We start from the raw sequence: 65,374 nt of genomic DNA, 5'->3' as shown, positions 1-65,374 counted from the left end.
AACAGATATGAATTCCACAGACTGAAATTATGAGTCAATTGAAGTTAGACCACCATGGAAAACCTGGAACCACTGAACGGCTGTTTAGTCCTTCAAGAGATACTCCTGAAGTTCTAGTGAGAAGCTGTGACCAGTGGAGTTCAACCAGGTCTGTTGTGCGATATCTACTCACTGAAGACAATGGTGTACGGTGGCGCAATTTTGTGGATTGGTTGAAGTTAGACATTAACACCGTCAGATGCCGGCCAGCTCAGTGGTCTAGTTGGTTGAGCGCCTAGCGCGAGACTGATAGATCCTGGGTTCGAATGTCGCGGGGTGCGGGATCTTGAATGCTCACTGCTGAGGAGTCCTATACTAGGACGAGACGGCCGTCCAGTGCTTCCAGGTTTCCCATGGTGGTCTAGCTTCAGCTGACTCATGATTTCAATCTGTGAGATATGAATTAATTAGAACAAGTTTGTATATATACAAGATGAAATCTGACCAGTTGGCATTGACATAATGACTCCTTCAATTGGTAACTTAACATTATTCATAACAATCAGTTAATTAAATCTTGTATAACAAAAGAAACTAGTTATATTTTAATATTGATGTTTATACTGTGACTTGAATTTAGTTTCCATCACTTAGACATAGTCTTAAATGAATTTCATTTGTTATTGTATATAGGGATAGCTCCGACCATCTCAAAATATTCTCACCTATCAATCAAATTCCTTTAGTGAGAAAAAACAAAAAAACAAACAACATTTACATAAATGAACTTTAGTAGGAAGGATTTGAATGTGACCAACTTGGTCTCGTGTGCTGTTACGGGTATGAGGGCTGATTTCACTTCCCGGCTTCCCACACCGTGGAAGGGTATTTCTTGAGGAACCTAGAAAGGAAGTTGGATTAATGTTGGCCTTAACGACCTGGGAGCGTGACCGCAGAGCCCAAGGGACAACTGCTTGAGGCCGGTCGCACACGGCCTTTTCGTGGGAGGTTTTCGACGTGTTAGCTCCGTTCTTCAAAGAGCCTTACCTCCGGCAACGGAAATCCGTGAGGTAAGGCGTGGTGTGACATTTTTAAGGTCGACCTTTTCTAACCCCTTCCTTCCTTGTGAGAAGGCAGCATCGCTGCAGATGCTGGTTTTCCGAGGGAAACACTTTACTGCCGTCACACCGCTCTACAGTCAGCGGCACGACCCCGCCCTCAGACCTTGAGTTGCTGCTTTTTGTCTTACCGTTCTCCAATCGACCTGCCTGGCATGGCAGAACCTACAGGAACATATGTTCCAGCCAATATAGCTCGGTTGTGTCATTACGATAGGCAAGCCCGACCACCACGTCGAGGTAGCAGCTACGGTCGGGAAAAATATAGAACGCTTCACGATTTTGCGTGTCATCCTTGCGCGATGCTCAGTGGTATAGGAGTAGGTTGGAAGAAAGCTAGGGGCAACCAGACCAAAACATGGCACAAATCCATGAAGTCACTGACAAGTAGACTAAGCCATGTTGATAGGTGCAGACTACCTGGTTGCGATCCGCAAGACCATAGCAACCGATGGTTAGAGACCCTGAATGACGTGGCTCAAAATCGTTTGCAATGGCGCAGGTGCATTCACTCTTTGTGTTCTCCCAAATTCTAATCTTCTGAATTCTTCATGTCCCTTTATTTTTTCTCTTTTCAAATTTGTTTCACTGGATTATACTCCTTGAAGAATATCTTCAAACCCTAATCTTTCCGATTACTGCTTATACTCTTACTACCTCTACCACTACAGGATTTGAATCGACCACTGCATCTCTGTGCTAATGTGGTGTGGCAACTCGAACTGATGTACGTACGTACGAATTTCTACGTTGTTACTGAATGACTGGCTGAAACGAAACTTAGTTCCTAAATCACATATATGATCCCACAATTAGCATTACACATTACTTTCAACAACGAGATTAGCAATGTCAACTTCATAGGAAAGAACAGAACATAGTTGGACTGATCTTATTCACAAATTAGGATTGTTAAAACTAGTGGTTGGGTTATTAAGTGTTTGTCTCATTAATAAATAATCTATTTCAGTATATTTCTACATATAATCTGCTTAATGAGTAATCTATGTTTATATTCACTTCTACGAGAGATCACAAGTAGAAATCAACAAACATTAGACCGTTTTTATTTCCTACTATAGGACTCTTAATTAGTACACTTTCATAAACTCATAGTGACTAGTAAAATTCAATAAAGTTGTTGTGGAATTAAGTATGGATGATAATCATAGATTGTAACGGAGATCTCTTTTGAAGGCGTAAACAACTAAGTAGTTTGAAGGTAACATACTGGCAATGAAACTTGAATGTCATAGATGTACACTTCTGCATAGGCTCATACTATGAAAAAACATCTCATATAATTAATCCTGTATCTAATGGTAGTCAGTTTATAGAATTCATATCAATCATTTTTACAGAGTTCAATTATACGTTAACTGGTTGGTTGATTGGTTTATCTTTTGAAAGGAAAATAACACTTCTCTTTGACTGACAAACTTTATTTCAAGTCTTTGTCTATTATTCATCTAGTTTATCCCGATAGAAAAAAAACACAACCGGTTTATTCAAATCATCACTAGTAGTTTCTTAACCTGACTTAAAATATCGACTTTTTTTGAAGTACTCATTCTTTATCTGTAGGTTACTAGTATTCGATCATAGGTGTCTTCGAAACGTTGCTCGTATATCCTGGGACCATCGAGTAAGTAACACAGTTGTTAGGATACGGGTACTAGGTAAGGATGGCAAATCAATTGATGAAGTAGTGAAACTTGATCAGTTGAGATGGCTGGGACACGTGTTACGTATGCCCAACGACCGACTGCCTCGACGAGCGATGTTCAATGGTATAGGAGTAGGTTGTTACTGACTGACTGACTTATCTGTATTTAAAAAAAGAAATAATAATTTAATCCTTCCGAAGATATTAACTTTTTTATTTGTGTCACTTTACACTACTTACTAATAGTCAGTAGTTTAATTTCTTTTTGCGCGTTATTTAAACATATCTTTACTAAAGAATTCCCAAATATTCACATATAAAAAAGTCTTTCATCTACACAATTTGGTATTTTAAAAAAACCATAAAATTGTATATATTTTATATAATGATTAATGTGAAATGAACACATTTTGTATGTTAGCAGTGTACATTTAAAACGAGTAGAATTCATAGAGAGTGTAAATTATATAAACGAATGTCATACAATGAACAGCTCAAAACCAATTAGACGATTTGAACTTCGCAGATAACCTAGCCCTCCTATCGCATGCACACGAACAAATGCAGATGAAGACATCCAGTGTAGCATCAGTCTCTGCATCAGTAGGCCTCAGCATACACAAGGGGAAAGCCAAGGTCTTCAAATATAACATGGAGAACAGCAATCCAATCACTCTTGATGGCGAAACTCTGGGAGTTGTAGAATCCTTCACATACCTGGGATGAACAAGGAGGTTGAGACGCAGACGTAAAGGGGAGGATTGGCAAAGCATCAGCCGCATTCCTACAATTGAAGAACATATGGAACTAAAAACAACTGTCTGTCAACTAATATCAAAGTCAGAATCTTCAATATGAACATCAAGGCAGTTCTACTGTACGGAGCTGAAACATGGAGAACTATAACAACCATCATCAAGAAGGTACAAGTATTTATAGATGGTTGTCTACGCAAAATACTCAACATCCATTGGCCGGATACCATGAGAAATAGTCTACTATGGGGAGAGGACAAACCAGTTTCCAGCTGAAGAGGAAATTAGGAAAAGACGATGGAAATGGATAGGATATACATCACGCAAATCATCGAACTAAATCACGAGGCAAGTCCTAACTTGGAATCCTGAAGGGAAACACAAAAGAGGAAGGCCAAAGAGCACATTACATCGGGAAATTGAACCAGACATGAAAAGGATGATTTATAACTAGAAAGATCTGGAAAGGATTGTTGAAGACAGGGTTGGATGGAGAATGCTGATGAGCGGCCTGTACTCCTTCACGAGGAGTAACAGGCATAAGTAATTAATTAAGTTACATAAATGAATAAAAAATAGATCAACAATGCGGATTGCACGAAAAAAAAACTTCTTTACAGTTAACTTTCTGTCATCGTTTGACTCTTATATACGTTGTCCTACATTTGAACTTGAATATCAATACCAGTTAAATAAATGAGTGTGCTTAAATTTACAATGAGATCATAAAAAGGAATACTGTGAAAAGAAAGTAGTATAATTCAGGCGAATAATGAGATAACATGACGTATGAGATTATGTAATAAAAGGCTAATCATGAATTGTTTTATTTTATAACTAATATAACTGTGGATCGTAGTGCTTTAATATTTTTCTATTCCTTAACCTTCCGTTTAATCCGCAAATTATTGTCATATTTATTAATATCCCAGACTTATCGTTAACTAGTTATTATCTTAACACTCTGGTCTGGTATTGAGTACAAACCATAATTTTTTAATCCTGTTGTCATTTAGTCAGACATTTCAAATACATTATTGCTTGGGTTTTAAGTCAAAATTGAATTCAGTACAACGGAAAACTGATCTGCCCTTCATCTTCGTCTTTTGACTGGCCACTGGGTGAGAAGAAGCTTCAGATCAATACATTATAAAGCGCTGATTGTTGTTTATTGATTGGTGTATTAATTGGTGGTTAGAAGGCCACCGGTTCTGCTGGAAATGTAGGGGAACTAATCGGTATTCAGAATAGAGAGAAAGTACACAATCGCTGTCTTCTCGTTACGGCCCACCCACACGGACTGAGGTACAACCCAAGTGTTCGTTCTTCCAGCGTAAACTAAATAACCAATCAGTTAACTAATGAGACTGAAGTTATCGGTAGCACAATATTATCCCACAAATACATACACGAAGCTACATGGGTCCTCCCGGATCATACCGTGAAGAAACAGATCGACCATATCTGCATCAATTAAAAATTTGGAAGGACAATGGAAGACGTGAGAATCAGGAGAGGAGCTGACATAGCTTCAAATCACCACCTGGTTGCGGCCAAGATGAAACTAAAGCTAGTGAAGTATTGGACAACTGGGCAAACAGCAGTACAGAGGTTCAATGCAGCCTTTCTTCAGCATACTGTTCAACTCGAAAAATTCAAAATAGCTCTCAACAAAAGGTTTCAAGTTTTATAGGATCTACTGAAAGAAAAAGAAATTACTGTGGATAACAGCTGGAAGGAGATTAAAGAAACTTTAACTTCAACGTGTCTGGAGGTGTTGGGCCGTCAGAAGTATCATCATAAGGAACAGATCTCTATCGAAACCCTGCACAAGAAAAGAAGAAAAAAGACAGCAATTAACAACAGCCTAATACAAACAGAGAAATTCAAGGCACAGGCCAAATACACGGACGAAAACAAGCGGATAAAGAAGAGCATAAGAGACGATGAACAGAAATACGTGGAAGATCTGGCAACGACGGTGGAAAATTCTACAAGATAAGGGAATATGACACAACAAAGACATTGGCAGAGAAATATAATAAACCAGTGAGACCAATCAAGAACGAAGAAAGCAAACCGATCACTGTGATTCGAGAATAAAGGAACGGACTGGCAGAAAATCTTGAAGAACTCTTGACTAGGTCAGCTCCACTGAACCCATCGGACTTCGAAGCAGTACACATAAATCTTCCTACATGTGTTGCTCCACCAACCATCGAAGAAATCACGATTGTCATCGGAGAAATCAAGATTGGGAAATCAAAAGGACCTGATAATATACCAGGTGAAGCACTGAAGTCAGACACAGAAGTGACAGCAAGTATGTTTCACATTTTATTGAGAAAGATTTGGAAGGAGGACCATGTACCGGCAGATAGCAAAGAAGGTTACTTCACCAAGATACCATAGAAAGGAGATCGGGGCAAATGAAAGAACTACAGAGGAATCACCTTATTATCGGTACCATTAAACGTTTATAACAGTGTTGCTGAACCAGATGGAAGATTAAGTAGACCCTCAGCTCCGACATTAACAGACAGGATTCCATAAGGATCAGTCGTGTACAGACCAAATCGCGACACTACGGATCATCGTTGAGCAACCGATTGAATCAGACTCGTCACTATGCATTGACTTCCTCGACTATGGGAAAGCATTCAACAATTTAGATAGGAAGACTCTATGGAAACCTCCTTGACACTATGGAACATATGAGATTGTCAATATCATATGGAATTCATACGACGAAATACAGCGAAAAGTCGTGCATGGTGGTCAGCTAACAAATGTATTTCAAGAAATGACCAGCGTCACTTTCTCTTTCGTCTCTTGGTCGGCTGGATTATGAAGACGGAATATAGTGGACAGTTGGGATGCGGCTAGACGATCCGGACTTCGCAGATGACCAAGCCCTTCCATCACATACACTGCAACAAATGCAGGTCATGACAAACAGTGTGGCAGCAGTCTCTGCATTGGCAGGCCTCAACATTCACAACGGAAAAAGCAAGATCCTCAAATACAACACGGAAAACACCAACCCAATCACACTTGATGGTGAAACTTTGAAAAAGGTGGAAACTTCCACGTACCTGAACAGCATAGTCAATGGAGAAGGAGAATTTGATGCGGACGTAAAGATGAGGATTGGCAAAGCATTAGCAGCATTCCTACAACTGAAGGCCATATGGAGCTCTGAACGACTGTAAACCAACATCAAATTCAGGATCTTTAATACGAACGTAAAAACAGTTAATTCTGCTATACAGAGCTGAAACTTGGAGAACTAATACAATCGCCATCAAAGTAGTACAGATATTTCTAAACAGTTGTTTAAACAAGATAGTGAATGTCTATTGGCCGGATACCATCAACAACAACCTACTGTGGAACAGAACAAACTATTTTCCAGTTGAAGAGGAAATAAGTAAAAGACGCTGTTCGTGGATAGGTTACACATTGTGAAAATCACCAAACTTCATCACGATGCAAGCTCTCACTTGGAATCCTGAAGCGAAAAGTAAAGGAGGAAGACTAATAGATATAATACGTCGGTGACTGGAAGCAGACATCGAAAGAACGAATGGCAACTAAAAACAGCCGCAAAGGATCGCCCAAGACAGATTTCGATAGTGAATCGTGGTAAGCGGACTATGGTCCTCCAATAGGGGTTACAAGCGAAAGAAGCTTGAAAGCGTTGTGGTCTGGTCTGTTTGTATTTAACCCATGTGTGTCTGAAATATACGATTCATACAGCAAAGTGTTATATTTCTATTCTGGACTGAACAGACTGAGCTAGGCGAAAAGCTACTGTACGGAGGATCATTGAGGATTAAGAGTTGAATCGATGATTCTTGTGTTGGTTAACGCACTATTGGTTTAGCACAGGGAGAGGGTCACAGAAATCGGTATTATGACCAGTAATCTTTTCACATGCTGATTGATAGAAACATAATTCATGACAAGTATTAGAAGTGAGAAAAGTTGAGAGCACGGGATTTTAGAAGGATTCAAGTAGTTTGTCGGAATGATTTGGTATATAATGAAAAGGATCAATTTGTAGCGTGGAGTCGAGTTGAGACTTACTATGAACACCGCTACCAAGAAACACGTGCCAGATAAATCAGAAGGCGAAGGTTGAACGTAACCAAAGAAACCTATAAAATCCCCGAGAAGCCAAATACCAGAAGGCAAGTAATGGACCAAGTCGAGATATGTATTTGCTGGCGATCTCGTGGTATCGAAAGGATACCGAGATTGTGCCAGGATACAAGCTTGGTTACAGAACGTAACCGAATTCGCGCGAAGTTACAATCGAAGTGTAAGTATTAGAATGGAAGCACAAAATAGCTGTCATTAGCACAGTCAAACAAAAGCATGTTAAAACAAACACTGGTACAGTTGGTTATAATAATTGTTTTTATTAAACCAGTCGTGTTCTCGTGATAAATGTGAGTCACTACAAATTAATGTCTCCTGAAACGTTTGCCTATCAAGTGGCCTCTTCATGAAACGATCAAGAACTGCTCCTCGTCGATTTAACACGAGAATAAATGTATCTCCGCATAAGGACTTAAAGGAAGGTTAGATGAGCCGAGAGATATGTTTGTTAACACTAGCTCAGGCCTTCCAGCCTTCATTCAAAAACTTACGTTCGTTTGCTGATAATTTCTGTAGAATCATGATATCTTTATATAGCATCACGTTGTAATTCCTCAAGCCACTGATGCTATTTCTTCTGTTTAGTTTGGGTATGTTCTTGAGAAGACGTCGATTACAAGATTGTACAGTGAATATTGTAACTGTGGCATTTAAGTTTAGAGGAAGTATTTTGCCGCGGTATTCGGTAGTTGGGGATGAAGGCGTTAATTGGTTTGTTTGCATTTGTCAGGACTTACTTAATGCATCATCTGGCATTATTGCTGCATGTTCTGTATATGTAAAAATATCTTTTATTTGTCTAGCGACATATATTTATGAGTTGCACCTCCTTACTACACAAATCTGTTTAGTTGGTCTGCTCCGTGAATATGATTATTATTGTGTTCAAATGCTGAGTAATCAAATGAAGATCAATAGTTAATCCTACATTACACTAATCTGGACTTATATACCTTTACTCTTCGTAAGCTTGGAACTTCCCAACCATCGAGTCAATGTATACAAATAGCCGGTTTGTGTAAAAACCTAGTCCTCAGTAGTAAGGAGAGGAGATCTATAGACCTTTATTAATCCTTGCAGTTTTTAATACTGTGGAGGTTCAATCTCGTTTTGAATATATCAACAAAAGGTGCTGATATTACTTGTTCCGGTAGTGTGGTAACTCGAACTGGTGTACGTACATACGGAGTTCTACGTTGTTACTGACTGAATTCCAGTAATTTACTACTCGGTACGAGAAACGTAACTCCAGACGTAAAAGATTTGATCTCGGTTTTCTGGACGTTCTTCGAATGTCCTCTCAAATGATCAGTCCTAGATGGAAGTAAAAGATAAGAGCGCCGTGACCTTGAAATCCCTCAAACACTTCTGATTGGCTCGTCCATAAATTAGAGTCCTACCGACATGTTAATACCAAGGTCATCGTTCAGTATACGATAAGCTGATATTAGGTCACCCCGTATTCTACGGTATGATAACGGAAATAAGTTAGGGTGTCCCAGTCTGTCTTCATAAGATAGGCCACATAAACCTTTTACCATCTTAGTACCCCGTTGTTGGACTCTCCAGCATACCTGCTTCATACTTGATACAAGGACTCGCTGCTTGAATCCCATATTTTAAATGTGGTCGCACGTAAATCGGGTATAATAATCTAAACATTTCACCTAAATACTGGAAAGACCTACGAATAGACCATAGCACCCTATAGCCTTTCGCAGCATCAGCCTTACAGTGGCTAGTGGTTTTAAGACCATTGCTTAATATGACTCCTAAATCTTTATAGTTTCTTACTTTGGGTAGCACGAATCCACATATTGTGTAGTGATACGAATCATCATAGTTATTTAATTGCATCACCACACTCTTGTTAGGATTTACTTCTAGTGACCACCTGTCCAACCATGACACCAATGAGCTAAGATCATCCTGTAATACTATTCTATCCGACATACTGTGTATGGGTATCCAAATTTTTATGTCATCAGCGAAGAGCAGAACGGATGATTTTGCTACAGTTGGCAATTCCTTTACATAAAGTAAAAAGAGAAGAGAACCGAGGGTTGTACCTTGGGGAACTCCGCTTTTTACGGTTACCCACGGGGAAAGAGCTCCATTAACCCTTACCCTTTGTCTCCTGTCATGGAGGGAGTTACTTATCCAATCTACGACAGTTTAATGGATTCTAAAACGTTCCAGTTTGGATTTAAGACCAGAATGGGAGACCTTATCTAAGGCCTTATTTAGATCTATGAAAATCACATCCACAGGAGTATTCCGATCCTTTGCCGCAGCCCAATCTTCTCGTGCAATGAGAAGATTTATCAAGCAAGATAGGCCTTTCCGAAAACCATGTTGTTCCCTGGAGAAAAGATTATGTCCTTCAACATAGTTTATAACAGATATCCGAATGATTTTTTCAATCAGTTTTACAACCGCACTAGTCAAGCTAACGGGTCTATAGTTACTGACTTTTCTGTACTAGAAATTTATGCTTAAGCAATCGGTGATATCACGCGTAGGAAATACCATTAAGGATGGGCCATACAGTTGACTCTATGATAAATGTGGGATCGTTTTAAAATTATGGTCTCCTGGTGACAAAAATATTTTTTACCCACAATTTATTGTTAGGAAGTACACTGATTTGCAACTTTGATCGTAAACTGGTACGAATATAGTAGAGGTATTTGTTTGGGAAAACTAGTAGGTGAGCCTTTGACATTAGGTGTCAGAAAAATGGATAAAACTCGTACATACAAATCAAGTGATTTGTGTGACGCATGTGTACTCAACGGTCCTTTGTACCAATATTTATATGTTCAAATAAATAAATAAAGCACGGTAAAGGGTTATAAACTTATAAATGCCCATTGATGGTGTTAAATTAACGTATCCTCTCAAAAATCTCTTGCTCTGTACTATGAATCACTTACTCGCATTCCCTGTCGCATTGGTTAGAACGTGCTAAAGTTTTCGGGTCTTCCAAGTGTATAGTTTACCTTTACCTGTGAAACTTCAGGACCTGGCGTGGAGCATTGACGGGTCTGCTAATGTTTTAGGATTTCTTAACCCAAATCCTAATAGGATCTGTTTTAAAACCAAAGAAATATTCTGAACAAGGACTCCTCGTATGGCTGCTTATACTCTTTCTTGGCAACCTTAGGACTCTAGCAACACTCCTTTAAACAGTCCTACACATCTTCACCATCATTACCGTAACCTCTTGTAGTGGGGCCAACGAAGCAGTGTTTCAAAACAACTGTCTTATGATCGTATCCAAACCTTTGATGGCCCTTGGAGGCTCGCCAGTCACCGGTATATATCATAGTTCCTGGTCATTTTTGAGTTAGTTGGACCAAAGTCTCGGCCAGGCGACTTTAAATCTCTCCAATCTTTTAATTTCCTCTATCATACTTCTGCCGAATGCCCTGGTACGGGCGAGGGTGTGAAGAGTCTGTTCTCTAAATGCTCTCACACGAGTACATGTGCATAGCCATTGTCAAGGAAGTCCTACTCATTGTCTTCTCGCAGCAGGAGTGTTGTCTACGAAATTGAGAGAACAAAAAGCAAATGTCCACTGGGGACTTAAACCGAATTGGTGGGTATTGAGGACCGATCTCGGCGAGTTGTAAAAACTTGATTCCAGGCCAATGATACGCAGGTGCTCCAGGATCATTTGGGAAAAACTGTGTAAATCTATTCTTGATCACTGACTACTACCATGTTACTACATCTCCTAACGTTGGTTCACTGTCTTGTGGGTTAGACCTCTAGGTCAAAGGGTCGAGTGGTGAGCTCCTGAGAAAACCACCTGCCTCTGTCTAGTCATTTGGGCAGTATCCCAGCCCTCACGCAAATCAAATGACGAAGTATGTCGCATATTTATTTAGCACCCCCTTGTACCAATGGTTTTGCGCTTAAATAACGAAAAGTAATACATGAGTTCCATCTTTTGCTGACACCCGAACAACGAGGGCCCCCGTAATAATTCTCCTAAACATACCCCCCAAGACACCACTGTAGCAGTCATTAGTCCTTCCACTACAGCCTGCGTGTCTGTCATCGAGTACACAACTAAGAAAATTTTCCGCAGTCTTAATTTAAACAAACGAGTAACTGCCCGGTTTTAATAGATTTTCTGCAACAGTAGTTATGACTACAATCATACACCATTATATTTTCTAACAACCTCCTGGTTTGTAAACAGTTTGCACGTTCACCATGGACTTGACTGTTTAGATTACATTGCATCCTGGGTCAGTTACTCTGATCACAGGATGTTACCCATATATCCTTATCCAAAAATAGTCAATGCCATTAATAAACAGGTCCGATAGAAGTATCTCGCGGGAAAGTGTTTGTTGCCTAAGTCATATTACTGGGGGCTTGTATTCAAACACTGTTAGTCAATCTTCAGTCGATGTCAAAGTGTTACTTAGGCCATTTCTTTAGTATTTACTAGGCGATAACCTTACAGCAACGACATATTTTATTACGAAATTTAGGATGGCTTTAAGACATTTTCTAACCTAAAACTAACTCTAGGGCCAAGAAATATTTGTCTATAATGGGGTCAAGTGACTTTTTCAAGTCGAAATATATGCTTAACGAAGTATTAATGAGATTTTTGTTCATGGAGTTGGTATGTAATTCAATCCTGACGAAATCAACTGTTTTATCTAAATTCTGACTGGTTTATTCCTCCAGTTAGTCACTTCTAAGAATTGAAATTTTTAGGTGTTCCAATTATTTGTCTCAAGTGTCGCCAATAAACACATTTTTTAAACACTAAGTGTTCTAAAACATTTGATCTCGGCTTTAGCTGTAGTTAATTCTGAGTTTTCGAATATCCGACTAAGCGTAGACTCAGCTGAAAATGCTACAACATAGTCCTCTCTCTTATTACTTTTCAGCTTCTTAATAATGCTTAAAATCGATGAGTCTGTCTGCCTTTAAGTTAATAGGTGGCAAAGTTAACAAGACTAAACCCTATTAAAACTCCTTAAACTTAGACTTCCAGTTTCCTAGTTATTTGAATTAAATTGAGACTATTGGTTTTATATCTGTTTCATTATCTACTGGTTAATACAGCTGAATATAGGGAATCCATTGATGACTTCCTTGGCGTAGATTCTCAACAAACAGTATAACCAGCTTCTCCACAAAACCTCATAGAAATTCTAGTAAAAATAGTCAGTAGCATTCATGGAATTTATTTATATTATTTATTTAAACACATAGATAATGGTACAAGAGGACACCAAATACATACGCGCCACATAAATCTCATTTGATTTGTGTGAAGGCTGTGATACTCCTCGGATGCCCAAACCGAAGCAGGTGATTTTCTTAGGGGGCCACACTCAGAGACTGACCTAAAGGTCTGATCCACAAGGCAGTGGAGCATCGTAAGAAGATGCAATCCCATGGTAGCCGGTGACCATCAATTGGTTCATACGCCATTTGTTCCCTTAGGGTGATGGAGCCCATGTGCACCATTGGTTTGGAATGAGGGTTTTCCAACTCTCCTAGATGGATCCTCCGTAACTACCAACGCGGTTAAAGCACCGGGCATTCGCTTTTCGTCCTCCCAATTTCGTAAACAACACCCATGGTACAAGGAGGCAGTAAGTAGAACTTCCCTGGCAGAGGCTATATACGCGTGGCCATGTGAGAGCATTTCGAGAAAGAAAGCTAACTCTCCCCACTCTCGGTCATATCAGGGCATTTGGGGGGCATTCATACAAACACTTCTTAAAACTTTCCTGTTCCTTATCTTTAAAAATTGAATACACATATAAGTTCTATATAACTATTTAGTGTGAATTGCAATGAATACCCTTACATTTCTTTGATACTTATCATTTGTTTTTTCCTTCATTTCTTTAACACAGAAAAGTGTACATCAGAAAAAAATACACAAGATAATTGGGATTTAATTTTAGAAATTTGTGAAAAATACGCTAAACAAGAGTAAGAATTTTTTTCATTTTCAATTGTCTAGTTACATAGGCCAGCAATTTGTATTCAAACAATATGTAAACGAATATTTCATAAAAATCCAAATGTATCTATACGATCTATAACAGTAAGTAAACTATAATATTTATACAAATGAATCCCTAACTCCCCCTCTCTCCCCTCCCTCCCCTTCCCCCCCCGAAATGAAAGTTATTAGATGCATGCAGTAAAAATTGTGGTAAACAATTTAATCGAGAATTAGCTTCAAAAGATTTTTCACAATTAATCAAGAAAAATTTTTCGGTAATCATAATTCTGATTTTATTCAAAGTAACTTCATTGTAGAGTTTACAACGTATTCCATCTATTAAATTAATTGATATCTTTGAAAAATGGTCAATTGAATTTAAAAATGATTCAGAATTAGCGTATATTCTCTGATTATTCATTCGAATAGAGTTTTTTTTTTCTTCATTTTTAGATTAGCAGCTAGTTTTTATAATTGGGTTAAAACTGAATATCCAGATCTTGTGAAACAAGCAATGAATGAAAGACAAGTTAGTTTAAGAGAATATTCCCATGAGATTATAATCATTTCATATATATTACTTTTTAACAAACGAATTCTTTCTTCCAGTACTATATCCATCCTTATATTCAATCTTTCTATTATATATTACCACCACTGAATTATCTACTTCTATGAATCCGGTGTTCATTTTGCTGTGCTAATGGGGTATGACAACTTAGAGTGATGCATATATTTGCCTGCTCTTATGTTGTAGCTGACTGACTGTTCCTGTAGTGTCATGTTTATTTATATACAACTATTTTAGTAATATCTCGGTTGTTATGTGTTTTGTTTTTCTTCACACAAAACATCTCTACAGACGAATAAAAGAAACTGGAATTAATAAGTCAAGTGTAAGTCAAACTATTTCGGAAAAAGGTGACACTCTCATCTGCTCTTAGTCCAGACGTTTAGAACGATGGGCGGAACATTTTAGGGAACAGTTCAGCTGGCCTTCAGTGACTCTACAACTACCCTCCATTCCTAGACAGTGTGAATGGAACATTGAAGTAGGTCCCTCAACTCTAGCTGAAGTTCAAAAGGCTATAGTTAATCTGAAACGAGGAAGGGCAGCTGGTCCAGATGGATTGGCTCCAGAGGTCTTTAAGGATGGTGGTTCAATTTTAGCGATTACGTTGACTAATATTTTAGCTAAGATCTGGGAGTTAGACGTTGTCCCACCTGACTGGTCACAATCACTTATCGTCCCAATATATAAGAAAGGGTCAAAATCATCCTGTGACAACCACAGAGGGATTAGTTTAACTAATATAATATCTAAAATACTAGCCTTGATAATTATCAGACGCCTAACTAAGACTCGTGAACTGTAAACACGAGGGAACCAAGCTGGCTTCAGACCTGGTCGTGGCTGCATCGACCACATATTCACCATTCGTCAGGTTCTAGAGCATAGGCATACTTATCGGCGTCCGACAATGGTGGTCTTTCATGACTTAAAAGCAGCATTTGACTCTGTAGACCGCGAGATTCTGTGGCAGTGTCTGTCATTGAAAGGCGTACCTCAGAAGTACATAAACCTTGTAAAGGCTCTTTACTCGAACACTACTAGTCTAGTCAGAGCTTATGGCGAACTGTCATCTGCTTTTGCAACCTCAAGTGGTGTCCGTCAAGGCTGTCCACTTTATCCATTTTTGTTTAACTTCATCATAGATCTACTGATGGGAATAACTTTCTCGTCGACTGAGTTCTCGGGTATTGATCTCCTTCCAGGAAGTCTACTTATCGACATAGAATACGCAGATGACATAGTCCTGTTTGGTGAAGACGCTGATAAAATGCAGTCTTCTGGTAGCACTAAGGAACAATGCCAGAATGTTTGGGATGCGCTTCTCTTCCTCTAAATATAAGTTGTTGCTTGAGGACCGGTCTGCGTCAACACCTGAACTAAGGATAGAGAGCGAAGTAGTCGAACGCGTTGACAATTTCACTTATCTTGGAAGTTTGATCAGCCTTAATGGGTTGGTGTCTGACGAAATCTCAGCACGGATTCGAAAAGCACGTTTGACTTTTGCCAACTTACGTCACCTATCGTGAACGCTAGGTATTCGTCTATCAATTAAGGGACGAGTATACTACGTAAGTAATAGTGAGGTTAGACGTAGAGTATTAGGGAATGATGATAGTAAATCAGTTGATAAGGTTGTGAATCTTCATCGACTGAGATAGTTGGGCCACGTGCTGCGTATGCCTGAACTCCGATTACCATGACGTGCAGTGCTGATTAGTGTTGGAGATGGATGGAAGAAAGTTAGGAGTGGCCAAACCACAATGTGGCATCAGTGCTTGAGGTCACTAACTTCTAGTCTTAGCCATGTTGGTAAATGTAGACTACTTGGTTGTGGTTCGCGTGACTATCGTAACCAATATTTGGAGACTCTTGGTGACATGGTTCAGAATCAATCACAATGACGTAGGTGTATACACTCTCTGTCTTCCCTTAAACTAAGTGATTAAAATTGCTTCATATCTTTATGCGTACTATTTCTTTCTTCCTGTGCTATATCCTTATACCCAATCTTTCTTTTATATATTACCACCATTGACTTAAAAACTCCTATGAATCCAGTGTTTATCTTGTTGTGCTAATGAGGTGTGACCACTTGTACTGATGCATATATGTGCCTGATCCTGATTTGCAACTGACTGACTGAGACTGATTTTAAGTATGTTTCGGTAAAGTTCAATAGTGAATTATTGTCGTAAGTGGTTATCTCAAGTTGTGTTCACTAAACTTGATATGGCAACTTGAGCTGGCGTACATTTATCCCTGGGTTTACGCTGACTGACTGACTAACTAACTAACTGAAGAGGCCTACCGTCAGTTACTATTTACCTTCCTTATTGATCTACTACAAATGACAGTCTCTTTTCAACATTTAGTGAACTGCTTTTTAGCACTAAATCATTGTAGCCTATCAAAAGTTCATAACGTATCTACTATTAGGTGTAATCTCTAGCAAAATTCCGAATTTCCAATACTTTAAATAACAATATAAGCATATCTAAGATACATTTCTTACCTTGAAAACTGAAGAATATTGTCTCACAACTAACCTGAATCACCATCTAGTGTAACAGTAATAGATGAAATCATTTAGCGAATATAGATCACTTTACTCACCAGAATCTTAATGAATGCCCAAAAGTTGGTCAGGTTTTTACTAACATCATCCATTTCTAACATCTAAAATATCCAAATACTTATCGGAAGGTAAATGTATTGCACAGTAGCATACATTTTTCTCACTCTATTTGTACAACATAATCATTGAATAATGAAGGTAATCAAATGTTTTTGGAGGTACCTAATCGTAAATGTCACGTTATATTCATCTTACTTTGATCACTAGTATAAGGTATCTTTTTGGGAAATCTTATGAATACTCAATTGTGCATTTCTCCTACTGCTGTAATTAATCGTTCAAGCTACGAACAAGCGAGTGTAGAAAAGCACAACTTGATTGCGTATCCTAACCATCCGTGTTTAATGTTAGTTAACAGCTGTCAACAAAATATCACGGATTTGTAATAATATTATGATCGGATATTGTCGATGCCATTTTTCAAGTTCCAGTTATGGAAATTGTTATCTCTTGTAATCGCTAATGTGTTTTGGCTCCAAATACTAATTGTTATCACGTGCTATATTCTCAAATCAAAATTCAAACTCTCGATTAGTTCAATTATATTGCCGGTAGAACCGGTGACCTATTGACTAATTGACCAATGAACAACAGCGATACCTTAACGTTTATTGGTCCTCGAGCTCCTCCAAAGTCAGTTGTCAATCAGAATATGCGAATAATAGGTAGATTATGACTCAAAGCACACAATCATCTACTTGAAGTGCTTAACCACATAGTACATAAAATAAGAAATCACACTTTAATCACAATCATACCCAAAAGTAGTAGAGGGTGAAGCAAAAAGTACATAATTAACAATAACTAAAGAATGATAAAATGTATTATGACAGTTGATAGATGCACTGAATGTTTAAAATACGAGTAATATAGAGATACGATGATAAATTTATCAACTAGTTACGCAATAAAAATATAAATCATTCAAAAAATAGCCTTGAAAGTTCTGACTTTTTCCTATATTCGTCCTGTTATTCATAGAAACAATCTATTGTGTGTTGTAATGCATGTCTTCACCATACTGATTACTTTATTCGTAAAGGAAGTATACGACATAATAATTATCTCTCCTAGTATTTTACTTTAACAGATAGTTAAACATGGTCCTTCACGCCAACATGTTGCACAATTACAAGCTAAAGAAGAAGAAGATCTAGCACAAGGTAAATAACTTTTATATTATAAACTTCATTTGAATAGTTCCCCCTTATTATATATTATCATCCTATTTACAATAAACTTTATCTTTGTATATGTGTAAAAATGTTCAAAGCTTATTATTGTGGACCGCCGGGTGGCTACTCTAATTTCTACCGACTGACCAACTTCAGATATCCCAATACGACCCCCATACTGTTCCCAATCTCCAATATATCAGAACACGAACCGTAGATGAAAATTGTTTATGGGGTCAGGAGAAGAATAAGAATTTACAGAAAAATGCATATTTATACAGTTAGGACTACCGTGAATATTGACCAATAGGAAAATGACACCATTTCACGTTCAAGGATAGCATTAGACTTAACAGGATAATTTTTAGGATATTTTTCTGAATATCCCAACACTTATCAACACAAAGAAACGTCTAAGTTACAGATTGTTATGCTGCTCAATAATTTGAGAAAAAATGAATCAGTTGAAATTCTGATTTATTCTTCTCAAGTTCAAGTATGCTAGTTCGTCTATCGACTAATTGCTTAACTTGATAAATGTCTAGGCTATTATGAGTTAACTTTGATCACTAATGAAGTAGTCTTAACTTATTTATTTGTTTTATTTTAACACATATATATTGGTACAAGGAGGCACCAAATACGTATGCGCCACACAAATCTCATTTGATATGTGTGAAGGCTGTGATACTGCCCGGGTGCCCAAACCGAAGCAGGTGGTTTTCTTAAGGGGCCACACCCCGAGCCTTCGACCTGAACGACTGATCCACAAGGCAGTGGAGCATCGTAAGGAGATACAGTCCCATGGAAGCCGGTGACCAACAATTGGTTCATACGCCATTTGTTCCCTCAGGTTACTGAAGCCCATGTGCACCATTGATTTGGTTTGGGATCCGGTTAAAGGGCCGGACATTCGCTTTTCGTCCTCTCATTTTCGTAAACAACACCCCCTCCACGAGAAGGCAGTGAGTAGGACTTTCCTGGCAGAGGCTATATACGCGTGGCCATAAGAGAGCATTTCGAGAGGGAGAGCGGACTCTCCCCACCCTCGGCCATATCAGGGCATTTGGGGGCAATCTTAACTTATATAAGTTTTAGAACGTATACCCTTCTTCTAGCCCAGTTTTCAGTTTGATAGTTAAATATATAACATGCAATAAGGCAGTTGCATTTCTTATATTAATCTCTCATTACGATAGTATGGAATTATTTCCTGATCTGTACATCAACATAAATGATAAATTACAGCACAGGCATAACTATATCAAAAGTGAAAGTAAGAAAAAGTTAGGTCACTAATCAACTATAACTAAGGAATAATAAATTATACAACGATAATTAATGGATCCATGAATAGTTTATAATTATTTTAATGTAGAAGGCAATAATAACACAGTTATCTAATTATTATGCAATAAAAATGTGAATGATAATCCGCAAATTAGTTCCAATGTCTTCAATATTCAATCCGTTATAACACAAATAGTGTCTTCCTTGAACTCCAGTATTCTTTCATTCATATACCTATTCACTCAGTGTTTCCAAAGATTTGGGGGCCCCCAAATTCCCTGGTACGGCCGAGAGTGGGGAGAGTCCGCTCTCACATGGCCACGCGTATATAGCCTCTGCCAGGAAAGTCCTACTCACTGCCTTCTCGTGGAGGGGGTGTTGTTTACGAAAATGAGAGGACGAAAAGCGAATGTCCGGCCCTTTAACCGGATCCCAAATCAATGGTGCACATGGGCTTCAGTAACCTGAGGGAACAAATGGCGTATGAACCAATTGTCGGTCACCGGCTTCCATGGGACTGTATCTCCTTACGATGCTCCACTGCCTTGTGGATCAGTCGTTCAGGTCGAAGGCTCGGGGTGTGGCCCCTTAAGAAAACCACCTGCTTCGGTTTGGGCACCCGGGCAGTATCACAGCCTTCACACATATCAAATGAGATTTGTGTGGCGCATACGTATTTGGTGCCTCCTTGTACCAATATCTATGTGTTAAAATAAATAAATCCAAAGATTTAGTATTTCTTTTTATCACTCCTACTAAACTATTCCAATCACTTGTTATTTTTTATTTCATCTTGCTAATCTCGGGTATGGGGAACTTGGGCTAACATATATGTGTCAGGTTCCATATTGATAATATCTGTTTGTTTACATCATTTTGACTTTTACCACTTATTTTTTTCAATAACTAAGAGTTTCACAACCATTTCGTTGGGTATAGATAACCTGGTTGGTGTTCATGTGACCTGAAACGAAAAAGTTCAAAATCGTTGTCAACAGAGCAGGTGCATTTACTCTTATCTCTTGGAGCCCAACATCTTATGGCTTTTTTTACAACTACTGATACTGTTAGTGATTCTTGATAATATTCTCTTGTTGGGCTATTGTAATGTGACAAATTAAGTTGACGCACACATATGTCAGGTTCTATATTACATATGACTGACTGAATAATCTTCTTTTATTTGTGATTAGATTTTAGTAGCGATAAACACTATCTGAACATTCTTACACTGTCATTCTAAGCATTTGAATACTGCATTGTATTAGCTTCATATAAAACTGTGTCATCCATGTACTTCCGGTTAAAATGATGCGGGGTCCTCAGATAGACAGTCAATCTGTGGATATTCATGAATAGATTTGCAGAAAAATGTTAATTTAAAATTGATCAACGCTAATGCTCAGTTTCATTATATGCTGTACACTACATTTTTTGCAAACAATGATATTTGGTCTTCTGTCAGAAATAGATATGTTGTAAATTTTTTAATCCCAGTTTTACGTATCTCTATTTATTCTTTCAATAGCTATTGCTTTATCACTGAAAGATACTGACAGTTCAACACCATCCCATCTAAACAAACAATCTGTTACCACTTCAAATGAGAAGTCTAGTTTATATCCTTCCTGCTCTCAACTTCCATTTAGTTCACTTTCAACTTATTCGACATCAGCATCATCATCAAATGCCTCTAAAACAACTGCTCCTCGCAATTCAAAGGGACAGGTAAGAGCATTGTACGACTTTGAAGCAGCTGAAGACAATGAATTATCATTCAAAGCTGGAGAGCTTATTCTACTCTTAGATGATTCCGATGAGAACTGGTGGCTTGGAAGCAATAATCAAGGTCAAGGTTTATTTCCTACTCAATTTGTCAAACGTGAAACTGAACTTGATGGAGTAAATAATGTCAAATCAAGTTCAAGCGAAGTTTCTCACAATACAGATGTTAAAAAGAACCAATCTACCAAAAAAATTGTCCCTCAGCTAGATGAGAAAAAAATCGATGAATGTTTACGTCTAATTACAACTGTAGATCCTACTGGTGAATTTCAACAAGATCCACCAGAATTAAGTCAACTTGAAGCAGAATGTATAGCAATGGTCCCACTTGTTGATCCTGAATTAAAATTAGTTGATAAAGAAATTATTATGCTTACAGAATTAAATCAACGTTTATTAGATGCATTTCAATTGTATCATGATATCATGTCACGTCAGAATCCGTCAAATGCTTATTATACTGGAATGTCCAATACTATTGCTAACACCACGACTAACCCAATAAATCCAACAATCCCTTATTTACCACCAAATACTGCGAATATATATCCATACACCCAGCCAACATCGTCGATGACTAAATCTGCATCTGCAGTACCTATGGTATGTATGTACTATTTATTCTTATTATTACGTGATCACCTTGGTCCATAATTCACTTGTTCATTTTTATTGCTATGTAACTAGTTGAGCGACAGAAATATGATGTTTGTTTTTGTTGTTGTCATGAGTGTTGACCTATATATTGTATTATTTTTAATGGGAATTTATTTATATAACTGATGGATATATCTATCAATGATCTTCAAAATCATCACACTGAATACTAGATATTGTAGAGGTTCTGTTTGATTTGAGAGTGAAAGATCGACGAATTGGAGTCGGGACTTCACCAAGTCCTCAGGTATAGCTCAGGGTGTGGATAATCCGCTCTCCCTCTCCAAACGCTCACATAGCCATGCGTACGTACATGCCCCATTCACTGACTTTTCACAGCAGGAGCGTTTCTTACGAAATTCAAAGGGGAAAAAGCAAATTTCCAGTGGGGGCTTAAACCGGGTTGATGGGTAAGGAGGATCCATCTAGAAGAGTTGAAAAAGTCTTTGGTACGGCTTTTAATAATAGTGCTTTAGAACCTCGCGGTTAACAGAGTCGAACCTGCCATAAGGTCAAAGAATACCACTATAGTTGGTCGTCGGAAAGTATGTCTGTGTTTCAAAACCTGGTGAAGAGTGAATATCTAGTCAATACAACCATGTCTGATACTCAGGTCGGGTACAAATTGACGATAAACTGCACTTCTAACAGTATTATCCTTGATGTTATGTCACAATCATCATGTTCATTCAATTTAATAAACGATTATCTTCATCCATATCTTGCTCAGCATTATGGTTCTTCTATAGTTTTGCAACCACCTTCATGATTGTACGTCTCTTCAATCTTTAAAAAGAACTTTGTGCTTTTTATTCAAAGCACGTTATTCTATGTTGAATTCCTCCATGACTAACTCAGTTGAATGATAAAACATTTTTCACATATTATCTTTTAGAATGGATTCACTATGCCAACAGATTTGAATGGAACTGTGATGTTCCCTCCTACTGACTCTTACCCTATGTCAACTGGAATTTATGCGAATCCACAAACAGAAAATTTCAGTGGTAATCTTCATAGTGGTCAAATATCATCTCAACCCTTTCCTGTACAGCAGTTTTATGAATCAAATCAAATAGTACCTCCTGATGTTGTTACACAACAAATGCAATCATATCCATCTGGCAGTAACAATTATGGAGGTAGGTATAAAGAGTATACGTGTGTTTTAAAAATCGCTTTCTTCCGTTCCCTCTCTCTACCCCTTCCATCATCCTCATCCATCTCTTTCTTTTTTTCCTAATGTAGTTCCAATTTATCCAATGAATGATTCTCAATCTATGGTGTATACAGATCAATCAAACAACACCCTCTCAACTCAGAGAAAACAATAACAACCGTAGGTTTCATCTAGTTTCATAAAAAATGGTAAGTTTTATGTTTGTTTTTTTTCATTTCAATGTCAGTCAGTCAGTCAGCTACAACGTAGGACCAGGCACATATATGCATCGGTCCAAGTTGACATACCACATTAACATAACAAGATGAACACCAGATTCATAAAAGTAGTTAATTCAGAGGTGGTGGTAATATATAAAAGAAAGATTGTGTATAAGGATATAGTAGAGGAAGAAAGAATTAGTTCGTATAGCTCATTATACCAGTTTCTAATGTATGACCATAATGTGGATTTTCATCTCTATCATAAACTTAAACTGTTTTCATAGTTTTATTTTATCGTACTGTCGTAGAGCGGTGACTTAGTGATTAAGGCGTTCGACTTTAGTTTAAACTCCTCTCCACCTACTTCAGTTTGTTCAACTAGGTTGTAGTATCGTTAACTTTTACATTTAGAGTGTAGCTCATTTTCAAGTACCTGGTCAATAATTAATACTGCTATTTAAATAAGATAATGATGAAACTCACTATGAATAAATTCTATTTTATCGTTCATTGATATCCTAAACAGAAATGGTGTGTTTCAGATCTGATTAAGTTTCCCTATTTATTTAAATACATGAACATTGATACACTGAAGTACCAAAATATCATATGCACCACACAAAGTAATTATCACTAAATTTGTGTATGGGCTGGGATAATGCCCAGGTGCCCAAACCAAGGCAGGCGGTTTCCTCAGGGGGGGGGGGCACCAACGACCTAGTCTTTGACCTAGAGGTCTTATCCACAAGACATTGGGCCAACGTTAGTAGGTGCGGTACCATGGTAGTCGGTGATCGAAAATAAGTTCACACACAATTTGTCCCTAAATGATCATGGAGTTCATGTGTATCATTGGTCTGGAATCAAGATTTTCCAACTCTCCTAGATGAATCCTTCTTCTCCACCAACCCGGTTTAAGCCTCCATTGGACATTGGCTTTTTCTCCTCTCAATTTCATAAACAACACTCCTGCTGCGGGAAGAACGTCTTTGGTAATGGGTATGTAGTAGTATGTACGTACGTGTGACCATGCAAGAAAATTCGGCGAGGACTCTTCCCAAACTTGACCTAACCAGGACATTTAGCAACCTAGATGTGCACCATGTTAAAAGTGATAAGCATTTGTGTTCAAATAATCACTGGTTATCGTTTTATGCGTAGTATATCCAGATTAATGAACTAGAAAGGAACGGTTTCACAAAGGATTTTATCCAGGAAGTATGCATTCTACCTCACATCAGTTGTTTGATAATCATAATAACTACCTTTATTGTAAGGGTAAATAAGAATTTACTCAATTGTGTGGTTATTCCTCACTTTTCTCCGCGATATTAACCACCTACCTCATGTTACGTATACATACATCAAATGATCCTTGTTTTTAAACTTTTTCATTAGTATTCCGTCATTAAATTGTAATCGATTTTATTTTCTCTTCAGCTAGGAATCCTGAGAACCATTTTATACATGAAAATGAAAGATATGCTATCAAGACGGGTTTTGTTCTGTTTTTCACAAAAGAAAAGTTTCATTCCTTCGATATAATAAACAAATGATTTCTTTTATAAACAAATACCTTCAGTTAAGTAAGCTCTAATAAACTTTAACCGTTTTCAATTTGTCTTTCATTCTCAACTACTACTCACTAGTAGTAGTTCATCTGTTTGTTTGCTTCTTGTCTGTAAACTTCTATCAAATTATCTTCATTCTATCATTTGTGATTTCATTAAATATAATTATTATAAATAATTGTAATTATTCATTGTACTTCTATAATTAAATGAGATCTCATTAATACCTTTTTATTCAAATGATTCATAATTACAGTGATTAAGATCATGAGTCAATTGAAGCTAGACCACCATGGAAAGCCTGGAAGCACTGGACGGCCATTTTGTCCTACTGTAGGACTCCTCGGCAGTGCGCATCCACAACCTCGCCTCCTGCGAGATTCGGACCCAGGGCCTACTGGTTTCACGCGCGAGCACTAGACCACTGAGCTGGCATCCAACGATGTTAATGTCTAACTTCAACTAATCCACAAAATTGAGCGACACATCCACCATTGTCATCAGTGAGTTACTATCTCACAACAGACCTGGTTGAACTCCACTGGTCACTACTTCTCAATAGGACTCCAGGATATACCTCGTGAAGCCAGTCACTAGTAAGCATATGTTGATTAATATCAGATGGGTTTTGTAGATATTATAGTAATTTCAATGGTTAAGATCATGACTCATGATTACTATAATATCCACAAAACCCATCTGATTCATAATTAATTGAGGTTAGTACTACGGATTGTATGTGTTATCACTTGTATAATATAAGTTTGATAAACGGGTACTGAACACTAGATGGTAAAATTCGATGGATACAATGCGTTTGAAGTGAAAAACAAAAGAAACTTGTTTGTGAGATCAAACTATTTACACAAACTGCAAAAAATGAATGAATTTTACAGAATAGACTACTAGGTAAAAGAATAGGTTTTTTTATGATAATCAATTCCCATGCTTATTATCAGGAGAAGTGAACGTTTTGTGGATCACTTGCTCGCTAATCAATTAAGATCTAACTTGGATTATCTATTTAAACACAAATGTTGGGACAGAGAGGGGTACCAAAATATCTGTACTACATAGTAAGAAAGAGATAGAGAAAGGAAAGTAACCAAAAAGTATAAAAAAATTAGTGATGATAGGAGAAGCATTTCAATTAAGAAACATACAATCATAATGAATTCTTTTAAATAAACAATTTCCTCTCACTTATATGAAGTTACGCCAGGACTGCTACTGGCTTCTATTCTGGGTCATGTTTATTAGCGTCTCAAGCCATTAGATCCGTGAAGAACAAACAGACCTCATACACTGGCCACCTTCGCTTTATACAACCAGTCCGACCATCAACAAATAGTGCACGATGTGGAATCTGCTTGGATGACATTCGTAGTACATATCCAAGCCACCGATTGCCGATGCTTCAAGATTGTGACTCCAATTGAATTATCGTCACTGACTATATCAGATCGGATTCTTGCGTATTAAAACTCCATAAGTAGCTCTTCTAGGGTTACTGTCGATTGCAAGCCCGGGTAAACGAGAATAGTTGGGCAAGAGGTTAACAACCCCATCCCATAGAAAAATCATTGCTAAAAAACGCTAACCAAAATAAACTGGGAGTTAAAGGAAGAATTATGACGTCTCATGATGAGAGCCGAGATTCTTCGAGTCTGATTCCCTTTATAACTAAAAAAACATTATAGGTACATGGAATGTTCGGACAATATGGGAAACCGGAAGGACTAGTCAAATAGCTGCAGAAATGAGGAGATGCAACTTGGTTGTGCTCTGAATCAGTGAAACCCATTGGACCCAAGCTGGATGTTATATCTCGACGAGAATAATGAATAGTAACTGTTGCAACCTATTTGTAGGCTAATACTATACATATATTTTTATTGTATAATCGCTAAGTAACTAGATTATGTATATTTATTTTGACCTATAGACTATTATTATACGATTTCCCATTCTTAATTTATACCCAGTTCATTGACTAGTCTCCCACAGTCGCAGACACTTTTTGGCTTGGTCTTGCACAAATGTTATTTTCTATTTTATGGTCTGTTTGGTTCACCTATAAATCCGAATGACATTTTCTAAAGCCATCGTGTCGAGTATAAGGCATTTAACCACCGAGAATAATTGAAAATGGTTACACAATAACCCATATTGATTGAAATTAGATATTGTAAACCAATGGATGCCGGCTCCATGACCAACGAGTTGAGCCGTTAGACTCTGGGTTCAATTCAAAGCAGCTGGTTCACTGCAGAGGTGTCCCGCACCAGAAAAAAAGCTTCCCGGTGCTTTTAGTAGTTATCTAACTTAGGTTGCTTTGTGATCTCAATAACATGGCCACTGTTACCATATTTCGAAAAATATATACATAAATCAACAACAAGGAAAAATATAATGAGACTTGATATTGCGCAGGTGCTGTGACTGACAACTTCAACGTTTCTCGTGAGCTTGTCTGACGCTTGGTTTATGAGAACTAATCAGGCTCACTTACAACTTAATATAATGAAACTGACCGGGAAATCACACTTGATGGAGAAGCTCTGGAAAAGGTGGGAAGTTCCACATCCCTGGACAGCATCATCGATGGAGGAGGATTTGAAAATATAAATGCAAAAATTGACAAGGCAACGGCCGCATTCCTACAGTTGAAGGACATACGGAACTCAAAATAACTACCAACCAATATCGAAGTCACAATCTTGAATACAAACGTCAAGACAGTTCTACTGTAGAGAGCTGAATCTTGGAGAGATATTACAACCATCATCGAAAAAGTACAAGTGTTCATAAACAATCGTCTACATAAGATACTCAATGTCCGTTGGTCGAATATTATCAGCAGCAGCGTACAAACCAACTTCCAGCTGGAAAGGAAATTAGGAAAAGACTCTGAAAATGGATATAGCGTACATTGTGGGAATCACCAAACTGTATCATGAGGGAAGCTCTCGTTTTGAATCGCGAAAAGAAACGAAATAGAGGAATTTCAAAGAGCATAGTGCGTCGAGAATCGGAAACAAACATCAAAAGGATGAATATCAACTGGGAAGGATTGCCCAGGACAAAGTTGGATGGAGAATGCTGGTGGGCGGCCCACGCTCCTTCGTGAGGAGTAACGGGAATAAGTAAGTAATGACCGGGAAACATGGTTATATACAGATTATTGGCAAAAAATCAAACACGCAACTGGAGGAAACGAATTAAAACTTGTGTGTGTGTGTGAATAAATATGTTGTCTTGTTTTTCTAACGACTATTTAAGATTTCTGATATCATTAACATACCATGGAACCCTGAACATTCTCCCTTTCTCTTCATTTCTTAATTATTCTATCCCATCCACTTGTGCAATTTCCATTGCGGATTAATTTCATACCATTATATTGTAGTGAACGAGAGAACTCAGGTGGAGAAAATCAATCTATTGTATAGCTCGAAATTACAGTCTTCGGAAACTATGAAAACCATACATTAAATACTTTATTTGCACGTCTTCCATCATTTGTCCTTCAGATTGTACATGATTCTTTTATTTCTCAATTCCTTTCTACGTTCAACACTGATGAGCTACCCATTCACACTTACCGCCTATTAGTGACCAGCCCCAGTGAACCCACCGGATATTGAAGCAGCACCTACAGACTTTCCCATAGATGTCACTCCACCAACGATCAAAGTAGTCAACATGGCCATCAGACAAATCAAGAGCGGGAAACAGCAAGACCAGACAACATATCAGCTGAAGTCAGACATAGAAGTAACTGCAAGTATGCTTCATGTTCTATTCAGGAAGATTTGGGAGTAAGAACAAGTGCCGACGGACTGGAAAGGAAGATATCAAAGAAAGGCTATAGCAAGTGTGAGAACCACATAGGCATCACAATCACTATGAGTATCAAAAAAAATTTTAAACTGTTGAACCGACTCTTATGTGATATGTGAATTTCAGCCACATAACTGTTAGTATCTACTAGAACACGATATGTAGTTTGTTCCATAATCAGTTGTCCTGAATGGAAACATGCTTAGAGGTGAATTGATTGACAAATTCCTCTAATTCCTTATTTAATTAATTAAATAATTCCTTAGCATATTATATGCGTAATATCGGTGCAATTTTTGGCTGTTTGTTTTTACCATGCCTAATACTGTAAACAGTGACATTGCTCGCAACACTAGTAGTGTACCATGAAATTCATCCCTAGTAGGATAAATAGATTATGTCGCGACAGTTCGTATACTGGTTGTTTATTGTTATTTCATTTTTGCATTTAGTCTAATTTATGAAAAGAGGAAACTTGAACAGGTAACCGAATGACTACAGCACCGTTTAAGACATTTTTGGTTGGTACTTGTCGATAGTCAATTGTCAAGTTCATCTAAAAATAAAATCGGACAGGGATACTGTTTCATTCATAAATCCGAATGATATTTTCTAAAACTTACTGCTAATACTTTTTTTTAGTATATTTATGTTAACTATCGCTTGATAAGTCAAATAATTTGCACTTGCATTTCAACAAGACTAATTATAGAAGTAATCTTACCTAGAATCACTTGTATGATGTTCATTTCTTATTCAAAAACTATTTCGAACTTTAAAACAATGAGATCCAAATTTTATTTTCTCGGTAACGAGTTTAGATATTCACTTTGTACGATTTGTTTATTAATGAACTTGATGTATGCACATACGTTACACATTATATGTGGTCGTTTATCATTACAGTTAATTATAAAATTACTAACTGGTCACGGCTTCTCACTAAAACGCTGGCAATTTTCAAACTTAACCATTCAATAAAATTAAACAATCTCCACAAATCTCTATTCTATTACTTAACATATGTTCACTGGTGAATAACTTCAAAAGGAAATTCTCAGAATTGTGACTAGTACAGTCCAATCGTGTCGGGTTTAAGGCATTTAACTATCGAAGATAATGGAAGATGGTTGCGCAATACCGCATATTGATTGAAATTAAACATGTAAGTCAATAGATGCCGACCCCATAATCAAAATGTCAAGCTTGATCTGCGAGATACCAACATTTCTGAGGTAGATTCCAGGTAGCTGGGTTCTTGTATGCTAATTGTTAGACTCCCACACCAGGACAAAACAGATTTTCGGTGCTTTCTAGTTATTAATAGTTGCCTAACTTAGGTTGGTTCGTGAGCTCAATAACACGGTAATTGTTACCATATTTCGGAAAACCAACAGCAAGACTTGATAAAAGATGGTATTGTAATACGCAGGTAACTAGTTTAGGGAACATAGAATACTTATTAGGTTCAATAACATGACTACCAAACAGTAATCTGACAAAATCGAACAAGAAAGTATAAAGGTGTGTTTTTTTAATAAAAAAAAAACAACTGATAATTGGTTATGCTCAATTGTTAATGACTTCGTCGACTAGTATCCCCCCTAGTTTTCCAGCTTCTTCATACATCACAACTAATAATTATACAGTAATATTAGTAGCAACTCGAACTGATGTACGTACGTACGAAGTTCTACGTTGTTACTGACTGACTGACTGAGTAGTTTTCTTCTATAATGATTTTATAAAAAAAGAGCATTTTTTCTAACTTGTATTGTTAAGAACATTTAAACAAGTGATAAAATAGAATAATGATAACCCAGTTTAAATGTTATAAGTATAATATAGATTGGATAATTTTAAAAATGATCCTTGTGTACTATAGGCAAACACATATATATATATATATATAGATATAGATATGAATTGGATATTTATCTATTACAGGATAATAAATGGTAAAATGATGAGAGAAGTACACATTTGGACTAAGATATACATATATATATTAGTCGACATTTCCAGTATTTGTATTTCTAATCATAAAAAAGCTTGGGTGAGACGAACTAAGATAATAGATCTCGGATTTTGGCACAAAATTCACTCCATCCATTTAGCTAAATAAAGTTTTGACATTATAACTAACATCAGTTAGTGATGATGAACACCCTTAACAACTATCAACTGCAAATCATAATTCTAATTCTTCACACATTGGTTCATTTTGGTTCAATTCATGAAGTGAACATATTCAATATCATCACTTTATAACATCATTCAAAAGATCGCGTCCATAAATGACAGTCTCTGCTTATGATTGATCTACTTCACTTTGTTTCTTCTTCTTCTTTATTATTCAAAAATGAAATATGACACATTCTATTCAATGTTTGTTGACAATCATCATAATGAAATGGATGAGTTAATGGTAATGTTATCATATAAAATATAAATGGTAAACTCATTAAACTTATATACCAATAATAGATGGTTATATTTAATGCTAATAAAGCATATCCAATATAGAATGAATTCATGATTATAATAAGTAGATATTGTTCTGGTTTATATAGAATAGTTTTAATAAGTTTATATGGATTACATATAGGACGTAGGATACCGTCTATATCATCTATACAATAATCAAATATTAATGGAAATCTATATAATGAATCAAATATACTATAGAATAATATCACATAAGGATATATATAATATAATATCCCACCAAATAGAATAATACTCATACAAATTATTGGATAGGCATATAATATATAATAAAGATAATGAAACCAATGATAATCCTTAAATACAATCATAATTAATAATGAATAAATCAATAAACTAATGATAACATTAATGATATAATATAGAATAGGTAATGAAGTCAATGGATAATTCACTTCTGATATACATCCTGATCCAGCATATAGAATAGGATAAAATTCTTTAATATTATCTATAGGACAATGATATAATGTAAAACTACCTAATGGAGGATATAATAATATAATGATTAAACTTGTAAATAAATGAATAATAATACAACATAGAAATAATAACCATGATTTTTGAGTAATACTCATTTGATGAGTAGCAGTAGTAGTATTAATACTACTGATACTACTATTAGTAGTAGTAGTAATCGATTGTTCTAAATGTTTCAAATCAATTTTTGTTATTGATAATATTGGTAAAATTTGCAATAAAAATATAATAGGTAAAATCATTATAAATCCAATATATAACCAACTGTATAATGTGAATGATGTTAAACATAATTCACATATATGATTATATGGATTATTGTATTTATAAAATACTTTTGATCCCCATGAACATGATGTACATAAACTTGTATTAGATATTTGACCACAAAATTTTCTAGTACATTGTGAAAATAGTTCTAGATTGTTATTGTTGTTGAGGATATGGTTAGTATCGATTGGATTCATGAAAACACCCGTTTAGAATACACAGGATAACGGCTAAACGTTAGTAATAATAATAATAATAATAATAATAATAATAATAATAATAATAATAATAATAATGATAACCAATTAGTTAAGATAACATCACTCACTACAAGTTAGTTCAGTAAAAGATCTATGTGCTTACTTGTCCCTTTTTTTCACTTACCAAATTTATTTCACTGGATTATACTATGTGAATAACATCTACCAACCCTAATCTTTCCGGTTACTGCTTATCCTCTTACTACCTCTAACACTACGGGATTTAAATCGAAAACTATATCTTTGTGCTAATGTGTTATGGCGATTCGAACTGATGAACGTACGTACGAAACTCTATGTTGTTACTGACTGACTATGTGCTTACTGTTAATTTATATGTCATTACTTCCTGCCTTTTTTGATACACGACTAATACTTACGGAAATCAGCTCAATGACTTTTAACTATGATAGTGAGATAAACCAATTTCTAACCTATACAACCAAAGGTAAAACATTACGATGGAATTAGCATATACAGACCTAAGAAAAAATAACAAGACATTGAAATAAAGTAGTAATCATGACAAAAAGAAACTGAAAACACAAAATATAGTTTGATAAACAGAATGTAAAGGTATATCATGAAAGGATGTTAGAAGGGATTCGAAAGATAAAGACTAAAGTAGCAATAGAGCTTTTAGTACATCTATGAGGAAAGAATTTAACTAACTGGATGTGTATATACAGCTCCAAACACTCCTAGTTCAACTGACACTGCTATAAGTGAGTGATTTGTTACGGCTGCCTCTCTTGATTTCGTATACAAAATTACTTGTGGTGATTGCAACAGCAATGCTCTCGACTTGATATCCTGTCATAATGTCACGCCGACGTATGAAGTGGTTGGCGAAAAGTCTAACAAAAGTGATCGTAAAATAGTCTTATTCACTCTACTGTTTCTTGCAAAGTGCAACAAATCCAAGACAACAACGACACATTTTCAATATACAGACTATGCTCACAATGACTAGGGAAACTCGATTTCTAATAAAGCTCTCTGACTGGAGTAGTCTCTTTACTAGTGATAATCCTTCAGAAACATTAGAAATGTTCAATGTCACCACTAAATAGTACTATATTATGTCCAAAATGGCACCCCATACCGTACGATGGTGCGACGTATTATGTTTTAACCGTCATATGTGAACTACTAAGTGGATGGTTCTCCCACTATGGGAATAAATCTCATGTCCCAGATATCAATATCAAATGCACCAGCAAAAATAATCATAGTATTAGTAACTTATCACTCATTAATATACACGCCTTCACCAAACCCTTAAGTTGAATGCAAGTTCTGATGCAGATGATATCCCATTGATTCTTTAAAAGAATGGTAGGACCGAACATAAGAACACTATTACTCAAAATATTCACGTCATTCTTAGAAGCAGATACATACTCCGAAACTAGGAAGATAGCGTATGTTGCACCCATACACAAATCAGGACCAAAAAATTTGATCTAGAAATACAAACCTATATATATCACCCCAATTATATGACGCGTAGTGGAAAAAGTGATATGAAGTGAATTATCTGATCACCTGCTCAAAAAAGCCTGGTCCACCCGTCAGAACACGGTTTCATAAGAACAAGATTTCGATCCACATGCTTGATAGGCTTCTTTAACGAGATAACTCGCATACATGGCCAAAAACAACTAGTGTTTGTTTCGATATCAAGACAACTTTTGATAAGGTACTTCATAACCTCTTAATCGACAGACTTTAATCCGTTGGAATTACTAACCATCTATTGCAATAGATTAGTTCTTTTCTCACAAACAGATACCAAAAGGATTAGAATTAATTCTACAGCAATTATACTCCGACCACTAGCCAGTGTTGTGCAGGGCAGTGTCTTGGGTCCATTGCTTCTTACAACCTACATCAACAATACATGCAGGTAATTCAACACGGGTAAAACTTACGTTCACGCTGGTAAATAAGATATTTGCAACATGCAAAGTATTATGCAAACAATCCCGCGTGAACTCAACAAGATACATGACTAATGTAAGCGCTGAAACTTTAAACTCAACACACAGAAATGTAGCTGACTATGTATTGGAGAAATATCTGTCAAAATAAAGCTGACACAAAGACAACGTACTGGCCAAACTCAAATCAGCAACTGACCTTGGGGTGCACTATTCGCAAAGTGTAAAACTTCGCTGAAAACTTCAGTGCCACTTTGTAAACGACAGGAGGCTAGATAGATTAAAACATATGTTTGAGGGATTCGCAACGAAATTCGCTAGTTAATTTGGCAACCTAGGATCCATTTCATTGGATCCCATGGATTTGCTTATATTAAGCCCATTCAGTAAACAAATACATGGACTTCTTTGATGGTCACAGTGTCCAGTGTGTATGTACGTGTGTGGGGTTGTCTGGTATGAAGTGAAGGCACGGGTGCTTCTACGGCATACACATTGCTAAAGCAGTTCGGGAATACCTGAGGTTTTCCGTAGTCACCCTCCACCAATAATGGAATATTACTGTCTCTCAATAATGCTAGAATATTTCCTCTCAATTTCTTGTTTTACATTTGAATTTACGGGTTTAGGGCATTCGTTCAATTCCTTAACAAGTTTTCCTTCGCATGGCCTTCTAAACTTATTAAGGGTTGAGGCACAAATATTTCGACCTTTTCGATAGTGGGATTTCGTCTCGACAGAAACCAGTTACCTAATTCTCTCCCACATTCGTCTCCCATTTCGAATAAGGAAGTGAAACACTTTATTGAGCCACTGTGCGGAGTTTCAAGGACCCTCCTCTGTAGTTCAATGGATTTGCGCTGAAATGACCTATAATTACTCACTTTTGAATACATACCAAGCCTTTCCTATTGGGACAATGACTCTACTGACCGATCTACTGGGGGTGATGAATGTGTATTATTGTTGTATAATTGTTTCCGAGATGTTAGATCTGGATTAGACTGTCGCATGCTCGTTTTTGATAATTATATGGAAATCAAAGATCAGAACTCATGATCACTTTTAACTAAGAATAGCATATAATGAAGCTTTATGACATCATCCTTATAATGGGTAATAAAAGATCTATTACGGATGGTTTGGAGTCCAAGTTGTACCCTGTTGTTTTCCGTCACGTATTGCAAAGCGAGTTTTAAGTTCTGAGCTATTACAATCCTTAACTCTATGAGAAATAATTGGCCTGTCATTATGATCCATCTTCGATTTTTTGGCTACCTTCGGGGGACTGCCCTTTTTTAGCAGAACTACGTCAGTTCTTATACTCGATCTGTAATCATTTATCAAAATCCACTGAAGTAGCAATCACAATCACGTCACGTGAACTGTGAGAACCTGGGTGGTTGTCAATGACTTGAGTAGCCAGATTTTGGCTTTACCTGCTAGAAGCAAACGTTGTCACAAGACTAGGTTTTCTGGTTGTTTCCTACTGGCTGACATGTAGAGGACGAGAGGCAGAAGAATCTACCTCCCTTTAACTTTCGTTTACGGCAGACTTCTTTAGAGTCGATCATTCCCCCTTGGCCCGTGTAAGTCAATCCGCTCCGAGCTTATTCGAGGTAACTTCACGTCAGTTTGTGTGTTGACAGAGCAAGCACTGTCAGATGTGTCATGATTACGCTTGCTTATACCGCTTTTACCATCAGCCACCATTAAAACCACTTCGGATAGCAAGTTGTTTGTGTTCGTGCAGCACTGTTGACACAACTAAACCGTTTATAAACCGCGGGCGTTAGTTTCCAATGATCCAATGTAACGAGCTTGTATAAATTGGTTGATTGCTTTGTATCTGCTCCCTGTCATTTCAGTATGATTCCAGGCATTTTGTAATCTTCAGTGTGTGGTTGTCTAGCTATTCGACTAAACTTATGCTAGTCACTGTGGCAGTTATTTGTAGATTTGTATATCTTGTAGTTTGAGTATATTTGTCCCAGAACAGTAGCGCTCCTGGATACCAAATGATATCACACTCTCAGGCAGACGTTTGGCTGGCCGCCCACCAGAATTCTCCGACAAACTCTGTTTCGGACAATCCTTTCAAGTTGCTATCCATACGTTCAATGTCTGCTTCCAATTCTCGATAAAGTGTGTTCTTCGGCCTTTCTCTTCTCCGTTTCGCTTAAGGATTCCAAGTTAGTGTTTGCCTCGTGATGCAGGTTGATGATTTCTACAAGGTATACGGCGTCTTTTTCTAATTTCCTCTTCAACTGGAAGCTGGTTTGTCCTCTCATGCATTTCGCTGATGCTGATAATATCCGACCAACGGAAATGGAGTATTTTTGTAGACAACTGTTTATAAATGCTTCTACATTTTTGATTATGGTTGAAGTAGTTCTCGAAATTTCAGCCCATACAGTATAACTGTCTTGACGTTCATATTGAAGATTCTCACTTTGATGTTGTTTGACAGATGTTTTGAGTTCTATGGGTTCTTCAATAGCAGGAACGCGGTCCTTGCTTTGTCAGTCCTCGCCTTCACGTTCGCATCTAATTCTCCTTCTCTATCAATTATGCTGTCCAGGTACGTGAAGGATTCCACATCTTTTAGAGTTTCGTCATCAAACGTGATCGGGTTGTTGTTCACGGTGTGGTGTTTGAGGATCTTGCTTTTTCCTTTGTATGTGTTGAGACCTACTGATGCAGAGACTGCTGCTACACTAGCTGTCTTCATCTGCATTTGTTCGTGTATATGGAATAGGAGGGCTAGGTCATCTGCGAAGTCGTGCTTTTTCTCATATGTTGAGGTCTTCATAATCCAGTCGACCACCAGAAGAAAGAGGAATGGGGAGAGTAAGCACTCTCGTCTTACTCCGATATTTACTTGGAATGCATCTGTCAACCTTCATCCATGCAAGCCAACCAGTTTGCCTGGTTGCAGTATAAAAAACAGTGAGAAAATCCAACTGTTTAGAGAAGACGATTATTCAGGAATGAATAAATGGGTCGATCAATTGTTACTATGTAAGAAAATGGAATTAAAATAATGAGAGGGGGATGTAGATAATAATAATAATAATAGACTGGGAAAGTAGTTACTGATGCCCGGTAACGATAACAGCGATTATTTATAATCAGTTCATCATACGCACCTGGTCCGAGAGGAAAATGACAATACATGTTTGTCAAGTCTCTTCTTGAAACTATTTACTGAAGGAATTTTAGGTCATTTCTGGTCGTAGAGTACTCCAAGTGAAAGAAGATATTGGTGAGAAACGTGGGTGTATTTTAGTGCCGGCTTTTTGATATGGAACTTTTCTGGTTTCTCATGTCTACCCTTTAGTCTTCTTACGTTGCTACAGTGAAACCTAATATTTTGTCTCACTACAATGTACTACTTTACAGCAATATCTGTCTTCTGGATTTAAAACAGATTGTTGTATGATTTGTGTTGGCCAGTTCCCTGCAAACTAGCCGCTGTATATTATTTGCTTATACAGCGCATGTCATTAACACGACAGTAGTCACGGTGTTTAATGTGGTGGGTAGTTAATCAAAGTCCATCACACAAAGTGTAACGAGAAGAAAACGTCAAAAAATTTTCGATAGTATTTCAGTCACTCATTTCTTTCCTCACCTTGTCTTATATTCTAACTTATATTTAGATTACTTTTCAACCACATTTTGTTTTTCAGTCTTCAGGAATTCAGTATTTATAAATAAGGTAATGGCTAATAAGATGAAATTTATGTTCCATCAAAAACGTGCACATAAAACTAGTAAACTGATGAAAGGTAGACAAGAATCAATTCACATCAAATTGGTGCTGATGATGTTTCGTCTTAACATAATTGGGTGATGTTTTACAAGTCCTATAAATGTACCAATCTGTAGGGCTCATTTGACGATTCTTTAGGACAGGAATAAAAGTCCCCTGCGACTGACATTAGTTAAACTGTATGGATATGTCCAGTGAGTTTTCTGTTTAATCCAAGTAAAAATCAGGCAGTCGGTCGGCTACAAAAGAGGGATGGGCCCATAAATGTAACGGTCCAAGTCGCCAAACATCGATAGCACATAAAGTTGGACACCAAACTTATAAAAGCAGTTACTAAATTGGTAGCAAAAACAGAACATTTTATGTACGGATATGATATAGGGGGATAGAATCAGTCCATAGAAAGAAAGACATAACCTAACGCCTTAAGGGAAGAAAACGAGTTTATACAGTTTCATCGTTGTGATCGATTCTGACCCATGCCATCCAGAATATCCAACCGTTAGCTAAGATATTCACAAGGACCTCAATCACGTAATCTGCATCTACCTACATGGCTCACACCGAAATTCAGTGACTTCAATGACTGATGTCAAGCTGTGGTTTGGCTGCTCCTAACAGTTTTTCAACCGTCTTCCTCTTCGGACATTTTGATTTCTCCCTGTCTTTGGTTTGGGGCTCCGGGAACCTGAACAAATGAAGGTTTGTTTTGTAAATGTTATAATTATTCTTAAAACATTTCAGCCGAATATTTGTAATTCGCGAATAAACTTTGGTGCCTAAATTGAAATTTGGTTCTACTATTAATTTGGGTACATAAGTTTCAAGAAGAACGACATGCCGTGCCTCAATAAAGAAGAGGGCGAAAACTTGGACGTAACAAGCATATAGGCAGTTGTTATGCTATATGTCAGCCAGTAGGAAACAACCAGAAAACCTAGTCTTGTGACAACGTTTGCTTCTAGCAGGTAAAGCCAAAATCTGGCTACTCAAGTCATTGACAACCACCCAGGTTCTCACAGTTCACGTGACGTGATTGTGATTGCTACTTCAGTGGATTTTGATAAATGATTACAGATCGAGTATAAGAACTGACGTAGTTCTGCTAAAAAAGGGCAGTCCCCCGAAGGTAGCCAAAAAATCGAAGATGGATCATAATGACAGGCCAATTATTTCTCATAGAGTTAAGGATTGTAATAGCTCAGAACTTAAAACTCGCTTTGCAATACGTGACGGAAAACAACAGGGTACAACTTGGACTCCAAACCATCCGTAATAGATCTTTTATTACCCATTATAAGGATGATGTCATAAAGCTTCATTATATGCTATTCTTAGTTAAAAGTGATCATGAGTTCTGATCTTTGATTTCCATATAATTATCAAAAACGAGCATGCGACAGTCTAATCCAGATCTAACATCTCGGAAACAATTATACAACAATAATACACATTCATCACCCCCAGTAGATCGGTCAGTAGAGTCATTGTCCCAATAGGAAAGGCTTGGTATGTATTCAAAAGTGAGTAATTATAGGTCATTTCAGCGCAAATCCATTGAACTACAGAGGAGGGTCCTTGAAACTCCGCACAGTGGCTCAATAAAGTGTTTCACTTCCTTATTCGAAATGGGAGACGAATGTGGGAGAGAATTAGGTAACTGGTTTCTGTCGAGACGAAATCCCACTATCGAAAAGGTCGAAATATTTGTGCCTCAACCCTTAATAAGTTTAGAAGGCCATGCGAAGGAAAACTTGTTAAGGAATTGAACGAATGCCCTAAACCCGTAAATTCAAATGTAAAACAAGAAATTGAGAGGAAATATTCTAGCATTATTGAGAGACAGTAATATTCCATTATTGGTGGAGGGTGACTACGGAAAACCTCAGGTATTCCCGAACTGCTTTAGCAATGTGTATGCCGTAGAAGCACCCGTGCCTTCACTTCATACCAGACAACCCCACACACGTACATACACACTGGACACTGTGACCATCAAAGAAGTCCATGTATTTGTTCGGTAAGAGGTTTCATAAGTAATGCGCATTTCGGTATGCAACGTCTATAGAAACTTACGAGGCTGTTAAACGTTCGTAGTTGCTTGACGGTGGTCGGTTCTGGGTAATCTAGAATTTGCCGCCACTTTGGTCCTAAGGGGTCGAATGCCTTGAGCATCTATAGTGTGTCCTAGGAAGTCTAATGAGTCGGTTCCGATTTGGCATTTCTGAACGTAATAATAATATATTTCTGCACATGCAGAAATATATTATTATTAACGCTTACAGTAATGCCATGTTTTTGTAGTCGTTCGAAAACAAGATCCAGATGCTTGAGATGTGATTCTCTGTCCGGACTTGCGGTTAGACAGTCGTCAACATACGCATGTACGAAGTTGAGACCTCGAAAAACGTCGTCTATGAATCTTTGGAATGTTTGAGCAGCGTTCCTTAGACCGAAAGGCATTCGCAAAAATTCATAGAGTCCGAAGGGAGTTATGATAGCTGTTTTCGGTGTGTCGTCAGTGGCCATAGGGATTTGGTTATACGCCTTAACAAAGTCGATTTTCGAAAAGACAGTTGTACCTTTCAAGGTAGCTGTCAAATCGTGAATGTGAGGCAACGGGTAACGATCGGGAATGGTTTTTGCATTCAACCGCCGTGGTCGCCAGTTGGATGCCAATCGTTGCTGTCCTTTTTAGGGACCATGTGCAACGGAGATGCATATGGGCTATTTGACGGTCGTATGATTCCTAAGTCTATCATGTGATCGAACTCGTTTTTCGCCAACCTTAGTTTTTCAGGAGCTAGTCGTCGTGCTTTAGAGAATACAGGTGGTCCTGTAGTCGTGATGTGATGTGTAACGTTGCTGGTTACACATGGTGGTTTCGGTTGAGTTTGTTGTATCCCAGGGTACTTATCGAGTAGTGGCTGATAGAGTGGGTCTATCATATGCTTAATTGTGACTAAGGATAATTTGCAACCAGAAAAGGAAGTTACGCAAACGGACAAATTAGTGTTTCCGTCTACTAGCCTCCGTTTGTGAGTATTGGTGATTAGATTATGGTGTTGTAGAAGGTCCATACCAATAATTGGCATAGAAACATCTGCAACAACGAAGATCCAGTGAATGGGTTTGCGTAAACCCACGTTAAGGTAAACGTACCTTTTGCCATACGTAGCGATAGGTTTTCCGTTTGCCGCCTGTAAGTTTAGAGCCGATTCGTGAAGCCAGTCGTTGGGATTCGCCGGGAGAACGCTAACTTCTGCGCCAGTGTCGACGAGGTAGCGAACTCTCGTTGTCACATCTGTGACGTACAGCAGACGGCTATGTTCGCCGGCTACGGTTGCCGTTAACGCGTGCCGGCTTGGAAGTTTCCCGAGTTGTTTTTCGAGTCAGTCGGTTTTGAGATGGGAAAATTGCAGGGCTTTCCGCAATTTCTGGAAGACTTTCCATACTGGTTGTGATACCAGCACCAGTCGGGGTTATCCGTCTCTAGTCGTCTAGAGACAGATCGCTTGCGTGAAATGCTTCTACGTGGGGTGCGCGATCTCTTACGGTCGGCACGAAGATTAGGATAACACGTGAGTGTATGACATAACTCGGTTATGTCATTCTGAGTCGTTTGAGGCTTTTCTTTGACTGAAAAAACCTCGGTAGTAGAAGATTTCGTAATTTCCAAAATACGATCGGCAGATGCAGCCAGTTCGTCTAAGGCGTTGTTCTGAAACGAGACCAGAACCGCTTGCACCTGTTGGGGAAGTTTTGACAAGAAAATTTGTTTGAATAGACCTTCGTCGAAAGTTCTTAGGCCTATAACCTCTCTCATCCGTTGCAAAATGTCCGTCGCAGAACCGTACTGCAGGTCTATGTTATTAAAGAGTTGATCTAACCTTTGTCGATCGGTTAGGTCTCCTCGTCTAAGAATCGAACGTTTTAAGGTTTCGTAAGGTTCAGAAACATCACTAGAAAACATACTAGGTGTTACGTACCTGTTGAATTCCCGCGGTAGTGCCTTGACTACTGCGAGGAATTGTGCACGTGTGTCGTTCACGCCGTGCTCGTGGAAGTCGGCTTCTGCGTAGCAGAACCAGGCTTCGATATTGTCGGGTCAGAAAGGCATGAGTTGGAACGAGGTTGGGGACATGATCTTAATCTTAAATACCTTATGAGTCTGTTCAGCCATAGGGGAATATTAAGTACGAGAATACAAGGGAAAAATATATAGATATCCTGAAACACGGAGGAAAAATATCACAATGTATAAAAAAAATGAAAATTAAGGCAAAATTAGGCCAGAAAAGGAACAGACTCACAGTTGCCATTCGGTGTACCAGATCACGTCGGTCTCACCAATGAGGATGTCACAGGTATTCAGTGTTTGACAACGCTTTTACCAGCAACACCTCCTAATATACTTTGTTCCCAGCGAGAGAAACCAAAAGACAGAGTCGAGGAAATCGGAAGAGTGTGTTTGGTGATTACCAATATATCGGAATTCTCTGATCTAATCTGGCTAGCGATTGCAGTAGATGTTGAGCACAGCGTTACCACACGTGATCTGGTGCGGATGCATGACCGAGCGCCTTCAGCTAGATGAGTCCACAAAAACATATGGTCAGCATCCAATGTCGAAAACTTACAGAGCTATTTGTTTTGAGGATTTATTTACCGCTACACTCTGTGTTGAGTTTAAAGTTTCAGCGCTTACATTAGTCATGTATCTTGTTGAGTTCACGCGGGATTGTTTGCATAATACTTTGCATGTTGCAAATATCTTATTTACCAGCGTGAACGTAAGTTTTACCCGTGTTGAATTACCTGCATGTATTGTTGATGTAGGTTGTAAGAAGCAATGGACCCAAGACACTGCCCTGCACAACACTGGCTAGTGGTCGGAGTATAATTGCTGTAGAATTAATTCTAATCCTTTTGGTATCTGTTTGTGAGAAAAGAACTAATCTATTGCAATAGATGGTTAGTAATTCCAACGGATTAAAGTCTGTCGATTAAGAGGTTATGAAGTACCTTATCAAAAGTTGTCTTGATATCGAAACAAACACTAGTTGTTTTTGGCCATGTATGCGAGTTATCTCGTTAAAGAAGCCTATCAAGCATGTGGATCGAAATCTTGTTCTTATGAAACCGTGTTCTGACGGGTGGACCAGGCTTTTTTGAGCAGGTGATCAGATAATTCACTTCATATCACTTTTTCCACTACGCGTCATATAATTGGGGTGATATATATAGGTTTGTATTTCTAGATCAAATTTTTGGTCCTGATTTGTGTATGGGTGCAACATACGCTATCTTCCTAGTTTCGGAGTATGTATCTGCTTCTAAGAATGACGTGAATATTTTGAGTAATAGTGTTCTTATGTTCGGTCCTACCATTCTTTTAAAGAATCAATGGGATATCATCTGCATCAGAACTTGCATTCAACTTAAGGGTTTGGTGAAGGCGTGTATATTAATGAGTGATAAGTTACTAATACTATGATTATTTTTGCTGGTGCATTTGATATTGATATCTGGGACATGAGATTTATTCCCATAGTGGGAGAACCATCCACTTAGTAGTTCACATATGACGGTTAAAACATAATACGTCGCACCATCGTACGGTATGGGGTGCCATTTTGGACATAATATAGTACTATTTAGTGGTGACATTGAACATTTCTAATGTTTCTGAAGGATTATCACTAGTAAAGAGACTACTCCAGTCAGAGAGCTTTATTAGAAATCGAGTTTCCCTAGTCATTGTGAGCATAGTCTGTATATTGAAAATGTGTCGTTGTTGTCTTGGATTTGTTGCACTTTGCAAGAAACAGTAGAGTGAATAAGACTATTTTACGATCACTTTTGTTAGACTTTTCGCCAACCACTTCATACGTCGGCGTGACATTATGACAGGATATCAAGTCGAGAGCATTGCTGTTGCAATCACCACAAGTAATTTTGTATACGAAATCAAGAGAGGCAGCCGTAACAAATCACTCACTTATAGCAGTGTCAGTTGAACTAGGAGTGTTTGGAGCTGTATATACACATCCAGTTAGTTAAATTCTTTCCTCATAGATGTACTAAAAGCTCTATTGCTACTTTAGTCTTTATCTTTCGAATCCCTTCTAACATCCTTTCATGATATACCTTTACATTCTGTTTATCAAACTATATTTTGTGTGGTTACTTTCTTATTTTAATTGTTGCTATTTTCTTTCCATCTCTTGTTACTTTCATTTTGTTGTGCTAATCTCGATTGTGAAAACGTGAGCCGACGTACATCTGTGTTAATATTTTTCGACGATTTCTGTCTCTAAAATCTCTACTTCATACCGGAACCATGATCTTGTGACTACGGCTCACTGCTGGGAGGTTTCAGCTAATGGGTTTGGAGCCCCGTGTGCTGTATGATGAACATTCACTAAGTTAGTTGCTTCCATGCTCACTACAGTATACACAACCTTATTGAGAACTAAACTTTAGAATCTCGTTCATGCGGCAAGTCCCTGTTTAAGGTGACTCAGATGTCCTGAGAAAAAGTCCAGGGGACTGCTCTTTGTGAAATTCCATGAATTCGTTGAGTAACATACACAGAAAGGCTTAAAGCTAGATCTGTTTACTCTGTCCTATCGCACATTATGAGTTGATCTGATTTTGATGTGTAGGATACTCAGGAGTGGTATTGGACCCGACATACCCCATATTTTACTTCACAAAAAGTCGAGAAATTTCATAAAGCATAACAGAGTAGTAGAAAAGCCAAGAATAAATGAAATACAAGTGACATACAGATTTTCAGACCGAGTCATCAGTTGTTGGAAGCTCTTACCCGAAGCAGTGGTGTCTGCACATTTAATTGAATCATTCAAAAGAAAAGTAGACACTCACAAAAGCATACTAGAAAAGGAACAACATAAGCCGTAGTTGTCACAACATAAATTTGAGTCTGAATTTGAAACCTGAACTTGAATTCTGAATCTGTTCTTTTAAGCTGAAACTGAAACTGGGTCTAGAAGGTCATTCTCTGCGTGGCTTAATACGAAATTTGCTGACTATGTCTAAGCTAATTGAACTGAAGCAAGATGTAAGTTTTGTTATCCTCAATGAACTTGTTTCTTCGGCGTATAAAACGTGTATGGTGTGGTTACAAGCGTAATCTAAGCCAGCAGTGAAGACGTAAAACAGGTTTTAAACTGATATGCCTCGAAACTTGCTAACTTGAGTAGATAAATAAGATTTGTTAATCCTTCAGTCATTTTTGCTAGCGTTTGGTCCCTCATTGTATATTGCACTACCCTGTTTTCTCTCGATAAATTATCATACTTTTTGGTTTTTAGGGTGATTTGGAAAACTTGTTAGAGGAAAATAAGACAAAGTTGGTTGTTGTTGATTTCTTTGCTACTTGGTGCGGCCCATGTAAAACCATAGCTCCTCTGTTCAAAGAATTGAGTGAGAAGTATGACGCGGTCTTTGTGAAAGTCGATGTCGACAAACTTGAAGTAAGTAATACTTAGATAAATTTGAGGACCTTACTTCACTGTCCTCATAGTCCAGTGAAAATTTTTTAATGCTTTTATTATTAAGTTTACCAACATGCAATAATAACGTGATATTATCTTTTAGGAGACCGCCAGATCCCATAATGTCTCAGCTATGCCAACGTTTATAGCATTAAAAAATGGTGAAAAAGTTGGTGAGGTTGTTGGAGCTTCTATTGCTAAAGTTGAGGATATGATCAAGAAACATATTTAATTTCTGTATTCTGGTATTAATATACATTTAAGTATGCGTTTATAAATGTGTATGTATGAACGTTTTCATTTAAAATAAATTATACTCTTACATTGGTTTCCTTCTCGACTTACATCGTTTTTGATGTAGGTGGAGTTCCGGGCGGTTGTTGTGCTGTAACTACCGTCTGGTCAAAAGTCAGGTTAGGTATACAGTAAAACTCCTAGTTTATCGATATGTCCAAATCTGACTGGTTTCATGTAATCTAACGTTATCCATTTGCCACTATCTTTAATAGATCCTTAACTAGTCTCATACTGAAATTGTGGAGAAAGATAAAGATAATCCATATACCTAAGAGAGTATCTGGTGATAAGAATTTGAAATTTAGACCCACAGCAATAACCTTACCTTTCCTCAAAACAATGTAAAAATTATTGTTACTACCACTTCACCCGCAATAAGAGAACACATTGATCCGTATCAGTTGGCTTACATATGCAGAAGAAGCGCTTTATGTGTTGCTGTTCTGCATCACAACATAGTGTTCAGCTTGGGAAAGGGTAAGAGGTATGTTCGATGCGCATTTCTGAATCATGCTTTTGATTCTATACTAAGACAAATTTACTTGTCAAGTTAATCAGTCTCAACACTGACCGCTGGATAACCAATTGGATATGTTCTTATTTCTCTGAAAGGGGACAGTACACTGTGTTTGGAGGGAAGTGTCCAACGTCTATACTGTCTCATGATGGTGTGCCACACCGAGCTGTTCTTTTTTCCCGCATAATCTGCCATCATCCAAAGGAAACACTCGTGGAATATGCAGACGATTTCTGTGTGTGCCGATTTCTACCCTTTTGTCTCGTATTGGGTGGTGGCCTGTTGATTGTCTCATAATTAATCCGTCTAAATGTCGAGCTGCTAACTTTAGCCTGAGACATGAACAGCATCTAAATACATGTTGGGGTCCCATAATGCTTGTGCCATTAGAGACTTTGATAAACACTGTCGAAGGTCAATTATCTTGATGTTACCTTTTCCTCTGATCTCTCTTGGTCTTCTCATGTTTTACTGTTATCGAAGAAAGTTTTCCGTCTGACTTACTACGTGGGGAGGCTGTGTTTTTGGGATTACTCGACGTTTACACTTACAATCTGTCGATTTCTCCATATTACCAGTTATTCTTTGCTGTTCTGCTTTATTCTTTCCCGGGCTTTTGAGAAAAAAGCTGCTGTGTCGCGGAGAGTTCTGAAGTCAGTTAAGAAGGTGTGCGGTGAATCTTTCGAAGTCATTAATATGGTTGTGGATAGACATCTAAAGTCTTGCAAACTCCTGGTAGATGTTATCAAGTAATAAACATTCCCTTCATTCACGTATTTCTTATATATCTTCTGTTAGAACGAGACGTCAATGCATTAAAATCCATGCATGCAAGCAAAGGTTTAAAAGTTCTATAATACCTTACCTAGCAAATATACTCTGTGACGAACACGTTGTTAGAGTTAACGTAGTCAATAAATTGTATTATTGGACGTCTTTCATTTGAAAAGTTGTGCGGATTCAGTTCTTTTTTGTTGTTTTTGTAAAAGAAACTTGTTGAAATACTTCGTGCTGAGAATTCTATATTATACCAAAATATAATATTGAATAGAGCTATTAATAATGACGAACAAAATCTTCAAGTTGACCACAGCTCCTACCTTAATTTAGACGCCTTTCTAGAATTTTTCCTACTATTAGTTCGTCAAAACATACTTCAAACAAATGAATAGGCAGTTATAGGAAATCAGGGTTTTTTTGAAGGTTTGTTTGTAGTTTCTTCGCATCACCAATAATCATATACAGAGTTCTTAGGTAAATCACAAGCACATAATTGTGTTATGGTCCTGTGGATGGTGCCTAACATGTAATCTTCGTTCTAGATACAACGTAGATCAAAAGTATTAAGCGTTCTCCACAACATAGCTTTGACATTATGTCATACCGTATGGTTCACAATTAATACGTCTAGCAAAGTCAAATGTATTCAAAACTTAGTGGGGGTAAATGTTCACTGGGATGTCCGACATCTTTTAAACATCAGGAAAATGTGATGTCATGTAACGCATAATTTTCGTTTAGTGGGCAAGAGCAGTATCATGAAGGAACTTATACAGTTTTTAAATTCGAGTCCTAAAATTGTTGCTTTTTTGATGCGCGTTTTGGGCTTCCTAAATTAGACATTTATATATATAAACAATGAAACACTACTCATCGAATGGTAGCGTTGCATAATAATTATATAATGTCACTTTTATTATAAAATAATATTGAGTAACTGGAAGAAAGAGAATTATAATAATCAAAGTAATTATTCGAAAAATTAAACAGTCGCCACATTGCGTAATATATGAAAAAGGATTAACAAAATATTTTGATGATAGGTCAGTATAACGGTTATGTAAGGACCGAGAGACGGATGTTAAGATTAGGTAAAAACACAAAAGTGGGAGAAGTTAGAAAATTGGATGTTTTCGAGAAGAAAAGATTTACTCAAAGTTCAGCTAAAAACTCACTCCTGTACCAATGGTCAAGTTAGCGAGGGTGGTTGTACAGATTTGTTTTAAATGCAATGGTTAGGTTTGTAAATTTGGATTCCGATAACCTCAGTGTCATTTCCCATTTTGGATCAAATCAGTTTACTTGCTCATGTGGAGCAGGGTATATTATCACACCAAGCCAGCTTATTCGAAAAACATCTCCGAACATTACCTTGCCCGGCTCTCCAAAGGATCATAGAAGTCAGTCAAAAGCTAAATCTTGGAGCATCTTATCAGTTCTAGTCACTCTAATTCACCAGAAGCCTTCAAAATCACACAGTCGGGAGAGTCAACCCAACGGGAACGCATAAAAAACTTATGTACAGCCTAGGTTAGTTCTATGCACCAACTCATGCCCAACCTTTGTGTGCGAAAACAGCATGTTCGGTCCCTCATTTTTCTATGACTTTAACTTCTCTTTTTTAAAATTATTATTTCCGTTCCGCTTAGCGTGCTGTTTTCACATTCACTAAGCTGAGGCACATTACCCGAAATTCGGAAGCTGGCTCACCTCACACCAATCAACGAACGTTCGAGCTAATGACCGGTAGCACTTCTCTCTATACTCTCAGAAGTTATGGAGTCCCTGATATACGACGGTACATAAAACTATCTATCATCCTTAAAATTCTTTTCACCCCAACAGCACGGCTTCAGAAAAGGTCACTTTTGGATAACCAACCTGCTGACTGCGGTGGACATATGAACAACCATCGTTGATGGCAAAGGGAAGATTGACGTCATATACCTTGATTTCTCAAAAGCTTTCGCTGGGGTCAACCATATATGTCTTATCAATAAGCTCAAACGATTAGGTACCAAATCACCTTTAATTGATTGGCTCAATTGATATCTAAAAAATTGACATTCTAAGGTCAGGGCTAACTTCACTTTTTTTCAAGCTATGGAATGTCCTAGTGTGATCTCCCCAGGGTTCATTACTAAGACCTACTCTTCACTTGTTTTATGTAAACAATCTTCCACAACAGGTATCGTCAGGCTTATCACTTTTCGCTGATGATGTGAAACTCTGGAAAGAAGTATACAACAAAGATAATAAACTGGCACTTCAGGAGGATCTGAATCTACTTCAAAGTTGGGCAGATGGTAACGGACTTACCGTTAACACTTCAATTATTATTTTATTTATTTTAACACATAGATATTGGTACAAGGAGGCACCAACTACATATGCGCCGCATAAATCACATTTGGTATGTGTGAGGGCTGTGATACTGCCCGGGTGCCCAAACCGATGCACGTGGTTTTCTTAGGGAGCAACACCCTGAGCCGTCGACCTGGAGGTCTGATCCACAAGGCAATGGAGCAACGTCAGGAGATGCAGTCACATGTTCGCCGGTGATCAACAATTGGTTCATACGCCATTTGTTTATTCAGGATACTGGGGCCAATGTGCACCATTGGTTTGGAATGAGGGTTTTCCAACTCCCCTAGGTGGACTCTCCATGTCCACCAACCCAATTAAAGCGCCGGACATTCGCTTTCCATCCTCTCAATTTCGTAAACACCCCCCTCAGGTAGGCAATGAGTAGGGCTTCCCTAGCAGAGGCTATATATGCGTGGCCACGTGAGAGTATTTTGGGAGGAGAGCGGACTCTCTCCACTCTTGGCCGTACCAGAGCATTTGGGGGTGTTAACACTTCAAAGTGTAAAGTAGTCCATCTGAGACATGTTGCAAACTACAACCACAACTTAAGGAATTCCTCTCTAGAGGTTTCCCAAATTGAAAAACATCTAGGAGTGTTGGTACCCTATGACTTAAAGTCTTACGCTAAATGTGACAAAAGTGCCTTCCGAGCAAACCTTGCACTGGTAACACTGAGGCGCATTTTTGGCCAGTTCGACGGAAGAACCTTCCACATAATCTTCGACAGTTTTATTCGTCCCCATTTATAGTAAGGAAACAGTATTTCCTCCCTCGCTCCAAAAGGATGAGGACACTCTCGAACCTATTCATAGGTGAGTCATGAAATCAGTTCAGGGATTCAAATTTAAGTCTTATGAAGAGCGCCTTCAATCATCGAATCTTTACCCATTAGAGCACAGGCGTCTTAGAGGTGACCTAATGGCTTACATGATCCTAAATACTTTTGGACATCCCCTTAAACACCTACTTAAGTTTAGTTCCAACACAAACCTTAAGGGTAACACCCAGGAACTGCAGACTGAACACAGTAGAACAAACTGTGGACAAACCTTCTTCTCTTTAAGAGCGGTCAAATGCTGGAATTTGCTCACGGCTGAGATAGTCCAAGTGACTTCCCAGGAGTCCTTTAAGAGAAAACTTGACATATTCGTAAGGACTAATGAATGTATCTTACTATGATTTACCAATTTTTCTCCTCTTTTATTGATAATATACCTAGTTTCCTGCCTGGAGTTATCAGTGATCCACTGCTACTAGATACAAAAGCCCGTTAAGCGAAAGCTTCTTCCATTCCATCCAAAGACATCTCTTCACAATTCTTATCATTTTCTAAATTATTAAACCTTTTAGTTATTCTATTCTTAACAGCTAACAAGTAGACACTTATCTTCACTTTATCACTTTTTTTCACTAGACAATTATTACATAACTTCTTATCAACATCGGAATCTTCATTTATCACAACACACCACTTCAAGCTGTTTTTCTTAATATTCAGAATCATTCTATCTTACTATAGACACGTTATTTTAACAAATAAAATTAACTGTTAAAATACGATGGTTTGTGAGAGAATAAACCAGCTTCCAGTTGAAGAGGAAATTAGGAAAAGACGATGGAAATGGACAGGACATGCATTATGCAAATCATCAAACTGCATCATGAGGCATGCCCTAACCTGGAATCCTGAAGGGGAACGGAAAAGAGGAAGGCCAAACAACACATTACGTCGGGAAATAGAAGCAGACATTAAAAGGATGAATCACAACTGGAACGAGCTGGAAAGGATTGACCAGAACATGGTTGGATGAAGAGTGCTGGTGAGCGGCCTATGCCTCTTCACGAGGAGTGACAGGCGTATGTAAGTAACTATTAAAAAACGGTTGTATAGCTTGATTAAATGAAATCGTCGAAAAGAGAAGTTTCTTCAGTGAATCACCTTCCTTCTTCTTCATCATCTTCAACACTATTATTAATTACAATTGATCTGGTCTTAAAGATGATGACCTAAATTAAATGAATAACACTTGTATGACAATTACATAACATTAGGGTTAGTGTATGAATTTGTTCATGCATTCATGACTCTATACATAATAGTTGTTAAACATCAAATTCTATATTGAGCAGTATAACTTGTAAAGTAGAATATAGTGTTTCATGTGTTTAGTCCCTAATTAGTTTGACTCAAAAAACCTTTTCTGTTACTAACCATCATGTGCTCACTAGTGACTGGTTTCAAGAGGTATATCCTGGAGTTCTAGTGAGAAGCAGTGACCAGTGGAGTTCAACCGGGTCTGTTGTAAGATAGTAACTCACTGAAGAAAATGGTGGATGTGTCGCTCAATTTCGTGGATTAGTTGAAGTTAGACAATAACACCCTTGGATGCCGGCTCAGTGGTCTAGAGGTCAAGCGTTCGCGTACGAGACTGAAAGGTTTTGGGTTCGAATCTCGTGAGTCTGGATGGTGGATGCGCATTACTGAAGAGTCCCACAGTAGAACGAAACAGCCGTTCAGTGTTCTAGCTACAATTGACCCATGATCTCAACTGTTAAAATGACTATAATATCCGCAAAAACCCCTTCTGAAATAATTTATAGTAATGTATTCTTGTTCTTGTATTCTGTGTATGAATGAGGCAGTAGGCTGTCGAATTCACTATTAGTTAACAAATACATCAATAACAATAATTTAATGCCCATTTATATAAACCTGGAATCAAAATCAACTGTATAAATTATAACCCATGCAAACTGTTTTATGAAAATGGCTAGCAGTTGGATCCAGGACTCATGTTTCATCCTATTTGGGACTCGTCAGACGGATGTACCTGCATCCCAGACTTGTTGATGTTCACTCTGAGACTCGAACTCATTACCGTTCGCTTCAAATACCGTCGCATTATCCACTAAGCTACTGAGTCTTAATAGCCACTTGCTTGCACATTGGCTTGATTTTAAATTCACTTGATATCATTTATTTGAATCTTCCCATTGATGTTTAGAACTGAAACGGATCAATTGCAGTCCTAAACATCGATGGGAAGATTCAAGTAAACATTATCAAACTGTCTTGTGTTTACAATATATTTTACTACATCGAAACTAGAGAATTGAAACAGAAATCTAGGGCTGATTGAAAATCAAAGTATACTATATATATATATCCCGGCATCCCTCGTAATCAATTACGAACTTAAATCGCGTTAGTAAATAACGGAATGAAAGTAAGTCAAGCACGAGAATAACGTTTGAATACATTCAAAGAATGCATTCAGAGAAATTCACAGAAGGAAAAGAAGCGAAAAGAATCAGAGAAGGTATATGAGACAACTCGATTTAATCAAACATGACTATATATCTTTAGTCAAACACATAGCGAATAAAGTAATTAACATACATTCAATCACATAAAAGCAGTCAGAATTTGATAAACGAATAAGTGACAACGTAAAAATGTGGCTTAAGAAGAATGAGTAGATTGGTCTGTCTAGAGGCTAGAATAACCTATGTCGGCTTGACATAGTACAAGCCCCTAAAATACACAGTTATTATACAATATAATGTAACTGAAATAGTATCAATCACGTACTATATCAATAAATAACTGAAAGAAAACATGAACACAACTATTTCAATAAGTCCTATACAGAATAGATGGAATATGACTAGCAGGAAGATTTAGAAAGAGCGTCATTTCATCCTGTTTGAGAATCATCAGTCGTTTCAGAGTTCATGTCCACTATATCAAGGTGGTTAACGTTTTTTTAGTAATTTAGTTTTCTACGGGATGAGATCGCTAACCCCATACTCAAGGTGATCTGCACAGTATGCATATATTCTAATTGAGATTGAATATATTTCTGTTAAAAATACAGACAACGAAATAATTCAAAATGATTATAAATCAAATGAATATTGATAGTGATTAGCTATATGGATTTATTAGCTATGCAAATAACGCGTTAGTTAGTACAAAGCAAAGGATACTGAGTTCAAGTCCTGAAATGAAATATGAACTTACTACCTGGGATCAAGGCACATTCAACTAACAAAAAAATATCTAAATAGAACGTAGTAATGCATTTTCTTTTTGATATCATCTACTATTCACATTTTGAGGGGAGCCCCTCACTTGGGATCCTCAAGGCCAAAGGAGAAGAGAAAGAGACCAAAGAACACATTAAGCTGAGAAATGGAAACAGATATGGGAAGGATGAACAAGAATTGGATAGAACTAGAAAGGAAGGCTCATGATATAATGAGTTTGAGAATGCTGGTTGGTGGCCTATACTCCATGGAGAGCAACAGGCGTAAGTAATTAAGTAAGCACTAGTCATATTCCATCTATTCTGTATAAATTTCTACTAATTCAACTTAATTAAGGTAATAATTAACCAGTTATCAAAATTCTTTTATTCATTCTATAAAATTAAAATTAAATTTTATTATAAATGCTAATCACTAATTTAAAGTACAGTTCAAATCGGGTTGCCATGGTGAATTATTTATGTATGTTACTAGATTTAATACATTAATAATAATTCTTTTATATACATAGTTCCGTTTATTATCTTAAAGGGAAAAGATTCGTTCAGTTTTAATCAGCTGTTTACAATCTACTAAATATTTCTATGGATCAAACTTATTACATACATTGGCATACTCATACATAAGAGGATGATTAAAGATGATTATATGTATCATAATGTAGCGAAGATTTTGATAGAGTTCAATGACAGTGATGTAATTTAAACTTGAGAAAGAGTTGAAATAATGGATAGCGTAATAATTAAAACATTGGGGGGGGATACTGTTACCAGGGCAAAGAAAGATTTACTACTGTCTCTATTTGGATAAATAGATCTTGTCTTAGATGGTTAATCGCTATCGCTTCGGTTAGAGTTTGATTGTTCGTTAATCATATTAAAGGACTTTAGTGTATCGAATTTATGTCCTTTAATCAGTTACATAACAATCAATTTAAACCTTACTTACTTAAGCCTCTTACTCCAAATGAAACATAGGCGTCCGACCAGCATTCTCAAACCCACTCTGTCCTCGGCCTTCCTTCCCAGTTCTGTCCAATTTTTGTTAATTCTTCTCATATCTGTTTCCATTTGTCGGCGTAATGTGTTCTTTGGTCTTACTCTCCTCCTTTGACCCTGAGGATTCCATGTGAGGGCTTGCCTTGTGACGCAGTTGGATGCTTTCCTCAATGTGTGTCCTATTCACTTCCAGCACTTCTTCCTGATTTCTTCCTCCACTGGGATCTGGTTTGTTCTCTCACACAGTAGGTTGTTGTTAATAGTGTCTGGTCAACGGATCCGAAGTATTTTACGTAGGCAACTGTTAATAAACACTTGTATCTTCTGGATGATGGTTTTCGTAATTCTCCAGGTTTCCGCCCCATGCAGTAAAACTGTCTTGACATTTGTATTGAAACTTCTGACTTTGGTGTAGGTTGACGGACAGTTGTTTCGAGTTCGAGATATTCTTCAGTTTTCGATATGCTGCTTTTGCTTTGCCGATTCGTGCCTTCACATCTGCATCAGAGTTACCGTATTCATCAATGATGCTGTCCAGATTTGTAAAGGTTTTTACGTCCTTCAAATCTCCTCCGTCAATTGTGATGCGATTGGTACATGCTGTGTTGTATAGGAGAATCTTGCTTTTCCGTTTGTGTATATTGAGACCTACAGTTGCTGAGGTTGCTGCTTCACTGGTCGTCTTCTCCTGAGTTTGTTGTTGCGTGTGTGATAGAACAGCCAGATCATCTGCGAAGTCTAGGTCGTCCAGCTGCATCCTAGATGTTCACTGTATCCCATGTTTCCCCCCGAAGATGTCGACGTCTTCATGATCCAGTCGATCACCAAGAGAAAGAGGAAGGGTGAGAGTAGGCTACCTTTCCTGAAACCGGTCTTTGCCTCGAACGAGTTTGTCAGTTGTCCTCCGTGCACAATTTTGCAGTTTAATCCATCATATGAATTCCGTATGATATTGACTATCTTCGCAGGAACACTATAGTATCGAAGAAGCCTCCATAGTGTTGTCCTGTCCGCACTATCAAATGCTTTTTCGTAGTCAATGAAGTTGATGTATAATGATGAGTTCCTGTTAGGATATTCGGAAAAATATACCAATAATTATCATGTTAAGTCTAATGGTGTCCTTGGACTTTAAATGGACACTCCCTATTGGTCAGTATTTATTTCACTTGTTAAATATTGTACAAATGTTGTTTTCTATTTTATGGTACGATGTCGTTTGTTTGTTTGGTATATAAACAGAGTATGTCTGAAATATAATGATTCATATCTCAGAGGCTGAGACTTGTGTTCTGAACTCAACTGGCTGGGCTAGACAGCAAAGCAGGGCTAGTCGATAAATACGCTGCGCATCTAATCTGCAGTCCACACGTTACAACAGTTCCATTTAATTGATTGTTCCACATTGATTTGTAGAGTTGCGACTTGGTCTGTACACCATCTATGCTTGCGGAATCCAGCCTGTTAGTCTCGAAGTTGGACATCTACGGAGTCCTTCATTCTGTTTAACAATACCCTGTTGAAGACATTTCCTGGTATTGAGAGAAGAGCGATGCCTCTTTAGTTCTCACATTTGCTGAGATTCTCTTTCTTGGTATTTTGATCCGGTATCCTTCTTTCCAGTCTGTTGGTACTTGTTCTTCATCCCAAATCTTATTGAAGAGAATGTGAAGTATCTTTGCAGTTACTGCTACGTCTGCTTTCAGTGCCTCTGCTGGAATATTGTCTGGTCCTGCTGCTTTGCCACTCTTGATTTGTCTGATGGCCATACTGACCTCTCCAATTGTTGGTAAGCCAACATGAATTGGAAGGTTCGTGTGTGTTGCTTCAATGTTGGGTGAGTTCAGTGTAGTTGATCGATTTAAGAGTTCTTTAAAGTGTTCTTCAATGTTACTGATTACTTTGCCTTTCTTGCTTTTCACTAATCATCTTAGTTTACGATGATTTCCAGCAAATTTCTTTGTTGTTTTTAAAGTTTATACGGAATTAAATCGATTTCTTTTCAATTAAACTAATTATTACTATAATTAGAAGTTTCTATGTTATAAGAAAACTTATTCACCTACACTAATCATACTACTTATATTAAAAGAGCATCTTTTTTAAAGTTTAAATCACGTGGTTTCTTTACGTGACAATTTAAACAATATGATAAGTATCAATTTATTGTCATTAGATTTAATAGTACATGTTTAATCCTTTTTTTTGTTATTCTATAAGACTCTACTGTTATTCAATGAATTAAAAGTTCATTTGATGACTACTTATAAGCATATACAATTTCATATCTATATAATGAATTAATGATAATTAGTAATAACTCTGCCTGGAATTCCTCTGAGGCTACTGTCGATCCTAAGAAGGAGGTTTTGGGTATGAGGTTCGTAGCCCCATCTTGTAGAAAACTAACTTGCTATGGTGAATTATGTATACATGTTACTAGATTTAATACATTGATAATAATTCCTTTATAAACAAAACCCCATCCAATAATAATCATCTGCTCAGTAGTGACTGACTTCATGAGACATTCTTGAAGTTCTAGTGAGAAGCCGTGACCAGTGGAGTTCAATCAGGTCTTTTGTGAGATATCAGCTCACTGAAGACAACGATGACGGTGGTGCGATTTCGTGCATTGGTTGAAGTTAGACATTAACACCATTGGATGCCGGCTCAGTGGTCTAATGGTTAAGCGCTCGCGTGCGAGACTGATATGTTCTGGGTTCGAATCTCGCGGGGCGGGATCGTGGATGTGCACTGTTGAGGAGTCCAACAGTAGGACTAAACGGCCGTCCAGGTTTTCCATGATGGTCTAGCTTCAATTGACTCATGATTTCAATTATTGGAATCACTAATCATAAAGAAAAATGAGTAATCTTATAAACTTTCAGTTGATCTATTGACTATTATTATATGATTTATTATTGCTAAGTTATTTTCGATTAATTAGTTACACTCTTTCAAATATGGAATATATAGAACTCAAAATAACTGTCTGTCAGCTAATATCAAGGTCAGATTCTTCAATACCAACATCAAGACAGTTCTAATGTACGGAGTTGAAACGTGGAGAACTACTGCTACCACTGCCAGAGGGAGAATTCCTTCACTGTTTACTGACTCAATAAGCAGTTTACTTGGAAGAAACAAACTAGCGCGGCAAGTGAATGTACGCCTACTTTAATAAAGGCATATTTCTAAAGGTGTTTTAATGATAAAAATAATACCATTCATATATTAACTAAATAAATATAATAAACCCATGGTGGTTAGAGGTAGTCAACAAGAAACCCTGAATCTAGGTTTCGTGCTACTTGGCACTCGTCAGCAAGGCGTACCTGTAATCTTGATAGAACAGTCAGAGACATTACCACTAAGCTATTCGAGTCGCCGCTGGTCGATAGAATTCGATCTGCACTAAGAAGGACCTAACATTGGTCACCACCCAATTATAATAAACCCATAACTAGAATTTAAGGAATGAATATCAACAAAGGAAAGAGAATGGAGAATAACTAACTTATGATTCGTTTTGAAATGATTTAATTCAGTATTTATTGAGTACCGTTGTTAGTGACAGAAAATGTAAAAATATGAAACTAAGTTATAGTCAGTTACCTATAGCAAATGTACTTTACCAGGATTGATCAGTCTTACGCGCATATTCGTTTGACTAATCGTCAACTTTGTGACCTTGAATGAGTACTGAATGTATTACAGAGGTATATGAAGTGCATAAAATATTTCACTTTGTGAATTATTACTCTATCTAATCCAATATGTTTTTGTTTAAATAAATCTGAATCACAGGTTGAAATCATGATTCAGTTGAAGGTAGACCACCACGGAAAACCTAGAAGCACTGGACGGCCGTTTCGTCCTAGTATGGGACTCTTCATGATTTCAACCTGTGAAATTTCTAAAACTCTCCACAAAACCCATTCTGATCACTTTTACTAATTTAGTTAGGCATCAATTGTGAACAAACTATATCTAATTATAATGGTATGGAGTATCTAATTAAAGTTTAAGCATTACAATAAACAAGACCTTAGCATCTAGTTTGTGATGTCACTACAATATATCAACTTTGTTGAACAACTATGCCCTGTTATATCCGATCTATATTATGTTGGCTTACGAGAAATTATTTCAATCTACCATCTTATTGTTATCAAATATTGATCTTGTATTTCATTATTGAATAGAAGTACACATATCTATGCATCATTTAGAAGTGATTTGTGCAACTTTCAATCATGGACTGAAATTTTTGTCATTACAGTTTGATATGATGAAAAGAAAAGTCATGATTACGTCCGTTTCGATTCAGTGCGATGATCATTCAGTGAAGTATTTGTTTTCTTTTCCCAGTATGATATTTTGTTCTGTATAATAAACGATATTCTTGTATTCCATTGACATGAACTATGCTCAGTATGTGATTTCATCCTAATTATTAATCAAAATGGGCGTACAATCAATATATAAATGAGTGTATTTTTGACTAGAGTTGTCAACGTCGTCGTGTTTTGGGGCTAATAACTCATCAGTTATACTAGTCCTTGTGTTCTTACTTTCGCATCGTGTGAATTGCCGAGGTCCCTTGTTCCGAGTATAAGTGATAAGTGTTTCCGACATAACAATCAGCGACGACTTGATATAACAAACAGCATTCAACTGACAAATTATAACAGAAAATAAAAAGCGGAATACCGAAGAACACACTGAATCAGGAATCAAAAGAACACTGCTAGCCACTATCCATCATTGTTTACAAAAAGCTTGCGAATTAAGGCAATATCGAGGCAATACGCACAGTGTGCACATATGCCAATAACAGACTGATCAATTTCAGTCCTAAAATATCAATGGGAAGATACAAGTACAAAACAATACCAAGTGAATATTGAATCTCTACATTCAAATTGTTTCTATCTAACTAATCAATATTCACATGTAAACAGTCACCATCATCATAACAATAATCTTTATTGATTAGAATATTATTGATTAATTATGATGCATTACGATCAATATAATTTAAATAATTAATCTGATATAAATGTGATACATTTAAGGATATTGTTATATCCTAATGAATATTAAATTACAGGTAACTCCCGAGGACTATTAATGGACCAATATTCTTATTCAACAATTACATTATGCATATTTATATTCCTCTTATTATAAGCTTTATTTTGACCTATAATTTATTATTATACGATTTACGGTTCTTAAGTTATGTTCAGTTTATTAACTACTGCCTCCCATATTCACAGCCACTTTTTGGGCTTATTTGTGTACAAATATTATTTCCTATTTTATGGTACGTTGCGGTCTGTCTGATTGATATATAAACCAAGTATGCCTGAAATAAACGATCTGCTCTGATTCGGAAGCTGGTATCTTGTTCTGGACTCAAGTGGGAGGGCTCGTAGGACATAGGACCAATAAGGACACTAAACTGCCCACACCGGTTGAACGTCATTGGTTGGCCTAGTGTGAAGATTCGTATAAGTCGTATTCGGATTGGTAGATAAGTCGCGTGATAGAAAAGTCAGACATCCAAGGACATAACAGATATCAGTTCATTATAACAATAATGAGAATGATGATGTTGATGAGGATGATGAGGATGATGATCATGATGATTAGATTGTACTTCATATAAAATAAATTTTCTAAAAGTACAATGTTATATCTAAGTAAAGATTTAATTATAGGTAACTTCTGTGAATTAACAGTTATCCACGCAGAATACTTCGGATCCGTTGGCCAGACACTATTAACAACAACCTACTGTGTGAGAGAACAAACCAGATCCCAGCGGAGGAAGAAATCAGGAAGAAGTGCTGGAAGTGAATAGGACACACATTGAGGAAATCATTCAACTGTGTCACAAGGCAAGCCCTCACTTGGAATCCTCAGGGTCAAAGAAGAGGAGGAAGACCAAAAAACACATGACGCCGTCAAATGGAAACAGATATGAGAAGAATAAACAAGAATTGGATGGAACTAGAATAGAAGGCCCAGGACAGAGTGGGTTGGAGAATGCGGGTCGGCGGCCCATGCTCCATTGGGAGTAACAGGCGTAAGTAAGTAACTTCTGTGAATTATTAATGAACTAATATTATACAATACATTGTTATTGTATAACTATTCAGTGACTAGATTGTGTATATCTATATTCCTTTCATTATAAGCTTCATTTTGATCTATAGATTGTTATTATACGATTTAGCGTTCTTGAGTTATGTCCAGTCTATTCATTGCAGTCTCCCACATTCACAACCACTCTTTTGGCTAGATCTTGTACAAATTTGCATTTCCTATTTTGTAGTACGATGTAGTGTGGTTGATTTGTATATAAACCAGGTGTGTATCAGGACTCAGTAGCTAAGTGGAAAATGAGGTGGTATTTGAATCGAACATTACTGGAGTCGAGTCCCAGAGTGAACATCAACTCTGAGATGCAGGTACACCTAACTGACGAGTCCCAAATAGGACGAAACGTGAATCTTGGATTCCACTGCTAGCTACTATCCATCTTTGTTTAGAATGCTTGTGACGTAAGGCAATATCGAAGCAGTCCGCACGGGATGCATATATACCAATAACAGCGAGACTGATCAATTAAAGTCCTAAATAACAATGGGAGATACAAGTAAATAACACCAAATATAATAGAGGCTATGATTGACATTCTGGACTAAACCGGCTAGGTTAGACAAGGAAAAAGGACGAATAAGTACGTTAGGCTACTCATACCGGTCAATACATTATTATTGTCATCCAATATTAAGATTATTTAAGTTATACACCGATTGACGATATTTAATAAGTCACAAATATCCTAACAATGATTAAAATAACCGATTATGTCATTGAATGGTAAATATATAAGTCTATAGAAGAATGGAAAAGATTACATCATACATTGATTCAAGACTCTTATTATCAAATGAGGTTACGTTATAATCAAAGAGTAAATACAAATGTACAAATTAAGTAAATGATTTTGTTGAAAAGAACAAAAATTTCAATCATTAATCTCAGTATTTTCTTATCATTAAACCAAATAATTATCTCGTTTCTTTAAAAAAAAAAAAAGAAACAGAATGGAAACGTTATCGATAAGCAACTTCAATTGTAGATATGTTGATGTTATACTTTACCGATCCGCACCTTCACATCTACATCAGATCTACCGTGTTCATCAATGATGCTAAATGTTCACTGTAGCCTGTGCTTCCTCTCGGATATTGACGTCTTTATAATCCAGACGATCACTAAAAAGTGAAAGGGTGATAGTAAACAACCCTGCCAACCTTGGCAATATGTGCTTTATAACCGAAGATGGATAGTAGCTAGCACTGGAATCTAAGACGCACGTTTCGTCCTATTTAGGACTCATCAGCTGGATGTACCTGCGTCCCAGACTTGTTGATGTTTAGTTTGACATTCGAACATAGTACCGTTCACTTCAAATACCATCTCATTATCCAACTAGCTACTGAGTCCTAACAGTCACTTGCTTGCGCATTGGCATGATTTTAAATTCACACACCATTATCGCACAAAAATACCATGTCGCACATATATTCTTCTTGTTCTCAATTATCCAGTGTTACGACAACAAAACTATGATAAATTTACTGTCTTTGTGTTTATGGATCGCAGTGATATCCTCATTACATGATTGATCTGGATACATATCTCAAATTATAACAATTATAAGTGAAATTACTAACTACTTATAATTTTGGATTAAAAGATTAGAAGAAACTAGAACACGCTTACTATTGACAATTTAAGTAACTATCAGAAGGGAGTTTTTGTGGAGATTTTAATAATTTGATAGTTGAATTCATGAGTCGATCTAAGCCACATCACCAATGAAAACCTGAAAGTACTGGACGACTGTTTCATGCTAGTATAGAACTCCTCAGCAGTGGGCATCCATGATCTTTCTCGTAGAATCCGAACCTAGGACCTTCGATCTCGCGCGCGAGCGCTTAACCTCTAAACCACTAAGTCTTCATCTAACTGTGTTAATGTCTTACTTTAACCAATCTACATAAACCCCTTCTAATAATGCTGAAATTCTCAATACGTGATTTAATAGAAACAGTGTGCTTCTGCATGAGTTGCTGAACATTATCTTTATATCATTGGTTAACAAATAATCCCAAGATGTTGAACAAACGAACAACGGAATTTTTTACTTCGAATCTAAAGTATTTCGATGTCACTTTTTTTCACTAATTAGACACATCTCGAACTCGATCTGTGCTTCTTATTGATTTTATGAGAAACCTACTTTCCTGTTGCTTCTGAACACAACGAACAATGTTTTATGGTTAAACTTATCAAGTAAATCATTTTGTTGTATCAAAAGATGAATAAGAAAATAATACTTGAACTTTCGTGTTCTTCTTTCATTAGGTGTATCGAATTCTCTTAACTCTTCGGAATATCTCGATACTTTAAGGGAGTGTATTAATCACTGATGAGTCAGTGGTTATGTTTACATTACCTTCCGAGAATTTAGGTCTCACAAATCATCTTAACATTTTTGAACAGAGCAAATATTGATTTGTATATATCATTAGGCTGAAACATACAACATTTACTGAAGTTGACCTATTTAAAGTAGATTCTACTCACTATGTGACTGCACAAACATGTTGTAAGATATAAAATGTTATAAGTTTTTGTACGAACCATTTGATTTCTAGCTTATTGCTACAAAACAGTAAACTTAATTAGATGTGCTTAGATTCGAGAAGTGTATTTATTGTAAATTACACTGAGTCATCTTGTGGCGATGTGCATACCTGTTACGGTTATGAATTAGTCAATGGTAGTTAGAGTATGGCTATATAGAGTTGAAGGTCTCATATGAGGCTGGAGGTTCGACATTGGTATTTTGGATGGTTCGGCATTAGTTTGGCAAGTTTTGCTGACTTTTCATGCAAAAATTGGTTTGCTGGTTAACTGATTTCATTCATACTGGTGATTGCTTTTCAGTGTTCTCGAGGGCCATTGTCATTGTGACACCACTGTAAGGCATGTCGCCATTGCTAACATTAATGAGTTTGACTGTGGTGTAAGCGGAATAGGTCAACTTTGGCCTGTTTGTGCTGTACATAATTGATTCAAGCGATCATTGATCGGAATAACAATGCATATGAAGTGAATGTGTATATGAATGGTGCGAATGACCTACCAGGGTGCTTGGTACCTGTATGGTTGCGCCACAGGATTGAGCCATACTATTCAGATTGTAATGTTAAAGCCTATACGGTGTCTGCTTCTCCTGTGAAGCGGGATTGAGCTGTACTGCTCGGTTTATAAAATTTAAGCCTGGGCAGTGTCTGGCTCTCCTGTTAAACGGGGTTGGGCTGTACTGTTTAGGTTGTCACGTGAAAGTCCGGATGATGTCTAGTTTTCCTGAAAACCAATGTAAAATTACCCTGACCCACAAGGGTATATTATATAACTAACTGTTAGAGTATGAAGTAGATACCGTTAAACAAACAATCTCATTACTATTATTTATATCGCACTGAATTTCCAGCATGTTGAAACATTATAACTTGTACTTCGAATGTCCACTGTTCACTACAAATTACAATCATCCAAACAGAAAGTACCCTCACCCCAATGATCGATTGTTGGTCCAATATTATTGAAAGGCAGTTTGTTCACAGAAAATGATCTTTCGAAACGTTAGTTTGCATTACATCAACTGAGTGGTTTTTGCACTACGTGCCTCAAATGATCATATAAATGTACTCGGTGCCATTACTCTATTCATCTTATCAGTTATAAATAATAGTTGACAGGTTCCATTCATTCTCACTTCACTTAATAAATGTGACTTCAGAATGGAGTTTTGTGAAGATCTTAGTAAGTTTTTAATAGTTGAATTTATGAGTCACCACCACCATGGAAGACCTAAAGGCACTGGACGGCCGTTTCGTCCTATTGTGGGATCCTTCAGCAATGCGCATCCACGATCCCGCCTCGCGAGATTCGAACCCAGGACCTATCAGTCTCGAGTGCAAACGCTCAATCAACCGTGTTAATATCTAACTTCAACCAATCCACGAAATTGAGCCATCGTCCACTATTGTCATCAATAAGTTACTATCTTATAAGAGACTTGGTTGAACACCACTGGTCACAGCTTCTCATTAGAACTTCAGGATCTACCTCTTGAAGCCAATCACTACTAATATACTAAACTTTGACAATTTGTATAGTTAGCATAACTTCAATTCTTTTTTCTTTCTTCTCTTTCAATTAGAATGATAATAATCATAATTACATTATGTAACATTCTATATGTACGTGTGAATGTATTTCAATTAAACTAATACATATCTATAATGATACATATGATTATGGTTACATGTGAATTAGTTTTAAAACAACCAACAACAAAAAAACGTGCATTTGTAATGACAGTAACAAGTTGTTTCATTATTAATCATCTTTTAAAACGAGGTCATTGAAATCAACATAAAATCATGAATGTTGTTTAGATTAATACTAAACACTCTTCTATATGACAAGCCATCACTTCACTTATCAACCCATTAGATACTTACTTACTTACTTTTGTTACTCCTCGTGGATGAGTATAGGCCGCTCACAAGCATTCTCCATTCGACCCTGTCCTCAACAATCCTTTCCAGCTCCTTCCAGTTGTTATTCATCCTTTTTATGTCTGCTTCTATTTCCCGACGTAATGTGTTCTTTGGCCTTTTTCTCCCACAAAAGGCTGTTGCTGATGGTATCCGGCCAATTGATGTTGAGTATCTTGCGTAGACAACCATCTATAAATACTTGTACCTCCTTGATGGTGGTTGTTGTAGTTCTCCAAGTTTCAGTTCCATACAGTAGAACTGCCTTGACGTTCGTATTGAAGATCCTCACTTTGATATTGGTTGGAAGTTGTTTTGAGTTCCATATGTTCTTCAATTGTAGGAATGAGGCCTTTTCTCT

General features: G+C 37.3%; 3 protein-coding genes across 5 annotated transcripts; 2 read left to right on the top strand and 1 right to left on the bottom strand.

Annotated features, from left to right (window-relative positions):
• Positions 1-8,345: 8,345 nt before the first annotated feature.
• Positions 8,346-24,969, top strand: MS3_00009732 (uncharacterized protein). 3 transcript variants are annotated; one of them, XM_051218129.1, is made up of 11 exons: positions 8,346-8,393; positions 13,580-13,658; positions 13,690-13,773; positions 13,857-13,949; positions 13,992-14,074; positions 14,128-14,203; positions 17,974-18,046; positions 20,877-21,736; positions 22,686-22,932; positions 23,039-23,158; positions 24,614-24,969. In XM_051218129.1, exons 6-10 carry the CDS (start codon positions 14,189-14,191, stop codon positions 23,122-23,124), a joined length of 1,281 nt encoding a protein of 426 aa, XP_051064567.1. In that variant the 5' UTR covers positions 8,346-8,393; positions 13,580-13,658; positions 13,690-13,773; positions 13,857-13,949; positions 13,992-14,074; positions 14,128-14,188; the 3' UTR covers positions 23,125-23,158; positions 24,614-24,969. The 3 variants fall into 3 exon arrangements, with proteins under 3 accessions (XP_051064567.1, XP_051064569.1, XP_051064568.1); XM_051218128.1 differs by having other exon boundaries at positions 13,698-13,773; positions 24,614-24,881; XM_051218127.1 differs by having other exon boundaries at positions 14,128-18,046; positions 24,614-24,881.
• Positions 24,970-28,191: 3,222 nt separating this feature from the next.
• Positions 28,192-34,258, bottom strand: MS3_00000796 (uncharacterized protein). The gene is made up of 4 exons (XM_051208424.1): positions 34,040-34,258; positions 33,859-33,993; positions 28,350-32,075; positions 28,192-28,311 (listed from the first exon to the last, which is right to left on the bottom strand). Exon 3 carries the CDS (start codon positions 32,040-32,042, stop codon positions 30,915-30,917), a length of 1,128 nt encoding a protein of 375 aa, XP_051064566.1. The 5' UTR covers positions 32,043-32,075; positions 33,859-33,993; positions 34,040-34,258; the 3' UTR covers positions 28,192-28,311; positions 28,350-30,914.
• A 10,587-nt stretch (positions 34,259-44,845) lies between these two features.
• On the top strand, positions 44,846-45,670 carry TRX-2_3 (Thioredoxin-2). The gene is made up of 3 exons (XM_012945877.3): positions 44,846-44,910; positions 45,164-45,325; positions 45,450-45,670. Exons 1-3 carry the CDS (start codon positions 44,881-44,883, stop codon positions 45,576-45,578), a joined length of 321 nt encoding a protein of 106 aa, XP_012801331.1. The 5' UTR covers positions 44,846-44,880; the 3' UTR covers positions 45,579-45,670.
• Positions 45,671-65,374: the final 19,704 nt, after the last annotated feature.

The sequence above is a fragment of the Schistosoma haematobium genome, chromosome 7, assembly GCF_000699445.3.
Source record: "Schistosoma haematobium chromosome 7, whole genome shotgun sequence".
Classification (NCBI taxonomy): Eukaryota; Metazoa; Platyhelminthes; class Trematoda; order Strigeidida; family Schistosomatidae; genus Schistosoma; species Schistosoma haematobium.
Note: the sequence above shows the minus strand (reverse complement) of the source record. Positions and strands in the feature narration are given on the sequence as shown.

What these genes read in the sequence shown, in the direction of transcription:
- MS3_00009732 (XM_051218128.1), top strand. An exon ending in TAATCAAGAAAAATTTTTCG is followed by an intron (nt 13,950 to 13,991) that starts GTAATCATAATT and finishes ACTTCATTGTAG; the next exon opens with AGTTTACAACGTATTCCATC. An exon ending in CTGCATCTGCAGTACCTATG is followed by an intron (nt 21,737 to 22,685) that starts GTATGTATGTAC and finishes ATTATCTTTTAG; the next exon opens with AATGGATTCACTATGCCAAC.
- MS3_00000796 (XM_051208424.1), bottom strand. Translation starts at nt 32,042, where the DNA reads ATGAATCCAATCGATACTAACCATATCCTCAACAACAATAACAATCTA.
- TRX-2_3 (XM_012945877.3), top strand. Translation starts at nt 44,881, where the DNA reads ATGTCTAAGCTAATTGAACTGAAGCAAGAT. An exon ending in TAATTGAACTGAAGCAAGAT is followed by an intron (nt 44,911 to 45,163) that starts GTAAGTTTTGTT and finishes TTTGGTTTTTAG; the next exon opens with GGTGATTTGGAAAACTTGTT. An exon ending in TCGATGTCGACAAACTTGAA is followed by an intron (nt 45,326 to 45,449) that starts GTAAGTAATACT and finishes ATTATCTTTTAG; the next exon opens with GAGACCGCCAGATCCCATAA.